A 53222-nucleotide genomic window follows, 5' to 3' on the forward strand; every position below is an offset into this window, starting at 1 on the left:
CATATTTACCCTCATCCAGGGTGTGTCCCACATCCTACACGGCTCATTTTTTGTGCCCTTTTAGACTGATTTGAGGTGAGAATTGGTTTTTCTTTTTCTTCACTATTCCCATTTGGCTAAGAGAGAAAAAGGATAGAATACCATATGCATCGATTAATGGGAGTTTGATAAATACCATATAACAGGACAGGGGTCAACCTAATATAATTGGCTAGTTCATTGTAGCCAACACTAAAAGGTTCATTTGATATGATGTGAAGTAGGTGGTGACAAATGGTAAGTATTAACTTGTACACATGTTTGAGTAGGAATTCCATGTCCGTTACAGGCAAACTCTTCTCTTCAACCTATAATGTTTATTGGGTTTTTCATGAGATCGAAGACTGAAAAAAAACATTCTTCTTTATGTAGAATAACCAACATAAAAACTGGATGTTTAGGGAAGATGAAGAAGAAGGTATTAGGCACCATTTACTGCCATTTTGAGGTAGCTTTCTCACTTTACATCATTCCCTAACATACATTAACGTTGTCCACTTTCACCACTTAGTTCTGCTGTTTTGAGCTACCGGACAAATAGTTTTGGTGCCAAAGACGATGTATCCAATACTGTTATCAGTGCTTGCCACACGGACAATGTAAGGTACAGTCATATCATACTTAAATTGGAGTGTTTCACTATACATTACGGATATTACAAGGGGGGTTATGTTACAAAAAAGCAGCTCGCATTTGGGTAAGAAAATACACAAGTGAGCATTCTCAGGAACGGTGCAGGTAACATGATAATATTTTTGCTCATTTGTCCACAAGATCCCTAGATGATAGCATCAGTGGAATAATGCTAATTCAACCCTGAGCCTCAATAGCATTTGGAGGTAGAGCTTTCCATCTGATTGCATATCTGAGACCTCCACTAGAACTGCAAGATACTCGGGAAGTAATATGATTCACCATCACCTCAGAATCAGACTGCATTCCTTCACACATTCTCTACATCTTCCAGTACCATGTAAAAGCCTCCCTAAGGGTCATTTTCTTTTCATCAACATCGGCATGTCCCACAAAACCCTGGGTTCCTAGGTTCCTGGTTTTAGAAAAAGCAAAACTGAGTGCTCCTCTTAACATGGTAATTGGAAACAAGATGTCTAAAATAACAAGCCAATCCAAACCTGAAAAATCCAAGCAACCTTCTTGCATGCAAGTGTGTCATTGTCATGTTGGAACCATCAGAGTGGAGAGGTCCTGATTCTCCAGCTGGTGTGACCTGACCTCTACTGGCTTCAAGTCTGTGAGAGGAAAGCATCAGTAGGAAGATCCTAACTCACCAGCTAATATGAACACTACCAGCATTTTGCTACTCCATTCAGTGCAATTCTCTACATGGCCCATTATAAAGATCTTTTAGAAGCTAAATTCCCCACTTTCACCAAAGACAGATGCGTTCCTTTTACAAACTATTGTTCTCTCGAGTCTCCTTTATGAAGCACACTCAATGGATCTCCAGGGGAAGCTTCTCCAAGTATAACTTTCATGTACAGGGGTCAAGGACGTCTTGTTTATTATGTACATCAAAAGCTGCCAAATCTTAATTGGATGTTGCCGGAGAGCTCATGCCGAACCCATCATACCCCCAATGCTTAATCTACTATGATCTCACCATGGTAGAAATAGAAAGGAAAAACTGAGATAAAGCAGCACAACTCCAATATAGAAAATTGAGCTTTAATTAGTTGAAGAAGTAAGTGGAGTCAAGTACTCCTTTTAAATCAAAATCTCCTCGCTCAGGCAAGGGAGGAAAGCTCAGCAATGGAAAAGATTTCTGGAAGCTCTCCAATAACTGCATACATGCACAAATGGAAACAGCATATGTTACATAAACAAGGAAAAAATCAGCTACTGGAAGACCAGTCCATGGAAAATTTAATGCACACAATACAAGCCTGCAATGGGCATACAACATTGTCAAGAACACTAGATGGAACTATTGATGATGCAAGGATGTTTTTGCAACAGCATCTTCAATTATTAGAATGACAAAGATAAAAATATAAGATACAGATGCAGAAGTAATTACTTAAAAATAAATATAAGTACAGAAGTTAGAGAACGTTAACCTTCATCATGAAAAAGAACGAGTTAAAGAGACATTTTGCTATGCATAATGAATATATTTGCTCTAGGATCAACCTCTTTTAGTTTCAAAGAAAAAAATGACTTTTTGAAGGAAGAGAATTTACATTCTCTAAAATTGGTTGCTCATAAAGCTCGACAAACTTTTCCCTGAGTATCATGTTCATTTTGTCAACATCACAGGCATGTGTCCAATAAGAATCATGCACTCCTGGTGGGCCAACAAAATCAAAATAACAGGTCAATTCAAACAAAAAAAAAAAAAGTAATGGGAAACAAGAGGCATTAAAATCAAAAGATAATCCTTCAACCTGCAAAATTTAAGCCTGCCTTCTGGCAAGCAACTGCCGTCATCATCATGTGGGAACCATCAAGGGAGTGGACGAAATTTGGAGGAAAAGCTGTTCTCTGGCGTTTCACCATCACCTACAGTGGTCAAGAAGCAGAGCAATTGAAACTCAGCAATAAAAAAAAATCCATGTTTCCATCAAATCCCTTCATTTTTGTTTCATAAATCTCTTCAGTTTTTACCAACCAAATATAGGCCTTCTAGAACTAGCAGGCAACAGATCCAAAGGAAAAAGAGCATAAACAACTAGAGTAAAAGAAAATATACCTTGTCTGTCTCCCGTCGCAAGCTCAAAATCTGAAGAGACGTTTTAATCTGCAGCAAGAATGAGCAGAACTCACAGACATGAGATTAAGCATTTGGGACCAAGCATAAATTCTTCCTAAGAAGAAGGAAAGAAAGTAACATAGAAACAGTCTTCTCATGTTGTCAAAGGACTTACCTGATGCCTTCCTAGAGCTCGGTATGGTTGGACCACTGGAAGCCCAAGTGGTGTAGTCCATCTCACAGGTTGATTTTCTGAAGCAATCATCTGTTCATGATTTTAGTAACTATAACAGCCTTTTCAGTGGTCCACTTACTCAAACTAGAACTGTTAAATCTACTGGAAGTGTATTTTGGTTATTTCATAATATTCTGTTTGTATCTAGAATAGTTCAATAGTTTCAGGAAGTTTAGACATGCCTATGGTCCAATTTTCATAATTTTTGGAGATGTAAGGTGTTAAGAGGGGTAGAGGAGTCTTTTCCTCTACAACTCACTTAAGTTAATATAAAGGGGTAGGGGGGACTCGTGCCTCACCCTAATCTAGAACTTTTTCTTCTCCAAAAAGGCTGCCACCACCTCCTCTCTTCTTCTTCTCTCTCTCAGCCTATTTCTCCTTCTAGTAGGCCATCCTCTTCAAAAATGGCAAGAATCTGTAGTAGAATGCTCCCAGCAATGATCCACTGCTCTAATACCATGTAAAAATCAAGATTTGGGTGAAGGAAGAGGAAAAAATAGAGAGGAAAAGGACCAAAGAGAAGAAGAACTTCCTTAAGAGCCTGAATGGCTTCATTGGGAACTGTGCACGAATTCCCAAACTTCTTAAATAAGTATTTTGAGTTATAAATTACAAAATTGCCCCTGTACACTGAATAAACCTTAATCTTCTTATATCTCCCTAACTAAACATCCTATGTCATGAAAATTTAACCATTGATATAATTTAACATGCATAATAAGATTACAAAAAGAAAATTAACCACTAAAGTGGTAAAATGACCAAAATACCCCTGCACGTATTTTCTAACACTTCGTTATGAGCAAAGTGAATAACTTCGGGATAAGACTAGGGGTGGCTTCGAACCAAGCCGGTTCGCGAGCGGCTCGAGCTTGACTGAATCAAGGTTCGGCTCGAAAGCTCGCGAGCCGGCTCGTGAACGGGCTGAGTCAGGACTGGGAGTGAGAGCGAGGGGGGGGAAACTCTTCCTCCGCTCGTCACCGTCGAGCCCCTCCTGTCCGCTGTTGTCGCCGCCTCTGTTGCTGTCGGTTCGATTTCTTCCTCCCCTCGTATGCCTTCGCCTCTGTTTCCGTTGTAGCCATCATCCTCGACGACAGGTCCTCGCCAACGCCGCTAACCCCCTTCCCTCTGTGTCGTCTCGGCGGAAAACCAGAGATACCTAAATTAAGCGGAAACATAAGTCCCCCCCCCCCCCCCCCCCCCCCTCCGCGCGCAAAAACTCTCCTTCCTCATGGCTCTTGAAGAAATTGAAAATACATTTTAGTAGAAATAAGTTTCTAGAGACTATTAGTGTCTTATGTTTTTTGTAAACATTTTTCTAATTGAAAACTCTTATTAAAAAAATCATATAAATTTCTAAGTAAGATTTTCCTACCAAGATGGAGTAGAAAGTCGTATAGAAATTTTTTGAATAAGTATTTGACAGTTGATGCTGTAATGTTTTTAACATGAGGCAATTTTCATAGCAATTTTGTGTTTGACATTTTATTTGATTAAAAATTTATCGATAAGTATAGTAATATATTAGATTGATTATTAATTTTTATTTATTTCCCTAGAAGAGGCAATAAGAGGTCCATTTAACTTTCCTAAGAAAATTTTAAAATATTTCTTGCAATTTTCTAACAAGTCACTAATAGTAATAGGATTTTATTTAAAGGTTTTTTTGGAAATATGTAGGGTTTAGGGTTTAGGGGCACTAAGGAGGCCATAGTAAATTTATGGCCAGATTCAAAAATTGCAAAATAAGCTAGATAACATTTGGAGTAAAAAAGATTAATATTGGTGCGTTCTAATCTATTATTGAAATTCAATCCTGAACCTCCCCTATTATTTAAAATGTATGCATAATTTTATATATAATTTATTTGACATATGTTTTATATAGAGTATTAAATGTAGGTTAAGCTCGAACTCGGTTAAAATTATTAGGCTCAAGTTTGATTACAATTTTAGGCTCGACGCTAGGGTCAGCTCGAGCTCGAGTTCGAAATATTTAAATCAAGCTCGGCTTGAACAAGGTTCGGACTCAACTAGATTCGATGCCACCCTTATGCCCAACTTTAAGTAGAGGTCATTCCCAATTTTATGTAAAATGTATGCATAATTTTATATAAAATTTATTTGACGTGTATTTTTTAAAAAGTTTTAAATGTATGTTGGAGCACGAACTCTAGACATGTATTTTTTAAAAAGTTTTAAATGAATGTTGAAGCTCGAGCTCGATAACAATTTTAGGCTCGAGCCGAGTTCGAAATATTTAAATCAAGCACGGCTCAAACATAGGTAGGTTCGGGCTCGACTCGATGCCATCCCTAGATAAGACTATTGTTGGAAGATACGGTAGACTGCCATTTTATACGGGAAGATCCTATACACCATATGTAGCAACCTGAGCATTCATGATGTTCTCTCACTTCCAGCTTGAGGGGGAGTGTTGGAAGATGGGCCCAAGCTCACACGACCAAGGAAGGCTCACACATCCAAGTGTGTGGAAGATGGGCCCAAACCCACAAGATCAAGGAAGGCCCACACACAAAAGAGATGGAAGATGGGCTCAAGCCCACAGACGAAGGAGAAGGCTCACAAGCTCACACAATGATGGCAGGATGGTAAATAGAAAGTCATCTCATAAAGACGGCATTGATGTAATTAGTTTAGGTTTTAGGGGTATTATTGTAATCTTATTAATCTATAAATTGAGCTTCAGGGGGAACGTTAGGAAACAAGTCTATAACCTCTTTCTTCCTCCTGTTTTCTCCCAATGAGTCCCTCTCTTTTTTTCTCCATGAGCTAAATCAATAGAATCCTGAAAATCAACAACTATTTTAAATATTAGTTGGGAGGTTGATGTATGCAACTATGACAAGACAAGATATGTCTTTCCCAGTTAGTGTGGTAAGCCAATTCATGGAACGCCCATGCAAGGTTCACTTAGAAGCGACACAGAGAATATTGTGGCACTTTTAGGGCGTCAGTTGGAAAAAGATTATTTTTAGGTTCCCTAATCATATGAAAATAGAAGCTTTCTCAAATTTTGACTATATAGGCTCTAGGTTTGATAGAAAGTCTACTATTGGTTACTGTGTTTTTGTGGGAGGTAACCTAGTCAACTGGAAGAGCAAGAAACAAATGTAGTAGCCTGGTCAAGTGATGAAATAAAGTGGGTAAGATCAGTGTTGCAAGTGCTGGATTTACAGGTCCATGTACCGATGACAATGTATTGTGATAATAAGGATGTCATTTTTATTGCTAGTAACACAGTGCTTCATGAGAGAACTAAATATATTGAGGTGGATTGTCATTTCGTTCGAGATGCAATAATGAAGAAGGAAGTTAATACTCCCTATATCCAATCAGGTGATCAGCTTGGTGATGTCTTCACTAAAGCTTTAGGTAGGTGAGAGTTTGGGACTTTCTATTACAAGTTAGGACTAGTTGATATATGTGCACCAGTTTGAGGGAGAGTGTTAAATGTACTAGAAGTGTATTTTGGTCATTTCACAATATTTGGATTGTATCTGGAATAGTGTCATTAGTTTCATGAAGTTTAGAAGTGCCAATGGTCCAATTTTCATAATTTTTGGACTTGTATATATGGAAATATAAAGTGCACATGTTAGCAGGGTAAATGAGACTTTTCCTCTACAACTCATTTAAGTTAATATAAAGGGTTAGAGAGGCTAATGCTTCACTCTAATCCAGAACTAGCTCTTCTCCAAAAAGGCTGCCACCACCTCCTCTCTTCTTCTTTTCTCTCTCAACCCTATTTCTCTCTATAACCTACTTTTTCTATCTTTCACTAGTTCAGATATATGCTGTATGATATTATCACAGCCTTTCTGATTCTGAACCCACTCACTGAAAATAGAACTTTTTGACTTAGAGACAACCTATTTTTCTCTCAACTTCTCTCAGCCAGTTCTTCCCTCTACGTTTTCTCTAAATTATATCTTTCAATATAAAAGAAAAGGTTAGTTCAAACCTGTTGTTAATTACATGTTCAAATAACCTCTTTTTAATTTATTTATTTTGAAATGGTGAGCAGCTTTTAATAACTGATGAATAACATATTCCACTTCACATAACCTTATTAACCATTCAGTCTCTTAAGTTGGTCTCCAGAGACAATTCATGTCTGACAAATAAGATTCTAACCTTAAGTTTGACATCTCATTTACAATTCAATCTCTCAGATGGTCTCTAGAGACAATTCAGGTCTGACACATAAGATTCTAACCTTAAGTTGGATAAATACGGATCTAGGTCTTTATAGGTCTTTCCTATGTTATTGCATCAATGCTTGTATCCTACACGAAAGAAAACCAGTAGTTAGATGTGATGATCTCCTTGTAGATATGTTATGTTCTCAGGAAAGAGTGGTGGTTTTTTATGTTAAAGATCTTAGCAATGTGACAGTGGTGGTGGCATTGTCTGTGATATATTTTTTTCAATTCCAAGCTATTTACATATCAACCCCATTTCTTCTTAAATAACCTAGAAGTACATCAACATGAATAACCTAGGCACATTAGCATTTCAAGACTACACACGGATGTACATCACCTCTTTATATAACATATATATTACCTTCGCACAGTCACCAAGCCAGCTCATTATATCTCTTGCAGCTTGAAACATCTCTCCTAGAGCAGTTAATGTAACCTGTACATAAATATATAACAGTAACATTACGACAATATTACCAACCTTCAGAACAGAAATTTTATTAGCACCTGTTATTTGAGAATATTTGGTAGAGTATTCCACCATCCCAAGTGCATGAAATAACTGGGAGAACATGAAAGGTAGAAAGAGGCAAGCTTACTTTAGCTGCATAGCAAGAAGCAGCAAACCGCTCCTTGTCATCGGATATGGCATTACGCTCAGTTAGCCTTTTCTTAATTTGGTCACGAGCACCTATATAGGTCACGCCATATACTGAAGTCATCACAGTCTGCTTCACCAGCTTTCTGTCCACCTGGAACCATCCAACCTAACTCAATCAGATTTTTTTTCTTATTCTTGGTTTTTCTCTTCTGCTTTCTTCTTTTATTTCACTCTCTCCTAATTGTCAGAACTATCCACTAAAGAGTAAAAATGTGGTGCAGAAGTATCACATCAAACATAATTGAATGGTAACAAATCTTGATTAAAGCTCACCTTAGGAGCAATGCAGTAAAATAAAGGAGAAATATGGTAAATATGCTCTGTGCAGTCTAATTTACTCCCAGAAAAGGTGCATAGATGAGTGCCTCAGGAAACATAACCAACCTCCTTGACAAGAAGCCTAGCTAGCCTTGCTTTGGGATCCATCTCAGGGTCCTTAGCTGCATCACGCTTCATGATTTCAAGGACCCTATACAGAACAACTATCATCTTTATTAGTCTCTGGAATTAATGAAAGCAAAAAGGAACACTTGAAAGCCAGGGTGCTGACAAAAAGGTTTCTCACTTCACATGCACCAACAACAAATATACCTTATAACAGTAAGTATGAAGATTGAGTTTCCTACAGATTTTCCATTTTTATTTTCATTATGTTTTTTTGTTGCTTTTGCATAATGTTTGTACACACAACTTTCGGTATATAAATTTTTTCAAAGGAAGAAATTTCCAAAAGCAACTTCCAGCGATTGGCAACATAACAGAGCACCCCCACCACCAAGAGGGGGCCAGAGACATACATCAGACCTGGAGGTTGGTTAACATACTACAAGTCTTCAAGCCCTATAGAAAAGAAAATACCTTGTTGCAATTCCTGAGTAAACATCTGCAGGCTTTGCCCCCCCAACAAGGTTCACAGCAGCTGCCCCCAACTGAATGAAAACAAATACAATGTAGTAGAAAGTCAACAAAACAAAGAGTTGACAATGATGAAGCTCTGGGGTACTTCATGTTAGAGAGAGTCATCGTAAAGATTCCATCCATCAATCTTTTTTTTCCTTTTAACTAATGCCCATATGAACACAATTCATTATGCTGAGAGTAAATACTCATGAGGCCTACACTCACTGTCAGTAAATGTATTTTCAAAAGACAGGCTTATCCATGCTTAGGAAGCAAAACCCAGCTCATAATAACCCAGGCACCAGACCTCCCAACAATTTAAAAAAAAAAAAAGCAATGTAAAAGAAAGATCATTACCTTGTCTCTCCCAAGGGCCGCATAGTGCTGTAAGCCATTGCATGAACCATCCTAGAAATAAAGAGAGATACTAATAAGTACACTCAGGTCAAAGTTCACACAAGGAGTTTGCAGATTAGGGTCCATCCTTGCATGTTGTACCTAAAGGAGAAGCTCGATAAAGGCACTTCCCACAATGGATTTTTTTTTTTTTTTTGTTGACATGTTGAATTGACAGAAAGGCCCCAACTCCAGAACAAAGATGTGCTTTTTACCAATTACACATATTTGTATTTTTGTGCTTTTTACCAACGACACATATTAGTATTTTTTCTTCCTTACAAAAAATTTATAGAGTTAGCAATTACATACTAAGCAGGCCTCTCATGCGCACCAAATCCACTCTAGAAAGTTAACAATGTTGTCCACAACGAAAGTCACAGATTTTAAGATAATCCACCGCAAAACAAGAAGAGAGAGAGAAAGAACCTGATGCACAGGCATATGTGAAATGGTAGTCTCTGGAGAAGAACTCCTCAAAGCTTCAGCCAGATTAATACAAACTGCCAAACACTGAAATGGGTCTTCGGCACCCAACCACCACCTCCTGCCCTCAAGTGGCCGATCTGCTGAATCAAATATATCATCCAAGTGGTTCTCAGTAAATGCAAGTCTACCATCATATGACAATTTATCCACACCACCAGCATACACGTTTGCCAAATGTATCTTCAACCAGTGTAAACCTGACTTCCCAAGTGGTCGCCCATCTGCAAACTCAAGGATCCCTCTGCATACATCTGAACCAAGATGGTTCAAATAAGGATGCATAGGATATGCCCGACCTCGAAAGTCTACGTTGTGAGGGTAGAAGAAGCCCTCCTCATCCTTCATTTTCCTTGCAACCTATTTTTTCCATGAAAAAATGACTATTAATGTTTCCACTACATGGGTTTGGGGTTCAGGAGGTAAACAGGACATTTATCAGGGACAGACTTCTTACAACAAGTTTAAGTTCTATATCACATCGCTGAGAATGCCTTTCACTGTTTTCTTTGTTCACAGCTTTCACTTTCCATTTCCACTTCCTAATGAGTGCTTCATCTTCTGTGTCTGGCTTCTCTGGAAGAGGAACCTGCAAATGATCAAACTATAGCAGGTGAACCTAACCTTATAAAACTTCATTACATCCAAAATTGTGAGGTCGCACATAGAGGTACATTTGGAAGCATTTATCAACATGTGATTACACTTACATCATCATGATCAACTAAAGAACCAAGACGGCCACCACTAGCCCATATTCTATCTATCACGCCAAGAACTCTTCTATTAACCCTCCATTTGGTATTGCCAAGTGTATCCAGGGCCTGGAATTAACAATGCAGATAAATTGCTAAGCAGCTGAAGGGATAGAAACTATGATAAGGATTATTTCATCAACCAACTTAAAAAGACTTAACATTTACCAGTGAAAATGCTCATGAGATCTGCCCGAAACAGAATTGTAAAATAACAACAATTGGCCACTGCTAAGAGTGCATCTTCCAAGTGTTTCATTAAATTCAAAGTTCAAAGCACATTAATATTAAAGTAACAAACCTCAAAAACAGGTCGCAGCTGCTCCCTTGGAGCTCTTTTTATTGTTTGCCGCTGTTGTCTTGATCCATGTGTCCTCATAACATAAGATGGTAAGAACAAGTGTGCTCCTTTGTCATACCTGTCCCATATGAGAATGTTAGAACAAAGATGGTCAAACGAACACACCACATGCCAATGTCAAAGCATCATAACAAGGCCACAAAACCACCGCTACTAAAGATGACTACTTTGGTAGGTGATCAAACTTATCCCCATCAGTAGGACAGTAGGTTGTCAGTAGAACAAGAGGTTAGCTCCCAAGACAGTGTATGTGGGTGGGTGACACTGTAATTTTTAGGAAAGATACTAAGAAATTAACTCAAGCAACACTTAAATCAACATTTTCAGACCAAAATTATGTGTTTTTCTTTTTCTGTAGGTGGGAATTTCTTGTTCACCAACCATTTGTCTTGGCAAAAGTGCACAAATTTTCCATAGAGCAGAGAATCAAGGTCTGAAAAAATAAATAGTTTCATCCTTTCTATGTCTTTCTTGAATTTTTTGCTTTTTGGAATTGTCATACTCAACATGTCCTCCTCTCAACCTCCTTTTATATTAAACCTTCAGCCCTTCTTACATATTCTTGGTAGTAAAAAGTTATCTGAGAATTAGTTATCCGAGAATGAAAGTTGCTCGAAAGAATAGTCACAAATCAGTTTGGATTTAGCTAGTCATTTTGGGAAAACTCATCAAACTTAACATGGTATTGTAGCAAGTCCAAGCTTATATGTCTTTGTCTAATGGCCCAGGTGTGTTTGTTCTCAACATGTTGGGCCAGGATGTCTATTTAAGTCTAGATGTGAGAGGTGTCAGTAAATCTAGGATCGAGCTCCAAAACACTAGATGCTAAGACAGATTGTGGCTTGCATTTTGAAGGAGCAAAAGATATAATAAAAGAGGTATTGTGTCGCTCCAAAATTGGCATTCTTTGCCAATTTTAAGGGATTGGCAAGGGATTCATACATTCTTTGCTTACAAAAGTGTTAATAAATAAATGGTGGCCAACACTGCTAAAATCCCCCATGTTTATCTTCAATTTGGAGTCCAGAATCAACTGAAACAACTGGCAAGCAACAGAGCACATTACCCAGTCCAGTTAAGTGGTGGAACCAACATAGGCATGTATGGAATCACCATGTGCCTTGCCTAGCAAACAAAAACAAGCATTTAGTATCCAATTGCTGATACAGATATTCTCCAAGAAAGGATAGTTTAAGACAGCTTAATAAAACAGCAGTTATTTTTAAATACGATAAATGGCACTTACAGTTCTATCAAGCCCCTGTACAACTAATGGGTCACATTCAATAATTCCATACCTTCTGTTGGTTTTCCTGCATAGAAAAGAACCATTTGGAGTCGGAAAAAAGAAAGAGAACTGCAGAGACCACTAGTAACTCATGTCACTCACTAAATCACATGATGAGAGAATAATACAAGGGAATAAGAATGAAAGGAAAAGCAAGAATGAGAAACTATTATCCAACTATCAGCTGGAAAATTACCAGAAGTAACAAAAGTTACCATACACTTGAAACTAGCATTATTCCAAAAAAGGAAAACGACATTATCAGATAAGCTATTAAATGAGATAAGTAACTCTTACTGTTGCTCTCTTATGACATTTTTTATTGTGTGCCTAAATGCGGGACGAATATCAGGAGGGCCATCTGGATATGAACCCACTGGAGGTTGCACATAAGCTGTTTGAATCAACAAGTCAATCAGACGGCTGCCAACCTGGAGATAAAGACAGTGATTTAGTTTTTCTTCTGGGTAACAATGTTAAGACAGAGTCAAACCAGTTATAATCTCATCAAATCCATACCTTTGCTTGAGCATCTTGACCCCAAGGCTCTAATGTGTCCTGTTCCTTCACTATTTGTTTGACTTGAACATGTTTTTGTTTTTTTATCAAAGTAGTAACTTTCTTCCTTAGGTGTTGTTGTTCCTTAGAAACAGGTTCAGACTCCTCCTCATCTTTCTTTGTTTTATCATTTTTTTTCTTTGTTTTCTCCAAAAACCTGTAAATCCTTGCCTGAGCCATTTAAAGAATACAATTTCATTCAATACCATAAACTGACTACTCAAAAAACTGATAAAATGTTACCATATGGATCAGATCAAGGTAAAGAAACATTTGCAGTGAATCAAGTGCTCAAAAAATTTAATTTTTTAAGAAATCATGTTCTAAAGAAGAATATTATAGTCCATAGCCTCAAAACTATAAAATTGAAATACTGTTGAAAATAATTATAGAGAATGTCAGCAGCGTCAATTCTCAAATTGAAACCTAGATAGAAGAGAAGTAATCAAAGGAAGTGACAATGAGGAGATATGAAGTAGGAAACCCAAAATAGTGGAGCTAGTAAAATGATAATAATGGTTAACTTGGGTGCTTAATGCACATTTTGATGGGAATGGACCTATCAACAGTCACAGAACAAGGACTTTACTGCCAATTAGGCAATAAATAATTAGTCAAACTAGATAATTCTGACTACCCACTCAATGAAGTGCAAAACGATACTTTCAGAAAAGTAGACACCAGCAAATATTCAGATTAATGACATAAACACAGACAACCCTGACAGCAGAGTACCTAATATTTCGAAAAGCACAAAGTGAGCTTGTCTATAGACACCATAAATGCCTTCTCATATCTCTTATAATTGGGAATTACCATAACACTCCAATTAACAATAATATGAATATACTGATATCAAGTTTGAAACTTCTAACCAAATTACTTAAAGAGCATGAATCAACGACAGTATCTGCATGAAATGGCCAACAACAAAGCAATAGAAATAGTATCATGGAGGAACTCACCTCCTGCTCAATGGCCTCACCAATTTGACAAGCTGCTTGGACTACTCTAGCAGATCCATGTTCCCCACCAGTCATTAGCAACCCCGTCAGTTTATGCATTGTTATAACCGACATCATATCAGCTGGTAGTTGTTCAAGATACGGCGCATGACCTGACTTAGTCTTAACCTTGCTACACAACTGTTGCTCGGCAGTTATTGCATCCCTTAGAGGCTCAAACCAACCAAGGAACAACGACTTCATGTATGGCAAATTGGGCGCCAACTTCCGCTCACACATATCATCCAAAAGCTCTTTATATTCCTCAGCCGAACGTTCCCACGCTTCCGTCTCAATCTTTATCTGCCTTCTCCTTAGTGCAAAATATTTTGTTTCATTCATACCTCCCAAACTTTTTTCTGGCTTCTTTTTCGTATCATGATCCTGGACTTGTCCACCTCTGCTTATCTCCTCCAATAACCCTTGCATCTCTTCAATCACCGAGACTTCTTCCTCTGACGACAACGTCTCAGCCTCAGCCGCAGCAACGCTTGCTACACTTTTCACTAAATTTAATCGAGAACCATTCGAATTAGCTAATTTTTCCAAACCAGTTAACGTCACGCTCAACTCCCCTCCCAGCGGAAGAGACGACCCTTGTCTGCAAAAATCAGTTTGACCCAATTCCATTTTGAAGGCATTCTTCAGCCCAGTCGGTTCTCCTTGCTCTGCTAAAACGGAATTTTGAGACGAACCGAGAAAACTACGGGTAGGTAGGCAAAATGAATCGCCTGTGAACCTTATCTTCCTCAGAGACGCTCTTTTTAAAGCGTTCCGCAACATTCCTTTGGGTTTTTTAAAAGGGTCAGAGTAAAACCCTCCAGGGCGTTGGACTTGAACCAGACGACCAGGCTTTATGCTGCAATTTGCCGGTGGCAGAGAGATATTAAAGTACATAAAAAAGTTCTCTTTGGGTACAGAAGTAAGCCGGAAAAACGAGAGAGAGTCGGAGGTGAGAAGCAGGTAACGAAACTAAAGAACCTGCTACGAGATTCAATGACAATGGAAACTAGAAGAGGATCAGATTCTAATGGGAAAACCGGTAGCCGCCGTAGGTCCTGCTGTTTCTACCCTTGTGTTTTTTCTTTTTCCTTCTCTTCCCGGCAAACGCTTAAACCTCGCTTAAACCACCTTCACTCATGGGTGGCGTCGCGATCCAGAGATCTTTTGACCGGCTTAAATTGAGGCAGATGTTCATCTAACGGTGGCACAACAAAGTTACTAAAAACAATCAACGGTAATATTAACTGCCTACTAGACTGTACAAATTTGAAGATGCATTTCAAGAGACTTATATTTACTGATTTGTCTACATACTAGAAATGAAATAAAAGCCCAGAAAATTTTTTATAATATATATAGTAATTTTAAAATAATTTTTATTTATTATATGGAAATTATTGCATAAAAAATAGATAAATAAAAATAAAAAATCGTAATATTTTTCCTATTAAAGATATATATAAAAAATCTTACTCATATATGTAATTAGGTAATTTTAACTATTTAATATTTTCTTATTCTATACTTGTTTACCTGATCATCGATTATGTATAGATATTATTATAATTGTTACATACCCATGTGGGGAAGACCTCATTATACATGTTATTATATGGTTTTATATTTCATTTAGACATTATAAGTATGAAGTAATATTTCCAATAAAAATTTAAATAAAATTATCTATTTTATTATAATTATGTCTTATTTTACATTTAATTACTAATAAACGGAATTAGAATACTTAAAAAAAATAATCGGACGGAACAAATATGAAAAATTGGAATAATAAACCTTAAAATAGAAATACTTGACCCCATAAGTTTTTATGCTTTCACTAACTATTTTTTGAAATAATACTGGTCAAATTCTCATTTTCTTTTCTTTCACGGGACCCCTATAAGATCTTCTTCCCATAAATTCATTCTCATGTCAGATATAAAAAGGTATCATGCAACTCAATACACACTATGTCATGTCTTTGACAGGCAGATTAGTTCTTAAGGTGAGGGGCAGTGCAAGTAGATTTTGAAACTATAATAATGGAATAACAAGTGAAGGAGAAGGCAATAACAACATACATATTCCACATATATCTTGTCTTTTGAAGGGAGGGATGGCAACCAGTCCATCTAGATCGATTCCTATGGAACCAAATTAGAGAAATATATATAGCTACCTACATAGAATGCTTGTCCCAACCCAAAACACAGGATTTCATGTCTTTAGCAGAAGGATTACTTCTTAAGGTGAGGGAAACATTGGCCCAAGTCATTCTTTGGGTGCCGTGCTTCAGCATGCTCCTTGCACTTGGCTTCGGATGTTGTACAGATGAATGTCTGCATGCACACCTTACACTGCATCCAATAATAAAATAGAGCCACAACATGAGAGAAAATCAAGGAAGAACACCCTCAGACAAGATACTGCTGCAAGTCTACTTCAATGATTACATCAAAACAAAACAGCTCCTAGCACTTAAAGGTATCTGCGGGTGCCTGTCTGCTTGTGGGTGCGTCGGCTGGTGAGGTGGGCATGGTCCGCTGTGGCTTAAATTAGAGATTTTTGTGATAGAGTGGATCAGAACAAAAAGCAATACCAATAAACAGGTCATGACATTTCGAAGCATTAGAGAACCTCTAGTTCACATCTGCAAGAACTGAGAATCCAATTATCATGAAAGAGATGGACACTGCAACATAGACAAATCCCTGCAGGGTTATCCGTTACTGAGAAGTGGATCAAATTAACTACACGGCCGACCAAGATCATCAAATCACAAAAACTGTTCTCTAATGACTCTTCTCTAGAACTAAACGATCTCCAATCACCTACTGTCAGCAATAATTTGGCCTCTCCTCCTGGCCTATTTAAATCATCTCCAGTCCCATACTCTCAAGATAAATTTAAATGAGCATCCTAAAGTCCATATGTCAGAATGTGAAAAAGAGGATATTTTATCCAAGCACAGAGAAGACATTAACAGCAGTAGGGTTCCTCAAATCAAAAGTATAACTAATAGTATAATACAAAATGAGATGATTGAACCTTTGGCTCAATGGCCACCAGGGGAATTCCTAGTATACGTCTTGGGTAAAAGTCTCAGCAGAGGAAAGGGGGGAATAGCACACGTGAGTAATCTACATAAAAAAAGAAGAAGAAGTAATAATCAAAATAATATAAATGAGATTGTAATGACATGTTCAATGGTTTAATCCCTTTGTTTCCACAGATGATGGTTAATCCTCCAATATGAGGAAAGAACAGGGAAGAAGAAGAGAAGACCAAGAAGAACATGATAATGAAACCAGGGCTAAAATGAGCCCCATTCTGCACCAAAGAAGTAAGAGAATTACAATTTTTTGGTAGTAGACTTACATCATCTTTGGCAAAGCAGATGAAGGGCATTCAGCTAGTTATCAAGTGGGACTTAACAACACGGGACTTCCTATTACAAGTAGTGGTGAGAATATCAAGGTAAGTCACTCCCAACAGTTTCTGCCTTTTGACTTAAAACAATGTAGTTGGCAACCAGGTATAGTCAACATCAGCGAGCCTTGAAAATGTGGTTGATTAAGGAGGATAAACCAATATGGCCATATAAAAACCCTAACAAAAATAACTTATCGGACAGCAAAAAAGTCTTTGACTGTAAAAAATACAATAATCAGAAAAAAAATAGGAAAAAGAAAAAGCACTATCCTTTAAGGTAGGCCTCTTCTTTCCTATGCATATCAATATTTCCTGCTTGGAAGGAACTCCTGCCTAGGAATCTGACACCCCTGCCCACCTTTTTCTTCACCCTTTTCTTTTCATGTTTAAACAGAAAACATTTACAGGTGGGATGCCTTCTCCAAGCTGAGCATTCTGGGTGAGAAATGGATAGAGGGGTAATTCCACCTCAAGAGCTCCCCCGGTCCATAAAAAAAGAATAGATATGGATACAACAAAAGATAGTTTAGATGAACACTTAAGGATGCCAAGTCAAGGATAGCCCCCATACTTTGATCAGATAACCAAAGAAAGGCAAATGTTAAACTGATACATGCTAAGAACTCAAAATGATTCATGTGAAAAGACAAGTGAGTATGATGCAAATTTCACATGCTTGGGGGTGGATGAGTGGTACTGAGACTTCACTCAAATTTGGTCTCATTTCCAAATTAAAATTCTACACAAAGTCTTGAAGAGGCAATAGAGACATAGAAAACAAGGAGATCTTTTTTGTTGTAAAAGACACGATTTACAAACAAAAACACATTCCTCACCTTTTCTTCTTTTTTTTTGAAATAGACATTCGCAACCTTTTCATAACACTAAAAATCTGAAAAGTTTTGATGCAACAAGTGATGAATAAGAGGATCATGGGAGAGATCATTTTTTATATCTTGATTTGACATATTGACAACGGACTATGATATGAATATGTTTCAAATATTATCACAGCATGATATCTGAAGAGGAAAGGTGCCTTTTAAGCACATTCACCATAGAGTGCCAATGCTGTCGAAGGGTGAATCCAAGGGATCATAATTGAAATACTATATTATAAAACTGTTGGAGCCAACCAAAGGTATGGGAATCAGGTTAGGCTGCCTAGCTTTCTGTGTGCCATTAGTTCTAGAGATTTTGACATATCGGCCGGGTATAATCACTGCAAACCTTAAATGGAAAGACCAATGAAAAGGGCTACACCATGCTAGGGTGAGAGTTGTTAAAAAGGTGGAAATGGCTAACTGATCCCAAGGAAAGTTGCCATAGAATAGTCTACCATGTCCTTGAGGGGGCTACCTATGCCAAAGAGGAAGCTATCACAAAAAAGGTTAAAAACGTCACCTGGTCCAATATGAAAAATGTTACAGTAAGCCACCACAATCATCAACACAGAAAGATACAATCATCAACACAGAAAGATGGCCTTTTGTCATGACCCACAGAATGAGCTTTGAGTTGGCTCAGCCTTGTACAACATAGGACTAAACGCCCAGTTATCCATGTTCCATCAACTTAGAAACTTTGAACATATTGACCAAGTACCTAACATGATGTTGATTCATCCAAAGTCCTAAAGATGATCCTTCCAACATGGTGAGATTACTATATGCTTCAGCATATACGATTTGCGTTGTTTATTCCAAGGATGCCCATATCAGTATCGGAAGCCTTAAAATCGAATACAAATATGCCAATACATATCATGTATTATAGCCGCATCAACCACACGTCAGGTAAAACAGATAATATAGAAATTAAACCCAGTAAATAACTAAAGAAAAATCTTGTCTCTTACCTAAAAAAGTTACAAGTATTGCCTGATATTCGACCAGCTCAGAAAAATAGATTTTTCACTCACTGTTCCAAGAGACTGAGAGCAGCAGAGCCAAATGGTCTCATATCTAAATCCCACTTACGTAAACTTCTCTTGGCATCAGAAGTTCATGATTTTACTAAATGACAGAGGATAGCCCTTGGAGAATAATGAAGGAAAACCTTTTTTTAGTATAGCAAGAGTGTGGATGAGGGGTAGCAGTGACCCATAATATGAAATAAATAAAATATTCCACGCCTAAGTAACCAATTTAAGAAAAATTTTATCAAGACTGACGAAAATTGATGGACCTCACTCAACAAAGGACTAGGATGGCATTCACATTACTGCAATAAATGTATTAGCAATAAACCGATGTGTGGAACAAAAAGGAACTGAACAACTCGAGAAGCTCCAGAAATTTCAAAAGCAATCGGAGAAGATCGGACGTGCAAACTGAAGGAAAATCCTCATCACCAAACAAACGAACTAATTACGAAGCGAAGCTAACACACCTATACCCGCTCAAACCCAGTTTATCTCCCCCTTCAAACCCCTAACACCCGTTCTATTAAGCAACCATAAACGAAGAGTAAAAACGTAACAACGGAAACAAGATCTTCAGGGGAAAACAAAAATAATACCTGAATACTCATCGCTTTCTTGTTTGACTCCAGTTGGCTCCCTACAAGAGACGAAAAACCATTAGAATCGAAGGGCAGGGACATTTCACAGAAGGGAAGAAAAACAAGTCAATATCGATCACCTTTTGCAGCTTTTTGTTTCTCCAGGTTCTTTTCGCGGGCCATCTTCGCCTTTTGCCCATTTCCTCCTCCCATCCTGATCTATCGATGAGAAGAAAACCCTTGTTTCTTTCGGGATTATGCTAGGGAAGAGAGGAAGGAAGACTGGAAAAGGAGAGAAGCGATCCGGCAAGCAGACAAAGGAGACCACCAAAATAAAAGGCAAGCTGAATGCCACCGAATCTTACCCATCATATAATGCTATAAAGCACGTTTAATTACTCGGTCACCCTTAACAAATTACAAATTTACATGAGACCCAAAAATACATTCTTATTTCTTACTATACCCTTATAATATACGTATTCACATAATGCTTGGCCAACTTCTGTTATTTCCCCTTAAACCCTAAACCCTAAACCCAACAATCAACTAAAATTGGTAGCACCTCAATTATAACTCGGGACAGGTTTGAATCGGTCCACCTCAGGTTATAGGGTTTGCTGAGTTGAACTCAGAATCTGATTCATACACTTAAAAAGTCTTACCAGACCATGATTCACTAGGCTGATGGCTTGATTTGGGGCGAGTTGGATCAGACTCGTAAATCTGGTTTGTCTAATCCGATATCCGAGTTAATTCGCCCGAGTCATAAGTCAAATTGGCAAGTTGGTAAATTCTTGGCGAGTCGGTAAACCATGGCGTTTACTGGTTGACCTTCGCCGTACAGGTGGCTGTTTGGTCGTACTCGTAGCCACGTGTCAGAGAAACCTAATTTTGATCAGAAATTCACATGTCGCCCGTTTTCTTTCGCTTCAGCCTGCGCCGGTTCCCATACGCGCGGCAATCGCTTTCGCACCTCCGTCCTTGGCTCCTACTCAGTCTCCTCTTTTGTTTCCTTCGTTTTTGTTCCTGCTGACAAACAGAGAGGAGGATGAGCGCCGGTTTCCTTAGAAATGGTGGCAGGGTCTGTTGTCGTTTGGGGGTGTTGTACAGAAATTCGCTTCTTCCCGATTCTTCCCTCCTCGCTAGACAGTCTAGGAGACCTTGCGCTCGGTCTTCAGTTGTGAATGCGAAGTCAGGAAGATGGGAGTTTTCTTCTTCGACTTCTTCCTTTTGTTCGTCGTCTGCGTCGTCTGCGAGGAACGGGTTTGTGAGCTGGTATTTGGGTATGATAGAGTCGCGTCCTGTTCTCACGAAGAGTATCACGGCGGGGATTATCTTTACCGTAGCTGATGTCTCATCTCAGGTAATTCTGAAACTTGTTTTTTATATGTTTGTTCTTGTGCTCTTTCCTCAACTAAGTAGAAGCTTTTGAATTTGGGAAGTCCCAGTGAATAACAAAAGGGGAGGAGGTTGTTTTTAGAACTGCCACTCTGTGGTATAAGATTGACTCGTGACCCATGTGACGATATTTTTAAGGTATCTCTCTTTGGAATAGCACTGATAGCATCTGTTCTTGTGGCGTTGTCTCCGTTTGTCTTCGTGTGGAATTCTGAGTTGTACAATGACTGGTTGATTTTTATTCTTTGATCTTGCCTTTGAGGGTGTTTGTATCTCTCCCCTGTAATGTTATACCCTGCATAAGGCATTCTATTTTTAGATACATCCATTAAGGTTCCTATACCTCAATATGCACACAAACTGGAATGATGACTGATGCAAAGTTATTAATTTAGAAAATAGAAGAGAACCAAGTTAAACAAGAGTAAAGCATCGACACGCAGGAAGAAAACAAGTTTTATGTGGTTTTGCAATGCTTACATCTTAGAGGAGAGCTGGAGAAAACTTTCACTTTTATTGATAGAATACGAGTACCATTGAAGAAAAAAGAAAGTAAGAAATTGCTGATAGTACAAACTCCTTGAGAAAGAGGCTGTTTTTTTCTCCGCTCCCTTACTTTTTCCTTCTTCCCATCTTCTCTTGTCTTCTCCTGCTTTTGTATCATGCAAATAAATTGAGAGCGAGATCTCTCCTCTTGTTTTCAGTTATTTGATTTTATGATGGGGCCGTGAAGCAACTCGCACATTGGAACACTCCCTTTTTAGTAATTAGCTTTGCAAACTGCAACAATTTATTCACCTATTGAAGATTACTTTTGAACAAGCAAATATTCTGTGCTATAGACATCTATATATCGTGATTCATTCTTCAGGTTGTTCTTTTGCCAATATTTTGTCAAAGCTTGTCTACTTATGCTACTTCTTATCATGTTTGTTCTTATTTGCTTAGTTACTTTATTTTATTTAGTGTCATTCACTTCATAAATCTTTCTATCAGATGATTACACTTGACGACTCCAATTCTCTTGACCCAGTAAGAACACTGCGTATGGCTGGATATGGCTTGCTTCTTTCAGGACCCTCGTTGCATGTATGGTTCAATTCCATCTCGAGATTTATACCGAAGCGAGATGTCCTTAATACCATGAAGAAAATATTTATTGGGCAAACTGTTTATGGGCCTTTGATGACAACTACTTTCTTTTCACTGAATGCAGCCCTGCAAGGTAGGGAATGTATTCTCTATCTTTTACTTCATGTTTTTGCGCTTAGTTTTTCCTTTTCCTCTTCCTATATATATATTTACGATGAACATAATGTAAGTACTCGATCTTCCGAGCAAATCAGGATAGGGTGTGGATTGTTCTGTTTCACTAGCTGGGTGCAATATTTCTTGGAACAGGTTCCATAGTTTGTTGCCTATGGATTTTGTGATGGAAACACATATTGGGATAGAAATAATTCTTTAGGGTGGAAGTTCCACCTGATTAGCCTGCTTTGAACTTGAAAAAAACTGGTTACTATGATCTAGGCAATATAATCTACTGCAGGCAAGTGCTTATGCATTTCTCGGGGTCCAAAACTATGACATTTTAGACATTACTTACCATAGGATATCCATTTGATATACTGGTCCAATCAAGAAACATCTAGTTGAAGATGTATGATTTGTGAGATTATAGGAAGATGGTGTATAATTTCAGGTAAAGGAATCTTCAAAAAAGAAAAAAAGAAAAGAAAGCTAAGCTGCAAAATCTAAGGGATGTTTTTCAATAAGATAATTGAGGTCACTGAGACATTCGGTAAAAACTTTTTACTCTACTGACCTGTGCATATTAGTAGCTCATGCCTCTTCTGTACCTTACAAACTCAGATTATCTTCCGAGCAACTAATCCTGAGAAAGATAGAGAATGATGTATAATCTTGAAATATGAGGGTCACTTTCTTTCCCTGATTTTCCTATCTAAAACCCTATGATCAAATATAATTGTTTTCATCTATAAGAGAGATGGATCTGCTTGAGTTTCTTTTAAGGTGTGTCTCTAATGATTAAAAATGAAATTCCAACATTTTAGTTACAGAGTGCTGCATGAATAAAACCTCTAGAAGGGTTATCCACATCTTTGATTTCTGGACACTGACATGGTTATGTGCAGGAAATCCCTGATTTCACATATTTTTCTGGCTGTAAGATTTAGACTACTTGTATTATGTTGGTGCATCAATTTATATTTGTTCTTGTCAAGTGATAGCAAAATGTCTAGTGTGATACCATAGGGAGGGGTTTGAGTGACTCCTGATTAAGAGGCAGTCGTAGATACATCATGGCACTTGTGAACTTATATGTGGTAGAAATTGATAGTCACTTATAGGGTCTTCTCCTATTGATGCTGGTTCCCAAGTTTTCAAGGATAGTGGAACTACAGGAGTTTGGCTCTATGTACCAGTCTGCAATCTTTTCTATGTAGAACATGGTAAAATGCTTTTAATTTCTGTATTGTAAAAATGAGCTTTTTGCAACTTAATAGTTTTAGGGCTGACTAGGCAATTATGAAATAAGATACAATTCAACACTTCTAATGACTGATTCAATGAGTGAGATAACCTTCTTTGTATGGAGATAGCTTGCATTCATTTGCTTAATATCGGTGTCTGTAAGTAACCCAAAAGGGTTGAGCTGTACTTCTTTGGGCTTTACAGTCCAGTGTTCATTAGTTGTATAGTGCTCATTGGTTGGTCACAATGAAAGGACAAAACCTCAATGTCAAGCAGTTCTCATTGCCCTTTCTGACACAAGGTAGAGGTTTTCAGAGGATGCTCCTTTCAGGTTTCAACCAGCCGAAATGTCCTTAACAAGTATTCGGAAAAGGTTCCAGTGACTGGGGATATCATTAAAATATAGAATAAACCAGTTGAAGTTTTATCTTTGTTATTTCTCAGATGGAAAGTTACCTTCTTGGGTTTGAGACTTCTACTTTCTATTTCCTAAGAGGCCCTTCCTAGGAAGAATGTGGTAGATGGACTTTGGAGTCTTGCCCTGAGAGCTTGTAATGGGGCCTTAACTCAAGGGAGTAATTCCTTTAGTAGGTCCGATCAAATGTATGCTTATTTATGCCGTACTTACCAGGGTTTAAGCTCATACTTTTCTTGTCCATCTATAGATCTAACTCATTCCAATGTGGCATAATCATCTCGTCTCAATGAAATGGGTTTTCCTCAAAAGATGGTATCTCATTGACCATGATTTTAAACAATGTTCGAACAGATCAGCTGGACAATATTTTTATTACTGATTCCCATGCTTCTAATGTGTGTTTGAGTATAGGGAAATTAGAGTTCTATTCAGATTATGAGTCCTAGTTAAGATCGACGATAGCATCATGTAAGTTCTTTGAATCTTGTCCAAACTGAGATTTGCATACTTCTGTATTAGTGTTGGGTTGAGAGAGACTACAACCTCTTTCTGAAGTATCTTCTTCATCCTCTTTTCTCTCTTTCCCTGTTTTTCTCTCTTGCCTTACCTCTCTTCCCCACAATGAGACTTTAGAATGTTACAAGGTATCAGCGCAGGTTCTGAAGTCTCTAATCCTACCGTTCATGCTTGAAACCAAAGATGAATCAAGAACTGGAATGTCTGAGGATGTCAGAGAGACCTCCGATGTCAGCCAACACAGATAAGTAGCCCTCCATCTAACATTTTCCTTCTATCTGTGTCCTAAACTCAAGTTCGAGAGGTTTTTAACTGTGATTGGAAGCCAGGCCGAAGATCCGAAAGTCTTGAAGCGGGTTAGAACAGTCACAAACCATATCTCAGCATTACTTCCTGCATACCAAAGTATGGGCTTGCTGGTATTCACTGCTGCTTACAACAACATAACTAGGCCCAAATTTGTATATCATTCACACCATCTATTGCTAGATGAAATGATCCAGTCTCCTTTGAAGTTTTTATTGATCTGCTTCTAGCTAGGGAAATCCATTTTGATCAAGTCCATTCACATACCCGTTACATGAGCCAGCACGTTGGTTTCTAATGCACTCTCAGTTTGTCAAGTTGTCTCGCTGTTGGAGAAGTCTTAGCTACTCTTCACTTATTTACACGTGAGTCCTGCATGCCAATTGTTTCAAAAGAGGTGAATTTTGTTTGGAAAAGTGCCCAAATTTATGGAACAATTGGGCAGCAAATATATCCATATCAGATCATTTAACATTTCGTTTGACAGTTATCCAAGTTATTATGTAAATCAATTGTTGTCTTAGTAAGATTTGTCTGCCAGTGAACAGGGCTGTCTGGTTTCAGCTTATTACAAAATGTACATAATAAAATGTTTCTTCTTTGTTTGATGAACTCATGGCAACCTGCCCTCATCTTCTGCTCTGTTCTTACTGAAGCAAAAACTAGCAGACTGTTGTCCAAGTGGGGTAGATCCAATATTGTCAGAAATGAACTAGGTTGGTTGGTTGAAGAGGTTCAATTGGAACTCATCCATTATTTGGTTCTGAAAATGAAATATCTTGGGCAGGGAAAAAACCCACTAACCCAGCTGGCTGGTGCAGGTAGGCCAGTCTCTCCCTTTTCTTGCTCCTGTTCTACAGGACAGCAGGGAGGAAGGGGCCTCTCCATTAGCATATGACAAGACAGTGTGGGTGCCACCCCCTCCACCCTCCATCTGTATTTGTTTTTTTGTTTTTTTTTAAAGATTTGATTCTTTGTTGGGATGCCATCTTAAAGCATTTTCTAGGTTCTACTGCTATTGAGGTAGATTTGGCTGCTGTTCTGGGGCCAGTCTGCTTTTGACAAAATTTGGTTAGATCAGTATTAAAAATTAATGACTCCTTCATGCTTTGTTATCATTTTATTTGGATTTTCAGAAACTAAAACAGGATTTTTTCCCCACATATATGCTTTAATTTTGTTGATAAAAATTTCTCTGTCATTTCCACAGTACTTAATGTGTAAATATGAACACAGGTGAAACTGGAGCTGAGATTATTTCCAGGTTGAAGCGTGATCTAATCCCTACCTTCAAAAGCGGGCTTGCGTACTGGCCTTTATGTGATTTCATCACTTTCAAATTCATTCCAGTGCGTCTACAGGTAATCTCATTTTGTTATCAAACACCGGTTCTAGTTTTTTTCTCAGTGATTCATTTATGCCCTCTTGACTGATGTTTCTCTCCCAATCATGCAGCCGTTGATAAGCAACTCGTTTTCGTATCTTTGGACCATCTACATCACGTACATGGCCAGTTTAAAGAAAGCCAGCGACGAAAGTTTACCAGCTGAATTATGATCCGTCATCACGGATTCTTGTCACCAAAAGTTGGGTTTTGCGTACCATTTTTGCAGGGACACGGAGGCCAGATTTGATTCTTCAGATCTTAGGATTTTTTTTTCTACGCCGTTTCGTATCAGACTTGATTTTGATTAGACAGGAAGGAAGAAGATTGTAATCGGACAGTTTCATCGAACGGTGATCAATATAGCATGAATTTAATGAAATTTCATTTAGAGATCAATATTTGATGTAATATAATTATGATATTAACTATTTTACTGTTATCATATTAATCACAAAAAATTATAGGTAAATAACAATTGAACGTTTATAAAGTTTGCCATAACGAGTGACAAAAGGGTTGAAATATGCGAAACGGTTATCTTTTAATCTTGATTAACGGTTATTTTAGTTTTCGATCATAATCGCGATAATCTTTTTGAATGTTTTGTACCAAATGATTTTTTATAGTGGATCATTCGTAAAGATCGGATAGTATGTTTTATGACAACTTTTTTGTATGTTTTGTACCAAATGGTTTTTTATAGTGGATCATCCCTATAGATCAGACAGTATGTTTTACGATAGTTTTTTTGCATGTTTTCTACCAAATGATTTTTTATAGTGGATCATCTGTAAAAATAAGACAGTATATTTTACGACAGCCTTTTTGCATGTTTTGTACCAAATAGTTTTTTATAGTGGATCATCCGTAAAGATCAGACAGTATGTTTTACGATAGCTTTTTTTATAGTGGATCATCTGTAAAGATAAGACAGTATGTTTTACGATAGCTTTTTTGTATGTTTTGTACCAAATGGTTTTTTTATAGTGGATCATCATCTGTAAAGATCGGACAATATGTTTTACATGGTTTTTTTTTTATTGGCTTAGTCATGAGTGATAAATTTAATTAATATGAAAATATTTTAATTAATAAACCTTAATCCCTATAATATATGGAATGTAAGATTAGTTGAAAATTTAATATATTATTTTTATCAATATTATCAGATAAATCATCCAAGACTAAAAAGCACAAATATAAATAGAAGTTTAATGTATAATATTATTATTTTATTATTATAATAATTTATAATAAAAATATAAGTGTAATAAAAGGGTTAAAAATTTACAAACTTAAGTATAAAAATTTTAAAAAAAATTAAGAAAAAATTATTTTATCGTACCCAACTCGTCCGCCTTATCCTAGTCCAGCTAAAGATCAAATTACGTCACTATTTTTAGGTGAAAATTTCTCCTCTGAAATCTGGATTATGTTGGGAAGACATCAAAGTAATAAGGATATATTTTTGTCAAAGTGGTTCTATCCATTCTTGTAGGTGGTAGTTTTCTGCACTTAACAAACTAGTCGTGTAGGTGGCATTAGCCAACATCTTGACATCGGGAGTTCTGGGGCACGCTACGTCCCGCGTTCGAATACAATCCAACAGATCGATCTGTTAGGTGCAGAAAGTTACTGCCTACAAGAGTGGACGGAACCACTCTAACAATTTTTTCATAACGTAATGCTAGGTTTAAGGTTTAAGATATATATTTTTAAAACCCTAATGTTACGTACTGACTAGGTAGGCTAAAAGATATATAAAATGGTTAGGTACTAAGACATGGCTTATCCAATACGAAAAACTATTTGGTGCGAAACATGCATCAACCATTTCATCTTGATCATTCAACTGAGATAATTGTTTCACGGATGACTGAGATAGCCGTTGATCGAACAGTTTGAACATAGTGTTTAGTATGTTTTACACCAAATTGTTTTTCGTATTTAGATCATTTATCGAAATATATAAAAATTTTTTTTTTTTTTTTTGGGTACATAATTGCGGTAAAAAGTAAGAAGCACCGAGAGGTCGTACCCCGTTCCCTACTCCAGCTAGATTATGGGAGGGTACCGTCCTCGCCTCGTCTTCTCCCATTTCAAATCCCTCCGTGACCAAGCAGCGAGGACGAGTCCATTGGGCGGTGGCAGGGAAGGAAGGCGAAAAGAGTCGGCAGGATGAAACAAAACAAAAACACTTTCACGGAGGGGAGCAGGTGAGGGTGCTCGTCCCTGCCATTATTCTTCCTAGGAATTATTATGGAGCAATCGATTCTGCGGCATCAGAGCTATCTTCTTCCTTCTGTACTCCCTCCAATAATGGAGATTTGGAAAACCACACACCATCACTGCAACATTGCAAAACATCACATTCTCTCGTGGACTTGATAGTCATTCCTCCCTGTTTTAACTCTAATCTCACCCTAATTTCATATTCAATACCGGTCTTACATGGAGTGAGTCTCGGTGTTCAGTCCCGTCCTCAGGCCTCCTCCAACAACCTCGCTACCCAACAACCAACACCCAGAGAATCAGCACTCTTATGATCGTTAACCTTTTTAAAATTCTTAAAAAGCAGTCAACATTCCATCATTCTGTCTTGTTTTTTCTGTTCTTCATTATTAATCTGAGCCCTTTTTCTTCCGAAAGATACCACTTCCCTGTGTTGTAATCTGGCTTTTCGCAATGATTATGAGCATCATAGTAAAGATACTACTGCGATAATATTTTTAAGATTCACCGAGTTAATTCTTGAACAGAGGGCAGAAACTGGATTAAATCTTCAAGGTTCCAATCGTGAAACCATGGCTACAGTCATCCATACCCACTTCTTGTTTTTATCCATTGTGTAGTGAAGCAGAAAAGGGGAATGTAGAAGGAGACGAGACGAATGGATTTGTCACGACATTGATGGGATGGGTTACGAGCTGTAGCAGATTTTTGAAGGTGTCATGAGCTTCTGAAATTGGAATTGCTCGCCAGCAAGGTTTGTCGAACTGGGTCCTCGGATTACTACTCAACATTCATTGCAAATATACGAGTACAGAACGTCAATCTTTTTTTGATGGTGAAAGAACAGAGAGCTCATTGATTTCTCATCTGTTAAAGAGAAGACAACATGGAGGGGGATGAGCAATCAAATCAATGAAAGTTAGGCCTTCTCAATAAGTTAGTGATCAAGAACTATTTAATTATTTTTTGGTTTAATTTTTTTATAGTTTTATATTAGAGCAATGAGAAATTAGCAAACTTAATTTTTTTTTAATCTTTTTTCAATATTTCTTAAAGGCAAGGGGAATCAAGAGAAATCAAGTGACAAATTTTTCGATCCTAAAAAATGACACGAGGACTAGAAAATTTGGTTCGAACGAAAAAAAAAATTCTGGTAGAATTTTTTTTAAATGCTGCCTTTCTTAGAATATACAGTAACGGAATTAGTAAATATGTAAAATATGGTTAGTTCATAGCAAGTATTGTATTAGAATCCTTAAAATCTGATATAGTTAACGTAGAATTGATAAAATGGATCGGAAAGAAGTGGCAACAAGTAGTTAATCCGAACCAGAGATTCTTGAATGAGGATGATGCTCACTGGTAGTAGAGGAAGCTGTGGGGAGCATATTGGAAGTACCCTTTGTCCAAATTCGTATCGGCCGATACGCAGTATCTGCTCTTAGGCCCTCCCGTGGAACCCGGCACCGGGACATGGGTGGCTCTGACACTGAGAGTAACGTGTGGACTGTCGAAGCTTTGTGGTGATGATGGTTCCATTATTTTCTGAGAGGATAGAGAGGTCAGCCTCAGTTGCCAAGGGCGACCCTTTTAAATTTCTGACTGGAAAGCTACCCCGGAGTAGAGGGAAACAGAAAGGGAGGATTCTTTTACAGGAAAAAGCCAAGACTGATTTGAGTCACTTTTTGTTTGGTGTCTCCTTCGCCGGCGTCTTTCCAATGAAAAAGGCACTGCTCTTCTTCTCCTCCGGATGTTCTTTCTCCACCTCTCGAGCTGATGGAGACATGCAAAGAGATAAGCAAGGGATAAGCCTTTGACAGTCACAGATATGGTTCAGGTTCATAAAGAAACTGTTTCAGCAGTTTCTGTCATGTCCATCAAGAAGAAACAGCTTTTCTCTACTGCCATGAAGAGAACCAGTGAATGGTCTGGCTCTTTTTTTCCTTTTGCTGTTCCGTTTATAACTCTCTTCGGGTAGTTTTCGTTTTCATTTTTCATTCTGTTACGGTTAAAAATTTGAAACCGCTACCTCCTGCGATCAAAAGTAGCTCGTTGGAATGATATTTTTGAGTTTGGATTTTTGCTTTGAAGTGGATATTTGTTATAAGAAATTTTGTAAAGCAATTTAGATTTATGTTTGAATTTGTACAGGATATCCTCCCAAGAGATCCCCAGCGACATTACAGTCAAGGTTGGGGGAGCTGCTTTCTCGCTTCATAAGGTTAATCCCCTTCATCAACTCCTCGACATGATTTCCTTTTCTGGTTCATTCGGATGACCTGACTGAAATAGAATTAAGCTTCAGTTGGTATACTTGAAATGCGATCCATGATTTCCATTCTCAGACATTTCGTTTCTTTTTACAAGTCTTTGTATCCAGGCCAAGATAAAAAATACTAAAATTCATGAACTTAAATTCTCAAGAGATGAGAAGCGTAACTTTGAGAGTCCTTTGCCTCTTGGGATTTAGTCTGTGCAAAATTGAAGTTCATGCTGACTCTTCTACTTCTCCCATATTTGCTACAGTTTCCTTTGGTTTCAAAGTGTGGATACATAAGGAAAGTAGTCTCTGAAGCCAATGATTCGGATCTGGATTTCATTGAAATCCCAAAATTTCCTGGTGGAGCTGAATCATTTGAATTTACCACAAAATTTTGTTATGGGATAAACTTTGAAATCAGCATAGAGAACATTGCCATGATCTACTGTGCCGCAGAGTATCTGGAAATGACAGAGGAGTACGCTGTTGGGAACCTTATGAGTAGAACAGAAGCTTACCTAAATGAAGTTGCACTAAGAAACCTCTCGGATGCAGTTTCAGTGTTACATTCATCAGAGCCTCTCCTTCCAATGGCAGAGAAGGTAAAACTGGTAAGCCGCTGTATAGATGCAATTGCTTTACTTGCCTGTAGAGACAGCCAATTTTGTTCTTTGGGACGTGCTGATAGTGGAAGCCAGGAGAGCTTGAACTCTTCAACCTCAAACCAGAGGGCCATTGTTGATTGGTGGGCAGAGGACTTAACCATCTTAAGAATTGATATTTTTCAACGGGTTCTTATGGCCATGAAGGCTCGCGGATTCAAACAGTATGCTCTCGGACCTATACTTATGCTCTATGCACAGAAATCACTGAGAGGATTGGTGAGAGCTTGAAACCAGCCCTGGTCAAAATAACATCCTCACTTGAGTTATTCTTTTTAAGTGATGAATTTGGATATCTGATGCAGGATATATTTGGGAGAGGCAAGAATAAAATTGAGCCGAAAGAAGAACATGAAAAGAGGGTCATCTTGGAAACTTTGGTCAGTCTTCTTCCAATGGAAAAGCACTCCATGTCGGTTAGTTTCTTGTCAATGCTTCTAAGAGCTGCATTATATCTGGAGACCACAGTCGCCTGTAGGCTTGATTTAGAGAAGAGGATGGGACACCAATTGGGTCAGGCAGCGCTGGATGATTTGTTAATCCCTTCCTTTTTATTTTCTGATGATACATTATTTGATGTGGACACAGTGCAGAGGATCTTGATGAACTTCTTGGAACATGAAACAGATGTGAGGCACGTGTCTTATAGGGATGATGATGATTATATTTCACCTTCTTCCAGTGAGATGGAGCGTGTTGTGAAGCTTATGGAGAGCTATCTTGCAGAAATAGCCACAGATCCTAATTTAACAGTGCAAAAGTTCGTTGGCCTGGCTGAGTTGGTTCCAGAACAAGCACGGGTCATAGAAGATGGAATGTACCGTGCAATTGACATCTTTTTGAAGGTGATTTTCCTCATCAAAATTTCTTGTGTTTATCTTTTTAGCATTGAGTTCTGTTGTTATCCTCGATGTTTTAAGAAATAAGTCTGGCTCTTGCCGAGTTTCTGAGTTTTAGGATTTTGATTAATTGCAACAACGTCACTTTCTGGAGGTTCTGTGGTTTCTTGAAAATCTAAGCATGAAGCCATTTTCCTAAATATCTGCTATCTTTAAAGATGTAATGTCTATTGTAAGAGTTTTATGACTCTACTGTTATACTGACCTGAACAATTAAATATAGTGCAGCAAAAGAGGACCAGCTTCCATTTACTACATAGCTCCCTGGAGCAAATACACCACTTTTAGGCTGACATCTACTGTTTTTTAACACAGATAAATAGAATTTGGGAAGTGTCACAATTGTAGCTCCTGGAGTTTCTGTTTCTTGAGAGAATCCATATTTCTGTGCCTTTTTTTTGTTGGTACTGGTTTCTTTGTGTTTTTCTTTAATTAGATTTCTTAAGCTGCATCATTTTACTTAATATAAGTTACCTATCTTGATCTCACACTGCCTACTTGATCCAGGCTCATCGAAATCTCTCTGACATGGATAGGAAAAAGATCTGCAGTGTAATGGATTGTCAGAAATTGTCGCGTGAGGCATGTGCTCATGCAGCTCAGAATGACAGACTTCCAGTTCAAACTGTAGTTCAAGTGCTTTACTATGAACAGCAAAGACTTCGAGATGCCATGAGTGGAACCCTCACTGGTCGTGAATCTCCTGCTTTACCACCCAAGATAGAATACAGTGGTAAAACAGTGCATGGTGTCCCAAACTTAGAACGTGAAAACCAAGACTTGAAACTGGAGTTAGTGAAAATGAAGATGCGCCTGAAGGAGCTGGAGAAGCCCATTAAGGATCAAAGACACAGTTCATCTGCTGATAAGCCTCCATTGCCAAAGAAATCTTTTATCAACTCTGTGTCGAAAAAGCTTGGAAGATTCTCACTGTTTACACGTGGGGATGGGGATCCCAAGCTCAGGTTGAAGCCTGCTAAAGATAGAAGACATTCAATCTCATGAATTATTTTCCTTCCATGGGAGGTTTCATTTGTGTAAAAGCTGCTGTTTTCTGTATCTTTTTAGGAGCAGTCGATCAACTGCACATCTTGATGCTTTTGTGTAGGTATCTATGTGTGTGTGTTTTACTTCTTTTCCTTTTTCCTGCCTTTCGTCCTCGACTTTATTCTCGTAAATATGAAATATTACTTTAAATTGTGTGTAATAAGATATGGTGGAGTAAGAGGTGAGCTTGTTCTATTGCACGAGTCCTGTTTGCATGAAATTGAGTTTCTGTAACAATTGAACTGTTTGTGTTTAGGATTGAGAAGTTTTCAATAGCTGAAAAACAGACAAATTAGAATTTTAAAGCCAATCTTCTTTCAACATATCTTTGTTGTTCACTGGACATCATTGACTGTGATGAAACTGGATCTTAAATCAAGTAAATCGAATTGGGCCAGGCAGTATGCTGGTGATGTTTCAGTAATATTATTTCTTGGACATAATTGACAGACAGAGTAGACAGATCATATCGATCCTAGTTGCTCCCCTGCCACAGATTGGAACCTCTCATCTGAGGGTCACATCATGTGTGAATGCAAAAACATGAACATTGTACTCCTGGCCAAAAAATTAATTGTGTTCCAGCTTTGGAAGGGATTAATCAATAATATCTATGTCAAGAAACATTCTTCTTCTTCTTCTTCTATGCTTTCCAATCTGTTATGGGCATGGTTTCTGGCCTTGGACTCCCAAAAATCCAAGTTTGGAATAGATGAATCAGTTCAGATTGCCTGAGTGCAAAGGCTGGACATGGGTCAGAGTAGGGGCATCACCCACACAACAAGAGGTGCTTCCACCAATGGCTGGACCACCAGCCCTAAATGGCGAGTCGACTTGCACAATTCTTGAGTCAACACTGCTTGTCACTCAAAGCCCTAATTGAGTTATATTGTTTGCCACTCAAAGTCAATCTTGTTGCCATGAACAAAGTCCCTGGAAGCATTCTTGCTCACCACTGATAGGAGCTGCCTGGAATTTCTTTCACTGTAATCCAGCCAGAGAAAGGCTGACTCAGGGGATTCAGCACACAATCAATCTGCCAACAAGGTCATTTGCCAGATTTGACATGTCTACCATCTCTGAAACTTTAGGCTAAAGAAAAAAACGCATGAGAGATAACAGGCCAGCCTGGTGATCAAGACCAACTTGAACCTTTGCATATTTATTAGCTTGTGGGAAACATACACTGAAAGAGCTAATTTTATCCAGGATCTCATTGTGTATCAAAGGAGATCTCATGGAAATATTTCCACACTCATACAGCTCTGAGAAACAACTCCATATAGACGGTGTAACCTTTCTATCTTGTGTGAAAACAAATGACTGAACAAAAAGAAAATCATAAACTATTCAAATATCCCCAAAGCACAAAAATATGTTATGTCATATTCAAACTCAAAACGTGGACATGCCATGGTGGCTGGTTCAGTTTTTCCCTTCTCAGTTGCCCTTCAACCATAAATGGTTCCTTTTCACTTGAGAAACTCGTATTCATGTCAGGTATACCAATAACTGTACATTCATGGCCCTTTATGTCCTCCCTTGGACCAATTTTCAAAGAGCTTCTGGTGCTCTTCTTGTCCACAGTACTGGAATTTACAGAAGATGAAGAATCTGAAGTAGGTGAAGCACTCTTCCTTTGGTTAAAAACCCAACCTAATGTTAATTCAATGTCCGTCTCTTGCTCAGTATGTAACGGTAAATCTTTATCTTCATCCTCTACATACTCATCAGCAGGACGATCTAGATCAATTGCTCTACATGGCCACTTTTGGCCGTTGGGACAATGGGACAGATTATGGGAACTTGTTTCACTTGCCAAATTGCCTCTTTCAGATACATACTCCAAGCCACTGGCCCTTCTTACTTCTTTCATTAACAGCTTCTGTATTTGATAAAGACGATGAAGCTCGTAGACCTACACATGCACAAAGAATTTTCAGATTTCAGTAAGAAACTAAAAGAAGAAATGATATTCAAACAGAAACTATTAAACTCCTAAAAAGAGAAAGAAGAGTACCTGCTCTTTGAAAGTCTTTTCATGCCTTAAGATAACCATCTTCAGGCTGTCTTTGTCATACCGCTGGATAGAACTCTCCATATTATCCTTCCCAGATTGATTATCAGTAAGTCTTTCTCACACTTTGGATGCCTATTTTTTGTTTTGATATGTTTAAATATATACAGTGCAAGCAGCTGCCTCAAGAACTGGAACCTGTAAAATGGACAAAGTATAGAAAATTTTTCAGAGTCTTCCGAATATTATTCATGAAATTCATATTAATTGCTGTAGGTTGTCAAAACTCTTTAACAAAATTTACCATCAGTGCCTTTTTACATAGGAATTTGAATAAATGTGTAAGCATAGTTAAATGGCTGTTGTTGGCAACATTTCTGTTCATTTCAGGCTAAGGGATATAACCTATCGGGTAATGGTAACTGATCAGAGAAATTAAATCATTCTACAAGAGGTGGATTTAAAAACCGGTCACTATTTCTAGATCCATGGTGTTAAAGTTGTAAACATAAATCAGTGTTCCCACTTTGACCATAAGTCCAGTTTTCAAATTTTGTTTACAAGATATCACTCCAGAAGTAGTGAAAAATCACGCTATAACTCTTTCAAATATGTCTCATAATTAAAAAAAAAAACTAGTTTGAACTTATTTGAATATAACATGGTGGAATCGTTGCTAGGGTGATCACACAGTTTTGGGATTCCTAGGATTACATGAAAAATTTTCAGTTTCAGAATTACTTGGAGTTCAATAATTAAGTCCTGAATTTGGTCCGTCCTACTACAGATCTGAAATTCTTTCTACAAGTGAACATTGTTCTTTCCCCTTTGTGCTTCATCTTTTGATGTATAGGCTTGCCTTTGCAAATCTTAATTTCGATTCATCCATCAAGCACATAATAAATACAAAAAAACGTAAAATCAGGGTTGTCAGTAAAGATTTATTAGGATAAGGACCTTAAGTGCAAGGGACTAGGAAATTTCAAACTTTTTTGTTCCACAAGAGAAATAAGCTATTTGAGTGGTTGAGAGTTCTTCCACAAAATGATAAAGCCTCTCAATCTGTCTCGGAGTCTCCATTTTAAGAGTCAAGCAAGAGAGAAGAAGAGAGAATTTTCATGCAATAAATTGACTTCAAGATATGATTGCATAAAACGTCATAAGGTAGCTTATGGGTTAATTCTGATTTTATAAAATCTTAAATGAATTGTTTTAGAAATATCAGAAACCACCTTTTTTGCACCGATTAAACACACAACCATCAGAAAATACAGGAAGTTTTGCCACCGCAGACCATTATCTACAAGATTTCCTACATCAAACAGAATCCATTTCATTAAGGTGTTCAACAACAGCCACCTGCAAACCTATAATTCGTGAATAGGATCAAGCAGTCACTCAAATAAAAAGCATAACAAGATTGAGCTAAAGCGAACAAAGTGGAGGAACAATATTAACAAGGAAGAAAGAGGTACGACAGTCCTTACCTTCAAATTCCCGTTTGTTCAAGCGACTGGAGTCCCCTTCACAGATTTTGTAGAACTAAGTAACCCCATGGAAATGAACCTGTTTATGGTCGCAAAGCTTTCCTGGAGGAAACGACACTCATAATTCCGTGCAGATTTCACAGAGAAAGCCCAAAAAGAATTATGAGATTCTCTTTTGAGGCCAACCAAGTTATTTGGTTGTGTTGAACTATGCAAACATAGCCCACTGTCCCTTCCAGTTTGTTATTACAAAGATAGCTCCTTCAGAACATAAGATTTGAAGTATAGGACCGATATAATAAGAACCCACTCACCCCCAATTATTTATTTATATATTCTTCAGAGAATCACAGAAAGTTAAAAATCATGTACTCAGACAGGAACAGCTTAAACTGCTAAGGTACATCACATGCAACCAAGAATTATATATAGTCATGAACAGTTGTCTCGGAACCTGCAAATTTATTACATGTTTTGCCTACTATTAAAAAGTAAACTTTCTTGGCAGTCCAAAACCTCAAATACATTTACTCAAATGGCCCTCTAGATCTGATATGGAGCTCTGTATAAGGTCTGTCGTGAGAAAAATCTTTGATCAGATGCAGCTCCTACTTCCTGGTCAAATTACAATCTGTCATGAGAAAAATCTTTGATCAGATGCGGTTCCAACTTCCTGGTTGAATTAAAATGGGGATATCAGATCTTGAAGTCCCTGAAATCAAAGCTAACTTGAAGATAATTAAAAATGAAGTCTTAAAAAACAAGATATTTCAAAAAGGGGTTGCTTCCAAATCAAAAATAAATGTCTGGTTTGATTTAAATAATTGGGAATACACCATTTGAAATAAGATGATGCCCAGATGATTTTATTTTTTTTTGGTGCCGCACAGTTGCTTTCTTCTAGACCTATGATTTGAGAAGCTTAAGGGGGTGTTCATGTCTTTTTAGCATCAACACCTCAGAACTTAAATAAGTATGGCCAGCTAGGCCAGCTAGTTCAACAATTAAACAAATTTTCTGATGAGATTAGCAGAACCAAATAAGATTTCATACCCAATTACAAAATGAAGAGAGGGGGAGAATGAGGCCTTTCATCCATTATTCCACTGTCCTTGCTATACTGACATGATCTGGAAGGTGGAGGAAGCAAAGAAAGGCACATCAAAAGATCAATAAGAGAAGGAAAGAGAAAAGAAAAACATAAAAATTCTGTCTGCTAATGGTTATCAACAAGAATCACATATTGGTTCTATGCATTCCTTCGGGGGGAGAGAGAGAGAGAGAGCACGCGCTGTCGGTACTATGAGGCACAGGCTTATAAAACGGTGGGTCCCGTCCGTTAGCGGGAAGCACGAGCTTCCCGGGTGCAGTACCTGAGACCCATTCTGAGCAGGAAAGTGCAGTACCTGAGACTCATTCTGAACAGGAGAACTGCGGGATTCTCTCTTTCTCGTTCTTTGTCCTCTTGCCTTCCCAGTGGAAGCTTATTAAGCTATATTTTGTCTTCATAACTCGAAGCAACCCAGGTAAGTTCACCGAGACATTTTTACAAACAGTTGACTAGATTGACAAGAACGCGAGACGAACCTTTTCGTGGTAGAGCATCATAGATAGATCGACAGTGCTTGGCGGAAACCGAAATCAGGTTACAAATCCAGCTGGTCTCGGACAATATACTGAATTCCAATTTCTCCATTGGCCGCCGATTTGGCCGATTGAGACAATGCATGGGAATCCCGAATCTAGTGCTTACCATCCGGTCTGTCATTTGCACACCAATTAGCAACAGAACTGTCATCTAACTAATGACCGGAGCAGTCTAAATTCAAGACTTGAATTTCTCACTCTCTGCTCTGCAACGTGAAGAACCGAGCCAGAATCACATTGCGAATTAGATAGGAACGGAAACCATCAAAGACAATGGGTTCGGGGGTCTGAAGGTGATGATAAGAAAACAAAAATTGCTACAGTACATGGAGGCCGACAAGAATTCAGTGGTGGGCTGCTAAAGTTGACAGGCTGATGTGAGAAAGCTAAACTAGAAATCGAAAGCGTTTAATGCTTTGCAGCAGTCAAAGGGAATCACAGGATGAGAGATAGGTTGCTTCTACAGAAATGACACCAAAAAATCAATTTGTACTTGGATAGACTCATATTTCATATTTGGCCTAGTTTTTTTTTTTTTTTTATCAGTGATTATTTCATATATTAATGATTTAATCTAGTGAATGGCAGTAAACACATAAATAAATAAATTATAAATTATAAATCTATAAAATAATCTTAATATAATAATTTATTTTTAATTAAAGACAATGATAGAGCAAATAGGGGAGCCCCCCCCCCCCCCCCCCCCCTTTAAATTGTTCAACAAGGGAGAGATCCCCTATTATAGAAAAGGCAAAGGGGAAGAGGGTTGAAACTTTTCCATTCCCTTGTTCTTTTGCTAGAGGGGAAGGGCCCCTACCCTGCCCCTTGTAAGCACTTCCCTTTTTGGAGAAGAAGGGGGAATGGGTGCCCCCTCCCCTTTGAGGATATGGCGTCTCTTTGACACACACCTTCCATCTAATGATCACAACCTAATAGACAAATTTCATGGAATCACATAACACATGTACTAATAAGTGAAAAAGTGTTTTAAGTAGGGTCACATAGCAAACACACTAATACTTAAAAGATTCTTCGAACAACCGATAGGTGTGTGTCCACCACATTGAAACTTTCTAGTAGGCACATGTGACGACTTCTTATGATGATAAATAGTGCATTAATCTAGTGCAAGGAGCCTAAAAATAAGTACTATTTGGTGAAGACATTTCTTGTTCTTGATTGTAAATGCAAGTGGTCTCACATTTTTTACTTACAATAATGTCCTTTATTTTATTGTATTTATATTATTATTATTATTATTATTATTATAAAAGTAAGAAAATATCAAAATAACATTAACATGAATGCATTGGATAATAATAAATTTTAAAATTTTGAAAACAATTTTAAGCCATTTAATTTAGTTTTAATGGTAAAAATAAAAACTGGGTGTACCTATTGACTTTAGTCTATATGTGTATTTTTCCCATTTGACACAAATTAAAATGGGGTTCATAATCTTAAATTAATAAACATGCTATATAATGCTTTTATGTACATTTCAACTCATAAATAAAAATTGTTACCTTGAAGGCATTGTGATTACTTTTATTATTGTTGATAAACTTGGGTTAAATTTTTATAATTGACTTTGTAATGGTGACTTAGTCGATATGGGATAAGAATTCAATAAAGTCGTTGGGTTCTTGGAATGTGATAGTTCGATTTTTTAAGAGGTTGAGAGTTTAACGAGGATTGGTATGACCTCCTTAGTAGGTGTTGAATTGATACACAGATAAGTGAAACCGAAACACAGACACTTTCAAACAATATTTTTTAACTTATCATTCTTCTCCGTTTAAGAGGTAATTTATAATGCATTACATGCTGATTTTAGGATCAATTTAGATCCTAAAATCAAGGAATAAAATTACACGATCAAGGAAACAATCTGTTTCCTACAATCACGCTATAATAAACTTTTTTGTTTTAATTATACGAAAGATTTCTCTTCTAAAAGGAAGCTCAGACAGCTCACGCCAACAATTATATGGAATCACAAGGCTCATTAACATGATAGATGCCAATGAGGATTCATACTCTATTTTCAATTCCCACTTAAACTAAACTCCCCAGTGAGATGGGACGGAAATTGAACATTAGGTGTTCATTGTGTTGGATAATATATGGATTCAAATAGTATCCAAATCTGAAAATCAATCTTATGTAGAACAAGAATCGACGAGTATGCTTAGAAATAAGTGGGATTTGCGTCCGTCTTGTTCAGAAATTTTCGGTTAGTCAAATTTGGATTTTAAACTCTTTTTAGGTATTATACAACTTGCTCAAAAATAAGCTTAGACTGGATTAGATTGGATTTGGGATTAGACCCCTTTTATACAACATAAAGCATGCTTAAATCCATTTTTCTAGGTCAGAGGTGGATTACTAGGCATATTTGGAGATTATATTCAAGTTAAAGTAATTTTAAATTTCTAATTGGGATATTCACCGTATTCAAAAATGGTGATACAGGTTTTGCTCTGATACCATGGTAGATATATTGGATAAAAGATTAAATTCTGTCGAAACTTTATTTTTGATAATTATTACAAAGAATCGACATATGTTTGAAGATTCAGCTCTGATACCATGTCAAATATATTGGATAAAAAATTAAATTATGTCGAAACTTTATTTCTGATAATTATATAAAAAAAATGAATATATGTTTGAATTGGATTAAAAAAATGAACATTACCCAAAAGAGATCTAATCTTTTGTCAAAAGGTTCATGATGCTATTAAAGTTCATGTGACCATAAAGAGATCAATAATAATGTTAAGGTCCATTCATTGGGGACAAGACTTGAGCCAGAACAGAAAAAAAAAAAAAAAGTTCCCAACTTTTGAAATGAATTACAGAAAAGAAGTTCACGGCAACACGACCGAAAGGGAAAAACCAGGACAATCAACACTGAAATTTTCTTCCAAATCTCAGAATCCAGACAGCAAATAGAATTCATCAGCCCCTGCTTTTCATTTTTCCTTTTTCCTTTTTCCTTTTTCTGGGTCAGACCAACAAAACAAGATCCTCCTGCTTTTCTCATGGCATTACAGGTGAGGAATTTCTTCTTTCGTCCCTCTCTGTATCATCATTCTGTTGAACAGATTACCCAAGTTCATTCAAACCAGACAACAGCAAGAAGAAGAAGGACCTGGCGTAACATGCTTTTATTAGACTTGTTCACGTCACTGATTAATCTCAATACAATATCTTAATCCACAGAAGTCAAATACGATTCATTTTATTATAGGCCGAGAAAGCACATCTGCTTGGCAGTTACTACCCAGAAGCAATACCAGTTTATCATTTCTGAAGGGAGCAAATCTTTTCTTAACAGACACAGTGAATCTAATGAAGACGAGAGAAGGGATCAAGGCAGGCCGCTCCCCCTGTTTCTCTCCTAATCTTTTATTGCTTCTGGAGCTTTGCTTGCATAGGTCTTCTCCTAAACCTTGACTAATGTTGTCTTTCTCAGCTTTTCTTTCTTTCTTATTTCTTTTTTGCTCTGATGAGACCCACAAAGAACAGATACAGCTGGACAAAGAAAATGGATTTCAGTTTGTTTTCTTCTTCTGTATGAGCTCCACGTTCAGTCATGAACAGCATATTCTCTTTCAACCCGGGAAGTTTCACTGGTTTTCCTTTAACAAAACAGTTTTCTGTGTTCCATCAGAAGATGAATCGTGTCTATCAGTTCAATCAAAAGGTTCTATTTATGAATAGACATATCTCATATAGAAATATTTTTTTGCTCATGTGATTCAACTACTCTGGATGTCTTCATTTGGAGCAGAACTTGAAAAAACAATTATTGAGACTCTATACGAATTTAACTGCAGGGAACTTTTTAGCTAGTTTTACTACTGATTGTCTGGAATGATTAAAAATTCTTTTAAAAGAAGTTGATTATTTAGGTTGAATTAGTTATTATTGAACTAAAGTTGAGCTCTTTCCTTCTTCTTTATTTAACTAACAGAGTCTATTAATCATAACTGGATTGAATTACCAGTTGAGACCTGATATTTGCTTTGAACTGTTTATTTTAGAATGAAAGTCATGAAACTTAAATGAAAGTAGAAATTTATTCAGAGGATTAAATTAAGGTAAAGTAGGTCCAATGTATTGAAGTTTATCCCAAGGAAAGGCAAGCTACCTCTTAGTATAAAAATGTATAAAATTTGTCTGAAGTCAAGCTTATAATCAACTCAAACCCATAAAACAGGCCTCAACCAACTTATTAATTAAAAGGATTGAACTTGATGAAGCTTGAAAATGGAACTTGATTTGGTTTCTTGAACTAACAGACTCTTCCTAAGCTCCCCAATCTCCTTCTTCCCTTTGCTTCTTGCCATAATCTGTTCAACTCTTGGAACTTATCTACAGGCACCAACCACCCTCTTCTAGTCTGTCTGGATAAACTCTTCTCTCTTTGGATTCCCATTTGCATGAGAGAGAGAGAGAGGAGAAAATTTGGACCATGAGGAAGGCAGCAGCCATGAGCTGGTGAAGGCGGCCATGGATTGAAGTTTCAGTTGTCACTCTCAATGACTATTTTATATTCACCTTACATGGCTGTAAAAGATTCTATACCCAACTGGCACACAGCATCCACACTTTATATATCACCCTCAGTGAACCTCTTCCCATTCAGCCGAGTTCAGGACAGAGTTCTTCTCCTCCTTCTTCCTCCTCTCTTCTCTGCCTTGTTTCTCTTTCAATTGTGGATTATGGGTCAGGTCACTCCTAAAAGCATCTTCTTAGCTCTGCTAATCGCCGCCGTCTTCACGCAGACGGCAACGGCGCAGTTGAGACAGAACTACTACTCGAAGATTTGCCCGAACGTTGAAAACCTTGTTAGGGGGGTCGTTAAGACCAAATTCCAACAGACATTCGTCACTGCGCCTGCTACCCTTCGTCTCTTCTTCCATGACTGCTTTGTACAGGTTCGTGGATCCATTTATGCTTTTCTAATTTAAGAACATCAAGAACAATTCTCACTCTGGCTCTCTCTCTGTCTTAAGACTCCCAACTGAGATTTTTCATTATTTCTCACTGCCTTCTGTTACTGAAGATTCCTCATTGTTTGGTTGAGGATTGAACAGGGATGTGATGCTTCAGTTATAGTCGCATCAACTGGGTCTAACAAGGCTGAGAAGGACCACCCTGACAATCTCTCGCTGGCCGGAGACGGGTTCGATACCGTGATCAAAGCAAAAGCAGCAGTAGATGCCGTCCCAAGTTGCAGAAACAAGGTCTCCTGTGCAGATATCCTCGCAATGGCGACACGAGACGTCATTGCATTGGTAAACCTGTCTCTTCTCTAATCACTCTTCAGCTCAAAATGTTCCCACACTACAAACACACCACTGAATGGAAAACTCTGGGTATACTGATCAGACCGGAGGACCGTCTTACGCCGTCGAATTGGGGCGGCTAGACGGACTTAGCTCGACGGCGGGGAGCGTCAACGGGAAGCTTCCTCAGCCTAATTTCAATCTAAACCAGCTCAATTCACTGTTTGCTGCCAATGGACTTGATCAGACAGACATGATTGCTCTCTCAGGTGCCTGGTTTTCTTTGTTTTTTTGCTGTGAATCCAAACTTAATCAGCTTAGATTTACGAGAGCTGCAAAACGACGCAAGCAAAAGGACAAGAATCGTCAGCTTTCATGATGACAAACCTTGATCTAAGCACGTGAAGAAGAACCCTTTTTTTCTTCAAGCCATTATATCATTGATTAATCATTTCTTAACCTCATCATTGCTAAATTAAGGATTTTTCTTTTGTAATTACAGCGGCGCACTCGTTGGGCTTTTCTCACTGTAGCAAGTTCGCGAACCGGATCTACAATTTCAATCGGACGAACCCGATAGACCCGTCATTGAACAAGAACTACGCGGCGCAGCTGAAATCCATGTGCCCGAAGAACGTGGACCCACGGATTGCCATCAACATGGACCCCACGACCCCTCGACAGTTCGACGTGGCTTATTTTCAGAATCTCGTGAAAGGCATGGGCCTCTTCACCTCCGACCAGGTCCTCTTTACAGATGGCCGGTCCAGGCCTACCGTCAACCTTTGGGCCCAAAACTCCGCTGCCTTCAATAAAGCCTTCGTCAACGCCATGACCAAGCTGGGCCGGGTCGGAGTGAAGACCGGATCGCGTGGCAATATCCGCAGCGATTGCGGCGTTTTCAATTAGATTGAACCAACCGACCCGGACCAACCAATTCTTGTCGCTACCCTCGCAATAATGTCAGCAGACGCTTCACCGTAGCCTCCCTGGTCTTTCTTCTTTCTTCTTTCTTCTTCTTCTTTTAAGCTGAGAAAAAAAAATAGTACAGAGTGAAGAATCAAGATTGATGGATGTATTTGTGATTTTATGCCACGGACAAAGACATCTCTCTGTGTTTTTTTTTGTTTAGAGTAATAATGGTGGTAAAGAAATGAATGAAAAGTCAAGAACGGAGACGTGCCAACCAGAATCTGGACTCGTCGTCTGAACTACAGATTAAGAAAATGGAGTTTGTGTCAGCCACGTTTTCCGTCGTCTTTTTCCCAATCTTTCGTTCCTGTGGAGAGGAAGACGTGGTTGCTTTCCGTTGAAAGGTTGGTAGAAGATTGTTGAAAGGTTGGTAGAGGATTGTGGTGAGTGGAGAGTTCACGTCAGTCGCCGTAATGGTGACGGGATCGTGACATGCAATCCTGAACTATCGATAGTATTTTAATGAGCTACAGTACTTTCTGAAAACAATATTGTTTCTTCTTCGGATAAATATGAGGTTCACGGGAGGAAGAAGACAGAGGTGACTGGTTTATTATTTTCACATAGATAGTGAGGAATTTTTACACAAGCTAACTATCAATGATATCTCTGAATTAAAAAAAAAAAAAATTAGTCCATTTTCATGACTAATACAACTGTAGTTTAATTAAAATAAAATTTATGATAAAAATTGTGCAAAGTTTTAGATCATAAACCAAAGTTCCAAATTTTTTAGTTAGTCAGACAGGGAGATCACTAATTCAGGGGTGGCATTTAGCCGAGCTTGAGTTTCACTTAATCTGAATTCTTCAAGCTTAAACTCCAGCCCAAAAAGTTTAACCAAATTTGAGGCAAAGCTAGATAGGTTCAAGCTCCAACTTATATTTAAAATTTTAAAAATTAAAAATTATAAAAATAAATAAATAAAATATTATAATGACCTTGGTACTAGGGTTGGCATCGAGCCGAGCTCGAACTTCAACATTTATTTAAAATTTTTCAAAAATTACATGTCTAAGTTCAAGTTCTAACATATATTTAAAATCTTTCAAAAAATATATATCAAATAAATTGTATATAAAATTAGGCATACATTTTACATAAAATTGGAAATAACCTCTACTTAAAATTAGGCATAAGGATGACATCGAATCTAACTGAATTTGAACCTTTCTATGTTCAAACCGTGCTTGATTTAAAGATTTCAAACTCGAGCTCGAACTGACCTAGCCTCGAGCCTAAAATTGTAATCAAGCTTGAGCCTAATAATTTTAATCGAGTTCGAGGTTAACCTACATTTAATACTCTACATTAAATATATGATCTATAAAATTAAGAATACATTTTAAAAAAAAAGAATGATAGGGGAATTTCGAGATTGAATCTCGATAATGGATTAAAACCCACCAATATTAATCTTTTTTACCCCAAATGTTGTCTAACTTATTTTGTAATTTTTGAATCTGGCTATAAATTTACTATGGCCTCCTTAGTGCCCCTAATTGAAAATTTATATTATAAGAAAAACTAGAAATATTTTTCCTACGATACATATTTCCAAAAAAACCTTTAAATAAAATCTTATTACTATTAGAGACTTACTAGAAAATTACGAGAAATATTTTAAAATTTTCTTAGGAAAATTAAATGGACCTTTTATTGCCTCTTATTGGGAAATAAATAAAAATTAATAATCAATCTAATATATTATTATACTTATCAATAAATTTTTAATCTTAGTAATATGTCAAACACAAAATTGCTATAAAAATTACTTCATGATAAAAATATTATATCATTAACTATCAAGTATTATAGCATCAACTAATACAGTTTTCTAACCTATCTTGACTAGAAAATCTTACTTAAAAAATTATATAATTTTTTAATAAAATTTTATAATTAAAAAAATATTTCCATAAAATATAAAACACTAATGGTCCCTTTAGTTCTACTAAAAACGTTTTTTCAACATTTATTAAAAAAACCACTATACTAACAAATTGACTCGCAAACTAACAAACTAAACATGAAAATTTTCAAACTTGCTTATTATACTTAACGAACCTTATTACAAATTTTAGTTTGAACTGAACAAATTAAAAAAACATTGAACCTAAATGGAATGGTTTACGAACCAGTTTGGTTTAGTGCCAGTCCTATTCTTATGTTCAGTACCGACTTACTCAAGTTTCTTTTAGGGTAAGATGCACATTAGCGTGGTTATAGCTTAAAATATGACATCATTCTGAGACCGGTAAATCACTGACGTAGGTGAAAGGTTGGACAATTTTGGAAAACGAGAAAAAAGCTCAAGCATTGATAATAAACGACAGGGTAAGATTAACAGCTAGGATGAAACCATAAGGCCAATGCGAAAGCTAGTGCTGAAGCAAGCTGTAATCCATCTATTAGATGTTCAATCCCAAAAGATATCTTCTTGTCTTGAAATCTCATTTTTTTCTCCAGGATTTGACACCAGTCTGAAAGTTATAAGCTAACTTGTCATCTATTGTTTCTACTCTGGCGAGGATTGCTTCTCGTCGTCAATCACTATTTGAGAACAGAGCAGATCTCGACCTCCTTTTCCAGGAACTTGAAAATTAAAGTTTATCATGGGGGACTAACATGTACACATTGAAGGCAACAGTATTCTTATCTACTGCAACTATTGACTCGCAATTTCACTCTAAATCCAAGTAATTCAAACACAAGACTTCCAGAAGAAGATGAAGATGCAGAGCAGCAGAAAAACACAACTAGTAATAGTTCAATACACATCAACCGGCATAACCAATTCACCAACATGCATGGAATCGAAAAAACAGTTAAAAAACAACTAAAAAAGAAAATTTCAGGAGCGATAAAAACCTAACAACCCAATTTGTAGCATAGTATTGCCCATTGAAACACAATCTCAACAAAACTGACTTTCCCGTGCAATTTCGTCTGTAGCTTGTCTGCCCATACCTCTAACAAAACTAGCTGACATCAGTATCACATAAAAATCTCCTCAATCGCCCTTCTTTCTGAAGGAGCATCCCTCAGTAAGTCTTGCACGACCCCCAGTTGGCTGACACAAAACGGTCTGGCAATTGCCGCAGACCACAACCGTCTGAGAATGGCTGAAGACAGTCGTTCTGCAACCAACAAGACCACCCCAATAAAAAAAAGAAAAAATCATCTTTTTATTACAACTAAAACGAAAACGAGGAAAGATAAGATCAGTTCAACACAAGTTATGTCTCTTCGGTCATCAGAAAAAAAAAATCATACTTAGATAGGAACTAAATGCTGTGAAAGATAGAAATAGAGTAATCTCTGTATTGAATAAATGAATTGCACAAATGAAAAGAAAAAATCACAGGAACACTTACATGTTGAAGCATCCTTGACATTTCACATCCTAAAATCCAAATAAATAGAACAAAAAAAAAAGTCAGCGCCTGATCAATCACAAGGAAATTAAAAACAAGAACAAAAACAAATAAACGAAAATTACCATGAAAAAAGAGTTCGGACTCTGCACAAGACGCTTTAGCTTATGCCTCCTTTTCTCGAGCTCAGCAGGAGGATTAAGCAGATCGATGTCGTTGGGAAGCACCTAAACACAAAAGTAACTCCAAAATAAGCGCCATATAATCAAAATCACGACTTACAAGTACCCCAGGAGATCCAATCGAGCTATACAATAAATAAAAAACATGCTTAGAAAACAAATCAACCAAAAAAAAAAAAAAAGAAACGGGTACGCAGAGGTAAAAGCCCTAAAAAAACAGATTCCAACGAGCCCAAACAGATGCGAAGCAGAAAAGAGCATGTTACGCATAGAATCCCGCACAAACAGAGCAAAAAACAAAATAAAAAAATAAAAAAGTGTTCAGCTTAGTCAATCAAACTCACCATTTTTGCCGAAAACCCTAGCAACGGTCTTCCAGCAGTATGAAGCGCGAGAGGGAGGAGGGAGGACGAAAAAGAAGCATATATAAAGTAAACTGTCGAATGATCACAGCCGTCTATTTTAATATAGGGTTTCTTAACCTACTTCAAGAAGAAACGTGCATTTCCCGGGGTGGCCACCTGCGTTAAAAGATGGTAAGAAGGATTTTGGAGGCCCATGATCTGACAAATGAGGCCCAAAAAACAGTCTTATGGGCCTGACCCATATAATATATTATACTTTAATTACTTAACCTTTTTATCTACCACTACTATCAGAGGCAAAATATTAACCACATTAAAATTGACTTTTTAAAAATTTCGGTATATTAACAAATAAAACATTAACATAGTTGTATTGGAATTTATGAAAAATGAAGAAACTGTAATCAAAATTTCCCACTCATGAATCCTTGACTGATTGCCATGAAAAATTTTCAAACAAACAAGGAATTGAGGAATTGATTTCTTGGTTTTATTATCTAAAGAGGACTTGATATGTGATTGTAACCATAAACCCCCTTCATTTATTCATCTTCTCAATACCTTCCCTTGCTACCCTCCTATCTTGCTTTTATTTCAAATTCTTTAGTATAGAAACAAGTAAATTTTTCAATAATGCAATCTGGGATTCAGCATGAGAGACTATTTAGGGGGGTTAGTCCACAATGAAATGGAATGAATTCTCCCCGTATTACCTAGTTCATAAAAAAATGGCGTTAGTGTAGAAAGAATTGAATTGAAGTGAGATTACACCATTTCATTCGCTCAGGCAAAAACGAGGGAAAGGTGATTCTTACCTATTTTGCGAATCATCAACTTTCCTTGCACGATGTGTGTTGCTCCCCCCCCCCCCCCCACCCCCGAAACGAAAAAATTTATCCTCATTCGCTGTTCTCCTCTCCCTCTCCCTCTGTCTTTGTCTCCCAATGATTTTTTTCGCCCCATCTTCTTCCCCCACCCCTGTCGGCCTTCCTCCCTCTTGACCTCCGTCGCAAAGCACAGGAGGTCGAGCCTCTTGGCCTCCCGACTTCTCTTCTCTCTCAGCCTCCCTCTTTTCTCCCTCTCAACGTATCGTAGGAGCTTCGCCTCCGTTGCCATTGCCCGCTGGCTCGCCGCTGAGGAAGACGATGTTTAATTTTTCCTAAGTTAGGAAAAATTAAACCATCGTCATAATTGGTTTAATTATCCAATTAACTAAACCATTAGTTTTTTATTTTTTAATATATTATTAATTAATAATATGTAAAATATATATTATGTTATTGATAAATTAATATATTTATTTATTTTTTTGTATTAATATAGTTTTTCATTAATTAAGATATTAATATATTCTAATACTACACGTTAAATCACTTATAAAGTGTAGTAACCTTATTTATATTTGGTTAATTATAAGTTTAGGTATATATTTTATTTAAGTATATTATAAAAGGTTACTCATTCTCTTTTTTATATCATATTTTTCATTTGGGGGGCACTAACACTAGAATCTATTTTCCAGTACACTTGAACTCGTCTACACTAACACCCAAAGATGAGTTGAAGTTGAATCAATTCATTTCACTTCAATTCAAATTCAATCTCAAATTCTATCGGCTTTATCTTTATGGCTTTATCTTTATCTCTATCATATACCACTTTGGCAATTTTGATAGGCAATTTTTTCATAATGCAGATTTAACTGACATCCTCCAGCTCTCTTGCCAATATGGCCATCGTTCTGGAAATTTCTAGAGCGGATTCACTAGCTAAGAACGAGGTTTTCCTCCCAGAGTTGGTTGACAATACAAATTTCACCCGGTAAGTGCTAAATCATTATATTTTCTGCTTTTATTTTCCATTTCTCTTATTCTTTAATCTTATGCGGTTGTAATTATCCAGAATTCAAAAAAAAAAGGCAAAATTTATAATAACCTTCATTTGCTATAGATACTAACATTTGATATGAGACTAAACATTTGAAGCTTGTTTTGAGATAAGAAACATAATTTACAAGAAAGCAAATTCAAGAGATACTTTACCATTGAGTTTTTTTTTTTTTTTTTTTTTGAGAAAAAGGTGTGAATATATTACTGAGAGAAAGAATACAAACCTTGCTAAACAAGATCTTCCTCCACAACAAGATGTTGGAGAAAAACACCTAGTTTAACCCGAGTATCCGCTAAGTTATTAGCAGATTTAAGAATATGATTCCACATACATTGTAATTGAGAAATTAAAGTACATATATCATCAAAAAGATCCCAATGGCGCCAAACTTTACCATTGAGGTTGATGCCAAGACTCTACAATTATCACCCACCATAGGGCCTAGGCTGCAGATTTCCACATGTTATCTCATAGATCTAATTTAATCAAATTCTTGTTGCAAAAACAACTGAATAAAAGATCTAACAGGACTGACAAAAGAAGGAATAAATCAAAAACTAAAGAAGCTGCAAAAAATAGGTATTTCTGACAAAGAGTTGAAGAAGTCCATATGGAAAGAACCTCTCTCTCTGATTTCCTCGACACATGTAGTCCATATAGAACAAAAAAACAAAGCTTCCTGAAACAAATTTTCAATCATGGCTTGACATTTGGAGAACAAGAAGAAATAGTCAACTTTCGTTTAAAGCTTTTCTCGTATGTTGATATATAGAATGTCTAAGAAAACAACTTGTATGATAGCAGTAGGTATGCATCCCTCCTTGTCATTGTAAAAATCTCAAAAACCAAAGTTCTAATTAGCAGGTAAAGATTGTCAAGTTACTAAATGAACATGGAAACAGCTAGCTATGTGTTAGCATGGTATCCCTTGGAATAGGTCATTCACCTAAGAGTATATGGAAGACCCAGGTCCTCAGAGCGACTGTGTCAATAACCTAAACCTACCTTCGAACTACATAAAACTGACAGAGTTCCACAATAATCTTATTGCAGATTAGTTGCAGAGGGTAAGATCAAATCCTCTTTACCTTATATGGTAGTAATAATATCAAAAGCAAAATAAGGGTCAATAAAACTACGAAAACATCAATTTGACTGAAGCTCTATCTAAAAAGTAGCCATTTCCATAGATGAGTTCTTGCAATAAAGATAATAGTTTGTTGGTTAGTTCAAATTCATCATCCATAAGAAAGTGAACCTTTGAATACAATCACACTTTATCCAGCAGCATTCTTTGGTTACTTTTGTTGTTTTTGTTGTTTTTTGTTTTTTGGCTTTATCCAGCAGGATAGTCTAAAAAATCTTTTGATGCAAAACAATCATAGAATTTGAAATTTCAACTTTTAATTTTGTCACCAATTTTAAGGTGAAAATGTGTCGTGGTTGATATGAAGGGACTACGCAGTGCTTCCCCCTTTCCTGCTTGTCATTCTAGGATACTAGAGAAAGACGCAGAGTTTAGGACTTCAGTGAATATTGAACCATAACAGCAGAAGAAAGCCATTTGCATTGTACCCAAATTGTTGTCTCTTGTTTTTTCAGGACCACAATTATCTCCACTCTCTAAATGCACCCGAACCCCTTGACTCCCCAAAAAGTAAACCATATTAGGCACACAATATTACCCATAAGATGACTTTTGTTCAACTAAAGCAAATGCAGCCCATTGTAGTTTGATCACCAACTACTCATATGGAAAACACCTAAAACAACCTTAAAATTTACATTTTTCACCTTAAAGACACAGGCTCTCTATGGACTTCTCAACCAAAAAAAAATGTACAACTTCTAACATAAAAACTTGTTCCATCTTAACCAGCCATAGGAGACTCAACCTTTTCTTCCTAAACAAACAATATGCAACCAACAGGATTTTTAGCGTGAATTAAGGAGAAAAAATTTCATCTGCATTCCTGTTTCTAGAGATTATGAAAAACACGTTCCTTTACCTTGTCCAAAGGACTTAGTGATATGGGGGGGAGGAGGAGAGATGTAGTATCCTTTCAAAAATAGAAAAAAAGTGTCATTTAGATTTCAAGCCAAAAAATTTCCCCCTCAAATCCACTTATTAAAGTAAAGAATCGTTCTTTTGGGATGAGAAAACCAAGAGACTTTTAGCCAAAGCTCAACATCCATTTGGCAGCCTCAGTGAAAAGATTATGCACAACATTCTGACTTAGGCCAATACTTTCAAAGGTCTCCTTCCTCTACCATTATCAACAAGAAGCATAGAAAAGTTATTGCATGGTTCTCTAGGCTCCCTCAAGCTCAACTTTGACAGAAGCTCAAAGGGTAACCCAGGGCCAGAATGAATTAGGAGGAATGTCTGTGATAACTCAAACTCAGGTCCAAGAAAGAGAGCTCACTGATTGCTGAGGGTGACTTCTGCCAAGTCAAATATGACAATAGGGCACATTAATTGTTGAAGGCGTCGTAGATATTGTGATTATCAGGTTGAAAAGGGTCTCTCCTGCCCCCCCCCCCCCCCCCCCCCCCCCCCCCCCTGGCAGTTTGATTATCTCTATGATGAGATTATGGATATTACATGGGGGCATATTCCTAGGGCTGCAAATATAATAGTTCAACTTGCGATTCAATATTAACAACTGTCACTTATGCAAACATAATACTTTTAACTTGTGATTCAATAATGCAAATATTCCATTGTGATTCAACTTATGGATCTTTTCTCTTCCATTGCAATTACTGATATCCTTGTGAAGGAAGGTGTCTCCAAAT

The 53222-nt window shown here is 37.3% G+C and overlaps 7 protein-coding genes across 11 annotated transcripts; 3 read left to right on the plus strand and 4 right to left on the minus strand.

Moving 5' to 3' along the window:
- Nucleotides 1–563: 563 nt before the first annotated feature.
- Nucleotides 564–14701, minus strand: LOC137952979 (DNA-directed RNA polymerase 2B, chloroplastic/mitochondrial-like). The gene is made up of 20 exons (XM_068800132.1): nucleotides 13584–14701; nucleotides 12580–12789; nucleotides 12358–12491; nucleotides 12019–12085; nucleotides 11839–11897; nucleotides 10713–10830; nucleotides 10367–10480; nucleotides 10114–10245; nucleotides 9600–10016; nucleotides 9132–9182; nucleotides 8733–8803; nucleotides 8259–8343; nucleotides 7813–7965; nucleotides 7575–7649; nucleotides 2925–3014; nucleotides 2750–2797; nucleotides 2445–2559; nucleotides 2241–2344; nucleotides 1173–1840; nucleotides 564–1087 (listed from the first exon to the last, which is right to left on the minus strand). Exons 1-19 carry the CDS (start codon nucleotides 14517–14519, stop codon nucleotides 1730–1732), a joined length of 3090 nt encoding a protein of 1029 aa, XP_068656233.1. The 5' UTR covers nucleotides 14520–14701; the 3' UTR covers nucleotides 564–1087; nucleotides 1173–1729.
- A 940-nt stretch (nucleotides 14702–15641) lies between these two features.
- Nucleotides 15642–19897, minus strand: LOC137953925 (uncharacterized protein At2g23090-like). The gene is made up of 3 exons (XM_068801485.1): nucleotides 19700–19897; nucleotides 19578–19618; nucleotides 15642–15982 (listed from the first exon to the last, which is right to left on the minus strand). Exons 1-3 carry the CDS (start codon nucleotides 19770–19772, stop codon nucleotides 15863–15865), a joined length of 234 nt encoding a protein of 77 aa, XP_068657586.1. The 5' UTR covers nucleotides 19773–19897; the 3' UTR covers nucleotides 15642–15862.
- A 629-nt stretch (nucleotides 19898–20526) lies between these two features.
- LOC137953662 (uncharacterized) lies at nucleotides 20527–26471 on the plus strand. Its single transcript, XM_068801120.1, has 4 exons — nucleotides 20527–20925; nucleotides 21957–22185; nucleotides 25933–26057; nucleotides 26152–26471. Exons 1-4 carry the CDS (start codon nucleotides 20611–20613, stop codon nucleotides 26251–26253), a joined length of 771 nt encoding a protein of 256 aa, XP_068657221.1. The 5' UTR covers nucleotides 20527–20610; the 3' UTR covers nucleotides 26254–26471.
- Nucleotides 26472–29844: 3373 nt separating this feature from the next.
- On the plus strand, nucleotides 29845–33383 carry LOC137953771 (BTB/POZ domain-containing protein SR1IP1-like). Of its 2 annotated transcripts, XM_068801273.1 has the most exons (6): nucleotides 29845–30241; nucleotides 30467–30536; nucleotides 30842–31456; nucleotides 31543–31653; nucleotides 31831–32082; nucleotides 32644–33383. In XM_068801273.1, exons 1-6 carry the CDS (start codon nucleotides 30144–30146, stop codon nucleotides 33139–33141), a joined length of 1644 nt encoding a protein of 547 aa, XP_068657374.1. In that variant the 5' UTR covers nucleotides 29845–30143; the 3' UTR covers nucleotides 33142–33383. The 2 variants fall into 2 exon arrangements, with proteins under 2 accessions (XP_068657374.1, XP_068657373.1); XM_068801272.1 differs by having other exon boundaries at nucleotides 31543–32082.
- A 929-nt stretch (nucleotides 33384–34312) lies between these two features.
- On the minus strand, nucleotides 34313–38682 carry LOC137952998 (uncharacterized). Of its 4 annotated transcripts, none has more exons than XM_068800165.1 (6): nucleotides 38533–38682; nucleotides 38275–38448; nucleotides 37741–37817; nucleotides 36688–37318; nucleotides 35204–35398; nucleotides 34313–35101 (listed from the first exon to the last, which is right to left on the minus strand). In XM_068800165.1, the coding sequence occupies exons 5-6, from the start codon at nucleotides 35282–35284 to the stop codon at nucleotides 34562–34564; spliced, it is 621 nt and encodes a 206-aa protein (XP_068656266.1). In that variant the 5' UTR covers nucleotides 35285–35398; nucleotides 36688–37318; nucleotides 37741–37817; nucleotides 38275–38448; nucleotides 38533–38682; the 3' UTR covers nucleotides 34313–34561. The 4 variants fall into 4 exon arrangements, with proteins under 4 accessions (XP_068656266.1, XP_068656265.1, XP_068656267.1 ...); XM_068800164.1 differs by adding an exon at nucleotides 36433–36512 and having other exon boundaries at nucleotides 38275–38682; XM_068800166.1 differs by lacking the exons at nucleotides 38275–38448; nucleotides 38533–38682 and adding an exon at nucleotides 38094–38266.
- A 4057-nt stretch (nucleotides 38683–42739) lies between these two features.
- On the plus strand, nucleotides 42740–44864 carry LOC137952997 (peroxidase 51-like). Its single transcript, XM_068800162.1, has 4 exons — nucleotides 42740–43286; nucleotides 43446–43646; nucleotides 43741–43906; nucleotides 44140–44864. The coding sequence occupies exons 1-4, from the start codon at nucleotides 42888–42890 to the stop codon at nucleotides 44544–44546; spliced, it is 1173 nt and encodes a 390-aa protein (XP_068656263.1). The 5' UTR covers nucleotides 42740–42887; the 3' UTR covers nucleotides 44547–44864.
- Nucleotides 44865–47351: 2487 nt separating this feature from the next.
- On the minus strand, nucleotides 47352–48618 carry LOC137953409 (small ribosomal subunit protein eS27y). Its single transcript, XM_068800800.1, has 4 exons — nucleotides 48513–48618; nucleotides 48112–48213; nucleotides 47987–48015; nucleotides 47352–47749 (listed from the first exon to the last, which is right to left on the minus strand). The coding sequence occupies exons 1-4, from the start codon at nucleotides 48513–48515 to the stop codon at nucleotides 47623–47625; spliced, it is 261 nt and encodes an 86-aa protein (XP_068656901.1). The 5' UTR covers nucleotides 48516–48618; the 3' UTR covers nucleotides 47352–47622.
- Between the last annotated feature and the right edge of the window lie 4604 nt (nucleotides 48619–53222).

This window comes from Aristolochia californica, unplaced genomic scaffold (assembly GCF_029961685.1).
Source record: "Aristolochia californica isolate CCGP_79_NKW_82.1479 unplaced genomic scaffold, dmAriCali1.0.hap1 SCAF_16, whole genome shotgun sequence".
Taxonomy (NCBI): Eukaryota; Viridiplantae; Streptophyta; class Magnoliopsida; order Piperales; family Aristolochiaceae; genus Aristolochia; species Aristolochia californica.

What these genes read in the sequence shown, in the direction of transcription:
- LOC137952979 (XM_068800132.1), bottom strand. Translation starts at nt 14,519, where the DNA reads ATGTACTTTAATATCTCTCTGCCACCGGCAAATTGCAGCATAAAGCCT. An exon ending in CTTCTTGCTATGCAGCTAAA is followed by an intron (nt 7,650 to 7,812) that starts GTAAGCTTGCCT and finishes ATTTATGTACAG; the next exon opens with GTTACATTAACTGCTCTAGG. An exon ending in TGCGACGGGAGACAGACAAG is followed by an intron (nt 2,560 to 2,749) that starts GTATATTTTCTT and finishes TGACCACTGTAG; the next exon opens with GTGATGGTGAAACGCCAGAG.
- LOC137953925 (XM_068801485.1), bottom strand. Translation starts at nt 19,772, where the DNA reads ATGGGAGGAGGAAATGGGCAAAAGGCGAAGATGGCCCGCGAAAAGAAC. An exon ending in GAAACAAAAAGCTGCAAAAG is followed by an intron (nt 19,619 to 19,699) that starts GTGATCGATATT and finishes CGTCTCTTGTAG; the next exon opens with GGAGCCAACTGGAGTCAAAC. An exon ending in AGAAAGCGATGAGTATTCAG is followed by an intron (nt 15,983 to 19,577) that starts GTATTATTTTTG and finishes TATTGGATGCAG; the next exon opens with TGTAAGGTGTGCATGCAGAC.
- LOC137953662 (XM_068801120.1), top strand. Translation starts at nt 20,611, where the DNA reads ATGAGCGCCGGTTTCCTTAGAAATGGTGGCAGGGTCTGTTGTCGTTTG. An exon ending in TAGCTGATGTCTCATCTCAG is followed by an intron (nt 20,926 to 21,956) that starts GTAATTCTGAAA and finishes TCTTTCTATCAG; the next exon opens with ATGATTACACTTGACGACTC. An exon ending in ACTGAATGCAGCCCTGCAAG is followed by an intron (nt 22,186 to 25,932) that starts GTAGGGAATGTA and finishes ATATGAACACAG; the next exon opens with GTGAAACTGGAGCTGAGATT.
- LOC137953771 (XM_068801272.1), top strand. Translation starts at nt 30,144, where the DNA reads ATGGTTCAGGTTCATAAAGAAACTGTTTCAGCAGTTTCTGTCATGTCC. An exon ending in AGAAATCACTGAGAGGATTG is followed by an intron (nt 31,457 to 31,542) that starts GTGAGAGCTTGA and finishes TATCTGATGCAG; the next exon opens with GATATATTTGGGAGAGGCAA. An exon ending in CAATTGACATCTTTTTGAAG is followed by an intron (nt 32,083 to 32,643) that starts GTGATTTTCCTC and finishes TACTTGATCCAG; the next exon opens with GCTCATCGAAATCTCTCTGA.
- LOC137952998 (XM_068800165.1), bottom strand. Translation starts at nt 35,284, where the DNA reads ATGGAGAGTTCTATCCAGCGGTATGACAAAGACAGCCTGAAGATGGTT. An exon ending in AAAAGACTTTCAAAGAGCAG is followed by an intron (nt 35,102 to 35,203) that starts GTACTCTTCTTT and finishes GTGCATGTGTAG; the next exon opens with GTCTACGAGCTTCATCGTCT.
- LOC137952997 (XM_068800162.1), top strand. Translation starts at nt 42,888, where the DNA reads ATGACTATTTTATATTCACCTTACATGGCTGTAAAAGATTCTATACCC. An exon ending in CACGAGACGTCATTGCATTG is followed by an intron (nt 43,647 to 43,740) that starts GTAAACCTGTCT and finishes TATACTGATCAG; the next exon opens with ACCGGAGGACCGTCTTACGC. An exon ending in AGACATGATTGCTCTCTCAG is followed by an intron (nt 43,907 to 44,139) that starts GTGCCTGGTTTT and finishes TTGTAATTACAG; the next exon opens with CGGCGCACTCGTTGGGCTTT.
- LOC137953409 (XM_068800800.1), bottom strand. An exon ending in GTCCGAACTCTTTTTTCATG is followed by an intron (nt 48,016 to 48,111) that starts GTAATTTTCGTT and finishes TTTGGATTTTAG; the next exon opens with GATGTGAAATGTCAAGGATG. An exon ending in TGTCAAGGATGCTTCAACAT is followed by an intron (nt 47,750 to 47,986) that starts GTAAGTGTTCCT and finishes TGTTGGTTGCAG; the next exon opens with AACGACTGTCTTCAGCCATT.